At 44.4% G+C, this 72,089-nt stretch overlaps 5 non-coding genes across 5 annotated transcripts; 1 reads left to right on the forward strand and 4 right to left on the reverse strand.

The window, feature by feature from the left end:
• Nucleotides 1–9,896: 9,896 nt before the first annotated feature.
• trnah-gug (transfer RNA histidin (anticodon GUG)) lies at nt 9,897–9,968 on the reverse strand. The gene has a single exon. It is a non-coding gene; the product is annotated as a tRNA-His (tRNA).
• A 16,261-nt stretch (nt 9,969–26,229) lies between these two features.
• Nucleotides 26,230–26,301, reverse strand: trnah-gug (transfer RNA histidin (anticodon GUG)). Its single transcript has one exon. It is a non-coding gene; the product is annotated as a tRNA-His (tRNA).
• Nucleotides 26,302–37,099: 10,798 nt separating this feature from the next.
• Nucleotides 37,100–37,171, reverse strand: trnah-gug (transfer RNA histidin (anticodon GUG)). The gene has a single exon. It is a non-coding gene; the product is annotated as a tRNA-His (tRNA).
• A 30,307-nt stretch (nt 37,172–67,478) lies between these two features.
• trnat-agu (transfer RNA threonine (anticodon AGU)) lies at nt 67,479–67,552 on the forward strand. Its single transcript has one exon. It is a non-coding gene; the product is annotated as a tRNA-Thr (tRNA).
• A 670-nt stretch (nt 67,553–68,222) lies between these two features.
• On the reverse strand, nt 68,223–68,304 carry trnal-aag (transfer RNA leucine (anticodon AAG)). Its single transcript has one exon. It is a non-coding gene; the product is annotated as a tRNA-Leu (tRNA).
• Nucleotides 68,305–72,089: the final 3,785 nt, after the last annotated feature.

Genomic DNA, 72,089 nt, shown 5'->3' on the forward strand with positions numbered 1-72,089 from the left:
GGCTTGTACTCGTTGGAATTTAGAAGATTGAGGGGGGATCTGATTGAAACGTATAAGATCCTAAAGGGATTGGACAGGCTAGATGCGGGAAGATTGTTCCCGATGTTGGGGAGGTCCAGAACGAGGGGTCACAGTTTGAGGATAGAGGGGAAGCCTTTTAGGACCGAGATTAGGAAAAACTTCTTCACACAGAGAGTGGTGAATCTGTGGAATTCTCTGCCACAGTAAACTGTTGAGGCCAGTTCATTGGCTATGTTTAAGAGGGAGTTAGATATGGCCCTTGTGGCTACAGGGGTCAGGGAGTATGGAGGGAAGGCTGGGTTCTGAGTTGGATGATCAGCCATGATCATAATAAATGGCGGTGCAGGCTCGAAGGGCCGAATGGCCTACTCCTGCACCTATTTTCTATGTTTCTATGTTTCTAAAGTGGTCACAATCTCTTCAGCTATTTTTTTCAGAACCCCGGGGTATAGTCCATGCCACCCAGGTTACTTATCTAGCTTCAGAATTTTCAGCTTCACAATACCTTCGCCTTTGTCACAGCAACGAAACTCACTTCTGCCCCCTGACACTGTCGCATTTCTGGCATGTTGGTGCTGTTTTCCACAGTCAACACCAGCGCAAAATACTTACTAAGTTTCCTGCCATTTCTATATCCCCCATTACTACCTCTCAAGCGTCATTTTTCAGCGCTCTGATATCCATTCTCGTCTTTCTTTTGCACTTCATGTATCAGGAAATAATGTATCACCTTTTATGTTATTGGATAGCATACATTCCTATTTCATCTTTTCTCTCTTTATGACCTTTTTAGTTATCATCTTGCTCATGTGCCCTCCCAATCAACATTGACTAACTCCACTGTACATTGTGATATTGATATATTTCATTTTAGTTTCTTCTTCTTAAAATTCAGGGTGAATTCTATTATACTATGATTACTGGCTCCTTAAGGGTCACTTTGCCATTACGTCCCTAATCAAATCTGTCCGTTACATGACACCTAATTCAGAATTGCTGATCCGCTAGTGGACTGGAATTCACTCGCAAATGTTGTGTCGAAGGCAAGGCAGTGGATGCTGTCTACACTGACCTTAGCAAGGCATATGACAATACCCCGCACGGGGTATTGGTAAAGAAGGGTTAGTCGTTTGACATTCAAGATGAGGCAGTAAACTGGATTAGATATTGGCGTTGTGTGAGAAGCCAGAGAACGGTGGTAGTAGGTCACCTCTCTGACTGGAGACCTGTAACTGGTGGTTAGCAGGTATTGGTGCTAGGAACGTTGTTGCTGATGATCATCTGTATCACCTATCTCGATGATAATGTGGTTAACTGGATCAGCAAATTAGCAGATGACACCAAGATTGGAGATGTAGTGTACAGTGAGGAAGGTTATCATGGCTTGCAGAGGAATCTGCATAATCTGGCAGAAGGAATTTGTGGTAGAAATGGTTAAAACTAGCACACTAGTGTCTGATAGAATACTTGACCGTTGTGGAACAGCTGGGCTGAAGACTACTGATGCGTGTCGAGAATAACCTTGGATGATAAGCACAGTACAGGGAACTCCAATAGATACTAAGCCCCTGAAACCAGGAGGGAGAAAGTGCCTGGGGGGATATTATGTGCCCTAATAACAGGGAACAAAGAGGACTGTTAGACTCGTGTTAAGAGATAATTGACGTGTCTTTTAAACGATTGATCATGTACTAACCGTGGGATACCAAATAAAGCTATGTGACGTTGTTTGTCTTGCTGTATAAATATGAGCTTTGTACAACCTAAAAGCAGAGTTCCGCTTGCGGTGGAGACTGCTGCAGATTCTCCATGACACCATGTCAATAAACTCTTAAAACGAAACTCGAAGTCACTTTGGTGTGCTTAGTTAGTATTTTCACGATAGAATTTAATGTAGACAAGTGGAGGTGTTGCACTTCGATAGGACCATCAAGAGTAGGTCTTACACAGTGAACGGCAGAGCACTTGGAGTGTGGTAGAACAAAGAGATTTGGGAATACAGGTCCATAATTCGTTGAGAGTGGCGTCACAGGTAGATAGGGTCTTAAAGAAAGCTTTTGGCAGATTGGCCTTCATAAATCAATGTATCGAGTACAGGAGATAGGATGTAATGTTGAAGTTTATAAGATGTTGGTGAGGACTCATTTGGAGCATTGTGTATAGTTTCGGTCAGCTACCTTCAGGAAAGAGGTAAATAAGATTGCAAAATTTCAAGGATTTTGCCGAGACTGGAGGACCTGAGTTCAAAGGAAAGATTGAATATGTTAGGACTTTATTCCCTAGAACTGAGAAGAATGAGAAAAGATTTGACAGAGGGTTACACAATTATTAGGGGTATGGATAGGGTAAACGAAAGCATGGATTTGCCACTGAGGTTGAGTAGAGTTACATCCAAAGATCATGGGTTAAGTGTGAAAGGTGAAAGGTTTAAGCGGAACGTGAACGAAAACTTCGTCACTTAGAGGGAAGTAAGATTCTGGAATGAGCTGCCTACACAAGTGGTGCATGTGAACTCGATTTCAACGTTTCGACGTAGTTTGGATAGATGCATGAATATGGGGTTCTGGAGTGCTATGGTCCCTGTGCAGGTCCATGGCATCATGCAGTTTAAATGGTTCGGCACGGACTAGAAGAGCCGAAGGGCCTCATTCTGTGCTGTAGTTCTCTATGTCCCTATGACTCCATAATAACTTCAGTACTACAATCACCACCCTTTTCGATTTTGTCCCCTGTTACAGTTTATCCTATCCTCCTCGCTGCAGTTTTGTCCTTCTACACAGCCTCACTCCACGGTGCATTAAGTTGTTTACCAACTGCACCATCCTTTGCCCTATCACTCCGGTTCTCGTCCCTCTGCTGAATCTCAATAGCTCTAGCAAACCTGTTTACAGGGCTATTGGTTCCCTTCGGGATCAGGTGTAACCCGTCCTTTTCGTACAATTATACCTTCCCCAGAAGACTTCCCAATGTTCAAGAAATCTGAAACCCTGTCCCCTCACCAAATCTTCAGCCACGTATTCATCTGCCAGTCTATTCTGTTCTTATTCTCACTGGCCTGTGGCATCAAAATTCCTACCCTGGAGTTCCGAACTCTCTATGTTTTCCCTTCAGGACACCCTGCCTTTTCGTACCTGTATCGTTGCTCTGTAAGTGACATCTGGTTGTTTACCCTCCTCCTTTGGAATGCTGTGAATCTGATCAGAGATATTTCTGACCCTGGCCCTTTGGAGCCTATATTCCATCCGGGTGTCTCTTTCAGGTCCACAGAATCTGTTGTCGGTGCGTTAATTACGAAACCTTTTATCAGTACTACACACCTCTTCTTCTCCTTCCCTTCTGAGCCACGGAGATCGATTCAGTGCCAGAGATCAGGTCGCTACGACTTCCGCCTGGTAGATCATCCATTCACCACCCCAACCTCACATTATCCAAAGCTGAAAATACCTATTATTGTGGGGAACGACCACAGGAATACTATGCACAGGCTGCCTATTACCTTTCTTTCTGCTGACAGTTACCCAGATACCTGCTCCTGAAACTTACTGACTACACTCAGATGAGACAAAGGTCATCCAGCTGCGGTTACAGTTCCTCAACACTGTCTCTCAGAACCTGCAGCTCGTTGCACTTAGCGCAGAAGCAGTTATCAGGGAGCTGGAGTTCTCCCAAATTCCCCACATATCGCACAAGGAGCATACAACTAACTCTGGGTCCATTCTTAGCATACCAGCTATGTACTAACAAAAGCGAAAAACTTGCTTGAAACTTACTTAAAACCTTCGCCCACCGAAATGTTCCGAAAGCAACTCGAGCTGTGTTTAAACTGCAAAAACGAACTCTCGCGATGTTTACAGCCGCTGCTGCAAACCAGAGGACACAACAATCCCTGATGGCCCTTTGGTATTACAATCTGGCTCCAATTTTATTTTCCAGAGGGGTTCATCAGCCTGAAGGATGGACGGAAACCACAACCTCCTGCTGCATCTTCGTCACGTCCTAAATTGTATTAACTTCTCATTTCTAGCCTCACTAGCACGTGATACGGGTATCAATCTCGAAACCACCACCCGAGAGGTTTTGTCCTTTTAGTCCGCATTAGCTCCCAGAACTCAGTTTGCAGACCTCGTCACCTTTACTAACCATCTCACTGGTACCGACGTGGACAACCACCTTTGGATGTTCACCTTCCAGCTGAAGAATGGAACAGTCTCGATGAAATTCTCCCTAACTAGGAAACTCGGCTCGAACCTTCAAACTGAGAATATCCTGTTCTCGTCTATCGAAACTTCTGTCGGTTCCCTGAACTAATAAATCCCACAGAGATCAATCTGCTCAAGTTTTCCTGATAGGTCATTCCACCAGCAACTCGTTGACTCTGTTGCGACATTTTATTTTTAATTAACTCCCAGCGGAATTTGTAAGAAATCCCAAATTCTGCCATCAGCGTGCAGAAAGCAGTTGCAGCCACGGAGCTCCGAGGGAAAACTGCTCATGGGATCTTCCTTGGTACGTTACACGTACTGGGGAAGATCTGCATCGTGACGCCTCCTATCGAATGGGAAAGCCACAAGACTTATTCTGGTCAAACTGAAAAATGCTGTTGCGTCGTATGAAATCCATGCGGTCCAATTGTTTCTGAACCGTTTTTAGGAACTGGTGCTGCAGCTGGATGAGAACTGTGGGAGTAGTTTTGTCTCTTCCTCCGTGATGTTACGTAACCGGCAACAATAAATATTAATCGAGACTGGTTTTATAAAAACAACCAAACATTTATTAAACACGGATAAACGATAAGAAAAAAAAACAAAGGAAAACTTTAACCGGAGGTTAAGCTTATACGCAGCCGTTCATCAACTCCACACGACTCTGGTTCTTAAAGCGTTAAATGCGAAAACAGTTCTTAAAGCGATACAGTCAGATATAGTTCTTAAAGCGATAACTTCGGAAGTCCAACAGTTATACACATTCAATCGGGAGAGACTTCTCTGGAGAAGGATTCTTCACCGACGCACCTTTACTGCTGGTTCTGTCCACAGGATTCCCGATGCCGAAATTAAACAGTTTAAATCGACTGACCTTAATTTCGTTTCAGAGAGAGAGCCTTTTTGCATGAACTCATCGCGCTATTGCAAGAGTTATCTCAATGCAGGTTCTCTCCCACGAAGACTCAATAAGGTCGATCCTTTATTAAACTGCCAACCGACTTCTCACGATCCTTCACTTCGATGAATTCTTCACTCTCCCTTCAAAACTGTGGGAATTGAGTAAATTGGGACTTCCAGGCACAAATTTCCAGTTCAAATACACTATCTTGTAAGAGGACGCACCTTCCGTCTTAAAAATGAAACTGCGTCGCAAAAACAAACACGCAACCGAACACCTTCCACCTGGAAATCTACAAACTCAAAAACCCAAAGACCCTTATATAGTCACAGGGCATATGTCATCACGTGACCTCACATCGGCGGGAAAATCACATCAGGTGACCTCCAAAAGACCATTACAGTATTCTCAGAAAAAAAAAACTGATCTCCTTGAGCATGTAACAGTGAAAGAATGAAAGGGAGAGCGCAAGTGAGTTTGTTGTTTATAAACTGCAATTTGCAATTTTCTCTTCAGCAATTTTATCTTCCTGCATTAACGAGCGTTACTGTCAGCTTTGTGGCACAATGGTCAGCGTGATAACCTTTTACTACTGAATGATCAAATAATAAGCAAGAAGGTTTTGGGTGTCGAATTCCACCAGAGACGCTAATTTCTCGGCATTCAGTGCAATAATAAATGCAGTCAGAAATGATCTTCGCAAATGCAAAAAAACACACGGAAAGCAATGATATTAAACAAATAAAAAATCAGTAATACATATCGAGAGCATGAGTTGAAGTGAGTCGTTAGGTTGTGGGAACATTTCAACGATGGGGCAAAATGAAGTTGAGTGAAGTTATTCCCTGTGGTACAAGAGTCTAATTGCAACACGACATGCAGATGCTTCCATTTGTCCACATCAATTGTCGTCCGCTTAATTCATCCGTAACGATGCGGAGGGGAAATTGTAGAAGATTATTCATAAAATGAAAGTAAATTATTAACAAAAGATAGCGATATGTAAACAAGATTGGTGGAATTTAGGAGTTGGACAGACAATCTGATCAGCCATGACGTAACTGAATGACTCAACAGGGCGGGTGCTGATATTCATAGATGAGTGCGATTCCTGTAGTTCAAGAAACAACTCTACGATTCATCTCGGAATTTGTCACTCAGAAACACAACGAAGTGCCGAGTTTAACTGATATCTCATCCCCGCATAAATCCTGATTGAAGATGATAATCTTCATTTCCTTTTAAATTAAAAACCCGGAGTCAGAATGCAACTAGAAAAAAGAGTGCTGGTGGAAGTTTCCGTTGCGGCGCAACTGCACGTCAGACAACAAGTTCATATCAATTGCGTCTGCTAATATCGGAGACTTGTGGTTCCATTTCAGAGCGGCTTTAAATATCCCAGAGGGAGCTAAGTACAAATATCCTACAAATGTTGCCAATGTGAGCGTTTTAATTTGCAATGTTACGCCGCGGAAGCTAAGATTACGTCATCTTAATGAAAACCTTGCTGTAGTCGTGCAAAGGTTGCTATACGTTACAGAATATATAGATTAGCGTGATTTTACTCTTCGCATCCTCAGGAAGTGTGATCAGTTAAGTCTCATGTCCCATGCACATACTGAGAACACTCGCGATAAATGGCGTCCTGGCACTCACACATGGAAAGCCATTGTCTGTTAACCAGCAGTGTGAAGAGGAAACTCTGTTCCACTCTTCTCTCCGGTCTGCTTTAATGAAATATGGAATGGGTTGGAAACTTAAAAATGCATCAAGCTTCAAACACTTATCTATAAGAATGTTTCATGACATAGGCTGATTGTATAACACCTTCAAGATCAATGCGGTCAACTAATCAACGCAATTGGATAATGACAAGAAAATATAGTAGTACAGCCGAGCGGTCTAAATCATTGGACTAATGCTCGAATCTCCAAGGAGGTGTTGGCTCGAATCTTACCAGTCTCATCGTGTGATAACGTATTCCTTCTTTTCTGCAGGGATTTTGGTTGTAATATTAAAATAAATTCCGAAGTGTTTTGCAGAATACAATGTGAGGGTCGCAAACGATTCAGTATTGGTTTCTGGGTCAATGATATCACTGTGGAGCTTCAGAGCTCCCAGCTTGAGCTGGGGATGCTGTGGATGCGTAGGGTTCGTGGCCTCTATACATCGAACATCGTGGGTGTAAAAGTATTTAAATCTAAATGTTGTTTTACTGCAAACTAGTCGGTATTCGCTTAGGAAAAACCTTTGAGATGCAGTGTCAAATCGTTATTCAGCACGTTGGTAACGCAGGTCACGACCGCCTTTTGCAAACCAAAGTCACCATAAAGCAACAGTACACTGCAAAAACGCTATAAAAATAGAGAATAGACAACAGACAATAGACAAGGACAATAGACAATAGGAGCAGGAGTAGGCCATTCGGCCCTTCGAGCCAACACCACATTCACTGTGATCATGGCTGATCATCCACTGTCAGTATCCAGTTCCTGCCTTATCGCCATAACCTTTGATTCAACTATCTTTAAGAGCTCCATCCATCTCTTTTTTGAAAGCATCCAGAGACTTGGCTTCCACAGCTTTCTGGGGCAGAGCATTCCATATATCCACCACTCTCTGGGTGGAAAGGTTTTTCCTCAACTCCGTTCTAAATGGCCTACCCCGAATTCTGAAACTGTGGCCTTTGGTTCTGGACTCACCCATCAGCGGCAACATGCTTCCTGCCTGCAGCGTGTCTAATCCTTTAATAATCGTATATGTTTCAATAATATCCACTCTCAGCCTTCTAAATTCCAGAGTATACAAGCCCAGTCGCTCCAGTCTTTCGGCATATGACAGTCCCGCCATCCCGGGAATTAAAAAATTGTAAACAATCTAGTCAGAAATGTCATGTATTTGAACCGTAGTCATGTTTCTTGCCCCGCAGACACCACTCCACTTGCAACGATTTGGATGTCATTTTTATATCTATTGTATTATTGTTCCATTCCCTTTTTGGAGGTTGTTTTCTGTGATTTGCAATTTACAGTTTATTTGACGGTGCTTCTGAAACGAGCTCTCATCACATGGCAGTTCGCCCTACACAATAAATGGCTCCGCTGGGAGGTGAACCCAGGAACTCTTGTTTACTAGACAGGAGCTTTGACCAGTGAAGCCACGGAGCCCTCGCAGTATCTAGAAACTGGAGTGGAGAGTTAATGTCATAGCTTGCAATGACGTATCTTCATTTGCTAGAGAGAGAAATGCTTCCGAGTCAGACTGTATAGATAAAACGAAGTAGACCGAATTTAGGGACGTGTCTCTATATTTTCTGTATGCATGATATAGGCTTCTTCACTCAGTACAGTTCATTCGCTTTCAGGGCATTGCTCCAACTCCGCCGTGGAAGACCTACAGGCCCTGAAGCATTTTAAGAAGTGCGGATGTGCTCATCACTCTAGACTGGGGTAAAATGTAGTTAGCTCCTTGGTCATCTGTTAACCTATTAGCTCAAAGACGTTTTGATCAGCGCGGTAAGTGGTTTTCATTAATGATATGGTCTTCGAGACTCTTTAATCTAAATAGAAAAGAGAACAAGATCGGTAGCTTGAAAATGAATCCCAACTTTGCAGCTGAGCAGGTCCATTCAATAGTTCGATTTGAATGCAGTTAAGCCTTAGAGGACATAGACGCATTGACATAAGCTTTCGTTAGATTAAGTAGATTCAAAGAGCTTTGAAAATAAAACACATTGGTTCTGGGAACAGTTCAGTGATCAGCCGAGTGAAGTTGAGTGACGTTATCGCCTATGGTTCAAGATCCGGATGGTTGGGGTTATAACTATTTCTGAAACTGGTGATGTGGGTCCTGAGCCTCATATACACTCTTTCTGATTATCCATTCAGAGACATTGGTGTTTGCATACTGGGCTGTGATGTAAAAAATTAGCACAGTCTCCACCACACACGTGCAGCAGTTTGTCAAACATTTAGAGGCTCTTCTAAACTCTTCGCAAACCTCTAATAGAGGTTATGCTATGCATTTGTCGTGCTGACACAAACGGTCTGGGCTCAGCACAAACCACTGAAATGATAATACAAGTAATTTAACTTTGGTGACCCTCTCCAGCTCCAATTTCTCGATGTGCACCGGCTTATGAACCTCTAGTTTCCTCTTCTTGAAGTCAGTAGTCTTCTCCTTGGTCGTGCTGACATTAGGTGATAGGTTGGTGTGGCGTCACTCAGCCAGATTTTCAAATTTCCTCCTTTCTACTGATTCATTACCACCTTTGCTTTGGCGAACAGCAGTGGTGTTGTCAACGAAATTAAATCTAGCTGGTTTTGGACAACGGCAGCTAGCCTCAGAGAGAGAAAGAGTGAGACTAGTGAATAAATAGAAAAATATTATCTTATTACCTTTACTCCAAGCTGCTATTACAAATGCACATCATTTTATTTTTCCTCCCGGATATCACAGACACTGTGGCCGCGGGGAATGGCAGTGCCTGGACCAGAGAGTGGAGATCCTGCGCTTTTCCTCAGTCAATGCGGCTTTCTGTCTCTTGTATTCCTTGGCCCCGAGGTCGATCAGAGCTCGTTTAAGTTCCGAGTTTGCTGATCAATCGAGAAAGTTAATCTCCAAATGTATTAGTGAGAGTGGTAGTGTATCCAAGGGAAAACTACTGGTGACACAGGAGAAAAAATTTCCTGGGAGTAGTGACAGATGGAAATTCAGCAAAAGAAAAACATTTAATTTGCAGGTGAGGCAAGTTAAATGTGTGATCACCGGTGTGCCGTGACTCGGATTCGAACCGAGGTTACTGCGGCCACAACGCAGAGTACTAACCACTATACGATCACGGCTACACACTTCAGCTGTGTGATTTCTGCTGTGAAACCCTCTGGCACCGTTGTGACTCAGTCAATGACTGTCAGTGCCTGGCGGCGTTTCTGCAGAGTCGTATGCATAAAGTACTGGAAATACCCAACAGACCAGCCGCTACTGTGACAGGAGAAACAGTGTCTACACTTCATGTACATGATCCGCACGCAGAGCTTAAGAAGTGTGAAAAGAAGTGTGTGAAGATGACCGAGATGTTTTTGATAGGGGGAAAAAAACGGAGTGGCCATGGGAAAATAAAACAAGCATCTGAACGAATTCAGTAGGACGGTGCAGCCAATGGAAAGGACGAGTTTTTTTTTCTGTATCAAGTCTGTGACCATGAAAATCGTCTGTCAACAAAATGGTTAATGAATCATTGGGAGTAGTTAATGGGGAAGAACTGGGGCTAAAGAACGGAGGCAAGAGAATGTTGGATGTGTGTTGTACAAAAGCTGATACCAAATAAGTGTAACCGTAACAAGTGAATGCTGCAACTTTGGATTCGCTTGAGCAAACGTACCCAAGCTCGGTAGCTCCTACGAGACTCACTTTATTGTTTATACAGAGAAGAAAATAGAGAGATGTTAGAAATGCTTTATATTGTACACTACCTACACCACTAATAGGTAGGGCGAACTTAAGCAAACCCTAGTAGTCTACACCGCTGAGTATACTTAGTAACGTCTGCGTGGTCCCTGAAGCAAGCGATCGACCGTGCACTGGCTAGGATGGAGGTCTTCGACTCCAGTTCAGATGCTCGGCCCGAAGGTAGGACCCAGGCGAGTGGTCTGCGCAAGAAAGCACTTTCCCACCTTTATAGTTCTATCGCCACCTCCCAGCCCAGCTGGAAGGGGAAAAGCATCCAATCCGACACTTACACGATCCCAATGTCACAGTGGTAGCGGACCCAAATGCAAGACACAGACACTGAAGTACAAAGAACAGGACTTGGCTAGAGTAGGGAAGTGACAAGATACAGACAAGGAGCAGGGACAAGAACGCAGATTTGGGCTTGGATCCCGAGCCAGAGACTGGACAAGTACCCAGAACCTGGGTCTTGCTTCGGGTTCGGGCCCCAGAACCAGGCATGGACATGACATGACTACAGGACTGGAGTCTGTGGTCTTGAGGCTTGAGGCTTGGAGAAAGACTTGGGGTCTTGAGGCTTGAGGCTTGGAGACAGGCTTGGGGTCTTGAGGGTTGAGGCTTGGAGACAGGCTTGGGGTCTTGAGGCTTGGAATGCGGAGGCTGGAGCTCGGAGACAGACTGGGAACTGTACATTAACATGGAGCCGGGACGTATACTTCGAAAAGCCGGGACTTATCTTCAACACGACACCTACATGAGGCAGTACAGTACATAGACATAAAGCCGGGACTTAGAAAAGCCGGGACTCAACTTCATTTCCACACTAAGGTGGGTCAGAACAATCCATCGGGTAACGCCAGAACGGCAGGAGTTACCCCACGGAGGCAAAGAAAAAGACGAGACAAGACAGGTCCCCCGCAGGACAACGGCAGAGCGGCCTGACTTACCCCACGGAGGTGAGGACAAGACAGGACAGATCCCCCTCAGAGCAACAGCAGAACGGTCTGACTTACCCTATGGAGGCAAGGACAAAACAAGGCAGATCCCCCCGCAGGGCAACGGTAGAACGGTCTGAGTTAACCCACGGAGGCCAGGACAAGACAGATCCCCCTGCAGGGCAACAGCAGAACGGCCTGACTTACACCACAGAAGCAAGGACAAGACAAGACAGATCCCCCTGAGGCAACGGCAGAACGGCCTGTCTTATCCCACGAAGGCGAGGACAAGAAGAGACAAACACCGAAGAACGACAGACAGTTCCATCTCTGCATTGGCGATTGAACCCGACAGTGATGCAGGCGAGGTATCAAGGCAGAGAGTCAGGCGAGGTATCCACGCAGTGAGTCAGGCGAGGTATCCAGGCAGAGAGTCAGGAGAGGGGGGAGAAGACAGGGAGGGGAACAAGACAGTCCAGCAGCGAATTTCTGGTTTGCAGAGGTATTTATATCTCAGCCCAAAAACGAGAATCATGTGCCCACAACAGAAACTGGAGAAAACCAGAGCCTGGAATTAGGAACTAAGGACCGGACTGTGAACCGGAATACAGACTTCACTGACCGGACCATGACACCCAACGTGGTCCAACTCCAAGTCTGGTCATGTAATAAACCAACCTACATCCTTCACACCTGCCCATACCATAACTGGGTGGCCTTCAACAGTCAGCTCTGCCTCCCCAGGGAAAATGCATGCTATTTTGCTTACAATCAGACAATGTGAACAACATTTTTAGAGACAAGGTAATTGATTGCATTTACGTAAATCAGTATTTTTAGCTTGCTTTCATGTATTATCATCCGGTATACCAGGGGCATGCATTGTTCTCCCCTTATTTAGTATCAAGGGTCAATCTGGCCAACAACGTAAATTCCTACTTGATAACCATTTCTTTAGCGTGTGTATGTGCATACCCACTCAATCTACCCATAAACTACACACTTACCTATGCAATGTGCTGAATATAATCAAGGTGAAATGTTCCTGTTGCAGTGGAAGGCAATGCCCACTGGGGCATAATGAGGATCTAATTAGGAAACAGGTGGAATCCCATGGCTCGTATGGAGAGCTGGGATCAAGGAAAAGCCTGACGATTTGAACAATCGCTCCTGAGCGTAAACAAGTCGTTAATACATAAGTTTGGCAGGCAATGTAACTAACACTCCTAGGAGGTTCTATTCATAAGTTAAACGGGAAAAGATTATCAGTGAAATAATATTTCCCATTAAAGACTAACGTTGACCTTAAATATGAATCCATAGAAGAAAAACGAGGATTCACTGATTAGTTTCGTCTGTGCTCAATTGTAAGAAAGTCACCGAAAAGAAAAAGAATCAAGGAAGTAGTGATGTGGTAGAGTGAGGGGTGATGTCAAGAAGTGTATAAATTAAAAAGGGACACAGGCAGTAGGAAGGTTGGTAGTGTTGTAGATAGTGTAGAGAATTCTCAAAGATTGCAGAGAGACATTGATAGGATGCAGAAGTGGGCTGAGAAGTGACAGATGGAGTTCAACTCGGAGAAGTGTGAGGTGGTACACTTTGGAAGGGCAAACTCCAAGGCAGAGTACAAAGAAAATGGCAGGATACTTGGTAGTGTGGAGGAGCAGAGGGATCTGGGGGTACACGTCCACAGATCCCTGAACGTTGCCTCACAGGTGGATAGGGTAGCTAAGAAAGCTTATGGGGTGTAAGCTTTCGTAAGTCGAACGATAGAGTTTAACAGTCGCGATGTACTGATGCAGCTCTATAAAACTCCAGTTAGGCCGCACTTGGAGTGCGGTGTTCAGTTCTGGTCGCCTCACTATAGGAAGGATGTGGTAGCATTGGAAAGGGTACAGAGGAGATTTACCAGGATGCTGCCAGGTTTAGAGAGTATGTATAATGATTAGAGATTAAGGGAGCTAGGGCTTTACTCTTTGGGAAGATGGGGGATAAGAGGAGACATGATAGAGGTGTACAAGATAATAAGAGGAATAGATAGAGTGGACAGCCAGCGCCTCTTCCCCAGTGCTCCACTGCTCAATACAAGAGGACATGGCTTTAAGGTAAGGGGTGAGAAGTGCAAGGGGGATATTAGAGGAAGGTTTTTTACTCCGAGAGTGGTTGGTGCGTGGAATGCACTGCCTGAGTCAGTGGTAGAGGCAGATACACTGGTGAAGTTTAAGAGACTACTAGACAGGTATATGGAGGAATTTGAGTTGGGGCCTTATATGGGAGGCAGGGTTTGAGGATCGGCACAACATTGTGGGCCGAAGAACCTGTACTGTGCTGTGCTATTCTATGTTCTATGTTCTATGTTCTATCCAGAGAAAGCTAAATGGACTGCTCTCTTCTAACGCTAGGACTAAAAGGTGGATAAGTACGTGAGGGTCAAATTTTAAACACAGGGTTGTAAAGCTGTGGATCAATTTCTAAAGGCAGTGGCTGAGGCAGGTACATTATTTAAATCGAAGTTGCATTGAACATGTGAGGTGAATGGTGGAGTGTTTAGGAGAGCGGTCTGTGGCGTAAAGTGTTAACATATTTATTAATCGTTAATTGTCCCGTTCGAAGAATGGAGAAGAGGTTTTGTGATTCTTCTTTTGTTTGACTTTGTTCTTTGCAAATATGTAAAGTACTGTCAAGGTGAAATTAACAGTTTATTTAAAGTCTTGCTGTTACTTGCAAAGGTTTTGAAGGAACAAAAGTACAAGCATGGGTGTTTGGTTGCCTTTTCTGTTTTTGCTTCCGTAAGGGCTTCTCTGTAATGTTAACTGCTGAGGTAATGGTTTCTCTGTAGCAGCAATATTTGGGTTATAAGTGGAGATATCGGGTGGATATCTAACGGGAGAAATGTTATTCTTTCTTGTGTGTCTGGAAGCTGTCGGTTTCGCAGGCTTTTGTCAGAAGGCGCGAGGGGAATGAAGATAGGAGACGCAACTTGAGGGAGTCGGTGGGCCGCCCGACCGGGTGGACTCCAGGTAGGAGTCCAGGGCTCGGCGACGTCCGAAAGAGATCGAATGGTCGAAGGAAGCTCTTGCTGAGTGAGCTCCAACGATTTGTGCACCGACTGTTTAATAAGATCGGCGCTTTTTTCCTTTATACTTTGTTTCCCAAGTAAACACACAGTCAAAGTAAGAGTTATAAATCTTAATCGTTCAACCGCATATTGTGTAGTGTTCATTAAAGGTTCAAAGATTCAAAGATTCAAAAAACCTTATTGTCATTCTAACCGTACATCAGCTCTGCAGGGCAGAATGAGACAGCGTTTCTCAGGAGCAGTGTAATCAGAACATAACAAACGCAACACTAAATAATAAACATAACAATAAATAGTAAAAGACAACAGCCACATGTTAGTTAAAATCAAGTTATAAGTGTCCAGTGCAGGCTAAAAGGGTCCAAAGCAGAGTCAGGTAGAGCAGCTATTTAGCAGTCTGACTGCCTGTGGGAGGAAGCTGTTTAGTAGCCTTGTGGTTTTAGTTTTGATGCTCCTGTGACGTTTGCCTGATGGCAGAAGAACAAACAGTTCATGGAGAGGGTGTGAGGGGTCTTTAATGATGTACCGTGTCTTCTGGAGGCATCCACTCTGAAAGAGGTCTTGGACAGAAGGTAGGGAGACCCCAATAACCTTCTTTGCTCCCCTAACCACCCTCTGCAAGGCTGTTTTGTCGACAGCACTGCAGCTGGAGTACCAGGTTGTGATGCAAAAGGTCAGCACACTCTCAACCACGCCTCTGTAGAATGTAGTTAAGATGTTAGTGGGGAGTGATGCTTGTTTAAGCTTCCTCAGAAAGTGCAATCTCTGCTGGGCCCGTTTCACAATCCCAGTGGTGTTCCTGGACCAGGTGAGATTGTCCTAGATCTGCACCCCAAGGAACTTGATGTTTTCCACTTTCTCCACTGTGGAGCCGCTGATGCTGAGGGGTGTGTGCTTAGGCTGAGACCGTCTGAAATCGACCATCATCTCCTAGGTTTTGGTGACATTAAGCATCAAGTTGTTATCCCTCCACCAGCTCTCTAGGTGTTTGCCCTCCTCCCTGTACATTGTTTCATCATATTTGCTGATGAGCCCCACCATTGTGGTATCATCTGCAAATCTAATGATCAGGTTCTCCTTGAATCTGGCTGCACAGTCTTGTGTTAGGAGTGTAAACAGCAATGGGCCTAGCACACAGCCTTGTGGGGCCCCAGTGCTCAGTGTGATGGAGTCAGGGATGTTCCTGCCAAAACTGACTGACTGTGGTCTCTCTGGCAAGAAATCCAGAGTCCAGCGTCACGTGGCAGTGCTAAGGCCAAGCAGCGACAATTTCTCCACTAGTCTCGACGGGATGGTGGTATTGAACGCTGAACTGAAATCAGTGATTATTTCTAGGAACTAATTTGAAACAGGGGACACATCGCGCAGCATCCACCCAAACGAGATTTATCAAGTTCGGCCGAGAAGGGGGTTTATCACCCCTAGATTAAACTGCTAGACGAAGCGAGCGTTACACTTCTTTATCTATTTTCAATTAAATCGGATTAACACGTGGAATCCGTGTTAACGTGGTGAAACTCTGATCCTCTTTGTTCCGGATATGAGATGTCTACATTTCCGAGAGAAATCGGAATTTGAGGAAAATGCATATTGGTGGATATATTTTAGAAGACCGGAAGATTTGGGAAGCAATCTTAAAAGTTGCTGTTTTTGCTAACAAGATTGATCTATGTCTAAATACCCAAAGTTTAACCTGGGGAGAGTCCGTGTGTGTTTTCCTGCATTGCAGAATGGCAACGTGGTGGATGCTGACGGCAACAGTGATGAACCGCAACTATGGTGGGTAGTCCTATAACACGTTCCTGGAGATGGCGATTGAGTTCGCATATAGGACCAACGTGTCATATTATCGGATTTGTATTGGTACTCCGAACCACGCGCAAAATTGATACAATTAATACCGGATCCTTACAATGACGATATTCGGGGGCACTTATCCAGCTTCTTGAATTTTGGCATTCTGTTGTGAGGGAAGCCTGAAGGGAGTACTCTGATAGTATGGTATAAAAAACTTCAGCATCAGTGACATCCCCCACATTCCTCTCACTCTACTCCCCACCCCACGTTGGAGGAGGTGTTTACGAGCTAGCATTTCCCCAGTTACGATATGTTTTACCCAAAGTTCTCGAATCTGAAAGTGATTCCCCAGCGCACAGGGAAGGGACGGGATTGTCAATGTAGGTGGCATGATAATCACACGTCCGTTCATTCGGAGGAACTAGCAACTTTGCGCAGAAGCGATATCCTGGGAATTCTATGTATACGCTGAATGGCGCCATGAATGTGGCACTCTCTGGACACTGAATTACACTGACTTTATATGCGAATTCCCATGGCTGCAGAGTCCGGGGTACGCAAAGCCGAAAATACACTACCTCCGTGCCCTGGATGAGCATGTTGTTCGGCGGAGTATGAGGGCTATCACAGAGTCAGAAAGGATTTGGATGACAGCCATGCTGTCTTGTGAACTGATAAGTATGACCTTTCTGATGGAAGCGCTGGCTAACGAGAAGCCCAAAAATCTCATATACACTAAGAATGTGCTAACCCGAGGATCGAGCTAATTGATAGTTATTCGAATTGTAACCTTGCAATATCGGTGGTCCTTAGATTACCTGCTTCCATAGAAAGGTCTCAGTTGTGCTGTTACCTGCATTCCTGACTAATCGGGAAGTATCACTCACCTGTCCGATCAATTCCGACAGTCAGTAGATAAGACAAAGTAGGTGGAAGCCGGTGCCGTTACTATTACACTCCGGAGGGAAACTGATAGCTCTTTGACCGCTAAGTGGTTCAAAGAGCAACCGGACTCGTTTTAAGGATGTGATCTACAAAGTACAACAGAAGATAGAAAATATATGACAAAAGGGCAAAATTACAGTAGTCATGGGGACTTTAACATGCAGGTAGATTAGGAAAATCTGGTAGACCCAGGAACTAAAAGAATCTAGAATGCCTACGAGATGGTTTTTTCGAGCTGCTCCTGGTTGATATCGCTAGGGTATCAACTATTCTTGTTTGGGTGTTGTGCAATGAAGCAGAACTGGTTAGAGACCTTAAGTTGAAAGAACCCTTAGAGGAAAGTGATCATTATTTAATCGAGTTCAGCCTGAAATTTGGGAAGGGGAAACAAACGTCAGATGTAACAGTATTATAGAGGAGTGAGGGAAATTACAGAGGCTGAAAGACAATAGAAAGGAAGGGAACACTGGCAGAAATGACGGCAGAGCAGTAATGGCTGGAATTTCAGGGAAGCATCTCAAAACACACTGGATACACAAAGTCCAAAGTGGAAGAAGTATTCTAAATGAAAGATGACACAACCGTAGCTACCGAAAGAAGTCAAAGTCAAAGAGAGGGCATATAAAAGAGGGAAAGTAGTGGTAAGTTATTAGATGGGGAAGCTTTTAAAAACCTAGAGTGGAAACATAGAAACATAGAAAATAGGTGCAGGACTAGGCCATTCGGCCTTTCGAGCCTGCACCGCCATTCAGTATGATCATGGCTGATCATCCAACTCAGAACCCTGTACCAGCCTTCCCTCCATACCCCCCGATTCCTTTAGCCACAAGGGCCATATCTAACTCCCTCTTAAATAGAGCCAATGAACTGGCCTTAACTGTTTCCTGTGGCAGAGAATTCCACAGGTTCACCACTCTCTGTGTGAAGAAGTTTTTCCTAATCTCGGTCCTAAAAGGCTTCCCCTTTATCCTCAAACTGTGACCCCTCGTTCTGGATTTCCCAATATCGGGAACAATCTTCCTGCATCTAGCCTGTCCAATCCCTTTAGGATTTTATACGTTTCAATAAGATCCCCCCCTCAATCTTCTAAATTCCAACGATTATGAGCCTTGTCGATCCATTCTTTCATCACATGAAAATCCTGCCATCCCAGGAATCAATCTGGTAAACCTTCTTTGTACTCCCTCTAAGGTAACTTAAACAGTCATGAATAAGGTAAAGATGGAATATGAAAGTATGCGAGCCAATAATATTGAACAGGATACCAGAAGTTTTTTTTTTTCAGAAACATAAAGTGTAATAGAGAGGCAAAAGCAGAAAGAAAGCTAGAGTGCCTAGGACATTTTTTTTTTGAAGCAGCTCATGGTTGATGTCGCTAGGGTATCAACAATTCTTGTTTGGGTGTTGTGCAATGAAGCAGAACTGGTTAGAGACCTTAAGATAAAAGAACCCTTAGAGGAAAGTGATCGTTATTTGATCGAGTTCAGCCTAAAAGTTGGGAAGGAGAAACAAAAGTGAGATGTAACAGTATTATAGTGGAGTGAGGGAAATTACAGAGGCATGACAGAGAATTGATTGGAAGAGAACACTGGCAGGGATGACGGCAGAGCAGTAATGGCTGGAATTTCAGGGAAGCATCTGAAAAGACACTGGATATGCGCAGCCCAAAGAAGAAGAAGTATTCTAAATGAAATTTGACACAACCATAGCTAACGAGAGAAGTCAAAGTCAAAGAGAGGGCATATAAAAGAGGAAAAAGAAGTAGGAAGGTATAAGATTGGGTAGCTTTTAAAATCCAAGAGTAGGCAACTTAAAAAGTCATTAATAAGGGAAAGATGGCGTATGAAAGTATGCGAGCCAATAATATTGAACAGGATACCAAAAGTTTCTTCAGAAGCATAGAGTGTAATAGAGAGGCAGAAGCAGAAATGGTGCTGGAAAGGTAGTAATGGGGAACAACGACATGGTGAACGAATTTCACAAGTATTTTCCGTCAGTCTTCACTGTGGGTGACGTTGGCAGTATTGTGGGCGCTCCAAGTGTCAGGATTCATGAAGTTCTGGGGAACTAAAATGTTTGAAGGTAGATAAGCCAACTGGACCAGATGGTGTATTCAGCAGAGTTGTAAAAGAGGTAACAGACGAGATCGCAGAAGCATTAATGACGATCTTTTAAATAATCATCAGATTCTGGAATGGTTCCAGAAGTCTAGGAAATTGCAAATATTATTTGCTCTTCAAAGAGAGAAAGAGGCAGAAGAAAGGAATCTTTTGGCCAGTTAGTCTGACCTCAATGGTTGGAAAGATGTTGGAGTCGATTATTAAAGATGAGGTCACAGAGTACTGTAGTTGGAGGCGGAGGCAGTTGATTAAATAAAAGGCCGCAATCAGCATGGTTTCTACAAAGGAAAATGTTGTCTGATAAATCCGTTGGAATTCTTTGAAGAAACAACAAGCAGGACAGACAAAGGAGATTCGATTAATGTGTATTCGGATTTTCAGAAAGTATTTGACAGGGTGCCAAACATGAGGCTGCTTAAAAAGCTACGAGTGCATGTCATTAAAGGAATGATTCTAGCATGCATAAAGCAGTGGCGTATTTACAAGAGGCAAAGAGTGGGAATAAAGGGAGCCTTATCTGGTTGGCTGCTAATGACGAGTGATGTTCCGCAGGGTCTCATTTGGGACAAAATCTTTTTACATTATATGTCAATGATCCAGATAATGGAATTGACTGCTTTGTTGCAACGTTTGCAGACGATATCAAGGTAGATGGAGGGTCAGGTAATTTTGACGAATTAGAGAGGCTACAGAAGACTTGAACAGATTAATAGAATGTGCAATGAAATGGCAAATGTATCCAGTGCCATGAAATGTATAGTCATGCACTGTGGTAGAAGAAAAGAATGGGCTGATGAGTTTTTAAATGGAGAGAAAATACAAAAAAAAAACTGAGGCACAAAGGCAAATTTGATGCTTGCATTAATTTCAAGAGGATTACAATTTTTAAACAAGAATGTAATTTTGAGACTTTATAAAGCACTGGTGAGGCCTAACGGAGCACTGTGGGCTCTGGGCCCCTCATCTGAGAAAGGACGTGTTGCAACTGGAGAGATTTCAAAGGGGTTTTTCGGAAATGATTCCAGAATTGAATGGCTTGTCATCTGAAACGAGTTTGATGCCTGTATTCATTGGAATTCAGATAAATGAGGGGAGACCTCATTGAAACCTATCGAATGATGAAAGGTCTTGATAACGTGGATGTTTCCTTTGGTGGGAGAGGCTAGTAGCAGAGGACACAGCCTCAGAATAGAGATGTGTCCTTTTATAATGGAGATAAGGTAGATTTTTTTTGGCGGAGAGTTGTGAACCTGTGGAATTATTTGCCAGAAGCAGCCGTGGAAGACAAGTCTTTATGTATATTTAAGGCAGAGGTTGATAGATTCTTAATTGGTCTGAACATAAAGTTATACAGGGAGAAAGCGGGATATTAGGGGTGAGAGGAAGCTTGGATCAGCCATGCCGGATAGACTCGACAAACCATATGTCCTAATTTTGCACCTATACCTTATGGTCTTATGTTATGCTGTTTCATGATGTTCTCACAGAAATTAAGGCTGTTCCCACTGGTGAATACTGAAGTGCAGTATACTTTACAGACCTCACTACATCATTCGGCACCAGACATATATATCCACCTCTATCCTTGATCAGCTGTGCCCTCAAACTAATCATCCCGCTGGTGTTCACAGGCGTGCGGAACGTCTTTGGGGTTTCCCAAATCCTACTGAGCAACACGTTTTCAAGTCCTTGAACGTTCTTGATTTCACTCTTCAGCTCCTTACTCTCTACCTGATACTCTTAAAAACCTCTCTGATCCTTGCTTCCTAAACTCTAAATAAGCTCTTTTCTTTTGCGTAACTGGATGTTTCGCGCCTCTTACCACCATGATTCCTTCACCCTACCGATTTTCCGCGCCTCGCTGAGGCAAATCATGCATTAACCCATGCAAATGCTCCCGAAGTAAACTCTACATTTGATGCAAAGAGAGAAGGAAGCGAACCAAATTGCAGGACACAGGCACGGAGATAGATTGAGGATACTTACGCGGATGTGAAAGTTGAACAGCAAACAGGAAGGATCTTGTCACGGAGCCTTGACGCAGAGAGACGGATATTCATAGGTAAATCTTTAAACGGGAGCAAAACTTAGAACACACGCTGGTAAGCGGCCGGGAAACGTTAATTATCACACAGGCAAAAGCAACGATCTAGCGACTAGTGGTTGTAACGCTGGAGTTCTTATGCTGCCGGTCTTGATAGAGACCAGGTGTGTCATCATCAGAGAAAATTAGAAGCAAATGGGAAATTAACGGCACAAACAAAGGAAATTCGGAGAAAGATAGGGAATTAACGATCGGGAACGTGACAACCATTTCCATTATACATTTCCCTGTGGACATCGATTCCCAGTTTATGCTACTGAGTTTATAAAAACCTAGAGTGGAAACATAGAAACATAGAAAATAGGTGTAGGACTAGGCCATTCGGCCTTTCGAGCCTGCACCGCCATTCAGTATGATCATGGCTGATCATCCAACTCAGAACCCTGTACCAGCCTTCCCTCCATACCCCCCGATTCCTTTAGCCACAAGGGCCATATCTAACTCCCTCTTAAATAGAGCCAATGAACTGGCCTTAACTGTTTCCTGTGGCAGAGAATTCCACAGGTTCACCACTCTCTGTGTGAAGAAGTTTTTCCTAATCTCGGTCCTAAAAGGCTTCCCCTTTATCCTCAAACTGTGACCCCTCGTTCTGGACTTCCCCAACATCGGGAACAATCTTCCTGCATCTAGCCTGTCCAATCCCTTTAGGATTTTATACGTTTCAATAAGATCCCCCCCCCCCGCCCTCAATCTTCTAAATTCCAACGATTATGAGCCTAGTCGATCCATTCTTTCATCACATGAAAATCCTGCCATCCCAGGAATCAATCTGGTAAACCTTCTTTGTACTCCCTCTAAAGCAACTTAAACAGTCATGAATAAGGTAAAGATGGAATATGAAAGTATGCGAGCCAATAATATTGAACAGGATACCAGAAGTTTTTTTTTTTCAGAAACATAAAGTGTAATAGAGAGGCAAAAGCAGAAACGATGCAGGAAAGGTAGTAATGGGGAACAATGACATGGTGAACGAATTTCATAGGTATTTTCCGCCAGTCTTCAGTGTGGGTGACGTTAGCAGTATTGTGGACGCTCCAAGTGTCTGGGTTCATGAAGTTCTGGGGAACTAAAAAGTTTGAAGGTAGATAAGGCAACTGGACCAGATGGTGTATTCAACAGAGTTGTGAACGAGGTGGCAGACGAGATCGCGGAGGCATTAGTGACGATCTTTTTAAAAAATCATCAGATTCTGGAATGGTTCCAGAAATCTAGAACATTACAAATATCATTTGCTCTTCAAAGAGGGAAAGAGGCAGAAGAAAGGAAACTATAGGCCAGTTAGTCTAACCTCAGTGGTTGGAAAGATGTTGGAGTCGATTATTAAAGATGAGGTCACAGAGTAATGTAGTTGGAGGCTGAGGCGGTTGATAAGATAGGCCGCAATCAGCATGGTTTCCGCAGAGGAAAATCTTGTCTGATAAATCTGTTGGAATTCTTTGAAGAGACAACAAGCAGGACAGACAAAGGAGATTCGATTAATGAGTATTTGGATTTTCAGAAGGTCTTTGACAGGGTGCCACACAAGAGGCTGCTTAAAAAAGCTACGAGTGCATGTCATTAAAGGAATGATTCTAGCATGCATAAAGCAGTGGTGTATTTACAAGAGGCTAAGAGTGGGAATAAAGGGAGCCTTATCTGATTGACTGCTGATGACTAGTGATGATCCGTGGGGTCTCATTTGGGACAAAATCTTTTTACGTTATATGTCAATGATCCAGATAATGGAATTGACTGCTTTGTTGCAAGTTTGCAGACGATATCAAGGTAGATGGAGGGTCAGGGAATTTTGACGAATTAGAGAGGCGACAGAAGACTTGGACAGATTAGCAGAATGCGCAATGAAATGGCAAATGGTATCCAGTGTCATGAAGTGTATAGTCATGCACTTTGGTAGAAGAAACAAAAGGGCTGTTTAGTTTTTAAATGGAGAGAAATACAAAAAAAAACTGAGGCGCAAAGGCAAATATGATGTCTGCATTAATTTCAAGAGGATTACAATGTGAAAAAAAGAATGTAATTTTGAGACTTTATAAAGCAATGGTGAGGCCTAACGGAGTACTATGGGCTCTGGGCCCCTCATCTGAGATAGGACGTGTTACAACGGGAGAGATTTCAAAGGAGGTTTGCGAAAATGATTCCAGAACTGAATGGCTTGCCATCTGAAACGAGTTTGATGCCTGTATTCAATGGAATTCAGATAAATGAGGGGAGACCTCATTGAAACCTATCGAATGATGAAAGGTCTTGATAACGTGGATGTTTCCTTTGGTGGGAGAGTCTAGTAGCAGAGGACACAGCCTCAGAATAGAGATGTGTCCTTTTATAATGCAGATAAGGTAGAATTTTTTTTTTGGCGGAGAGTGGTGAAACTGTGGAATTATTTGCCAGAAGCAGTTGTGGAAGACAAGTCTTAAATGTATATTTAAGGCAGATGTTGATATATTCTTAATTGGTCAGGGCATGAAGTTATACAGGGAGAAAGCGGGAGATTAGGGCTGAGAGGAAGCTTGGATCATCCATTCCGGGTAGACTCGACAAACCAAATGGCCTAATTCTGCACCTATACCTTATGGTCTTATGTTATGCTGTTTCATGAAGTTCTCACAGAAGTTAAGGCTGTTCCCACCGGTGAATACTAAAGTGCAGTAGACGTTACAGACCTCACTACATCATTCGGCACCAGACATCTATATCCACCTCTATCCTTCATCGGCTGTGCCCTCAATCTAATCATCCTGCTGGTGTTCACAGGCGTGCAGAACGTCGTTGGGGTTTCCTAAGTCCTACTCACCAAGACGGTTTCCAGTACTTGAGCGTTCCTGATTCCAGTCTTCAGCTCCTTACTCTCTCCCTGACTCTTAAAAAACCTCGCTGAACCTTGCTTCCTAAACTCTAAATAAGCTCTTTTCTTTTACGTAGCTGGATGTTTCACGTCTCTTGCAACCATGATTCCTTCATCCTACCGATTTTCCGTGCCTCACTGAGGAAAATCATGCATTAACCCATGCAAATACGCCCGAAGTAAACTCTACATTTGATGCAAAGAGGGAAGGAAGGGAACCAAATTGCAGGACGCAGGCACGGAGATAGATTTAGGATGCTTACGTGGATGTGAAAATTGAACAGCAAACAGGAGGGATCTTGACACGGAGCCTTGACACAGAGGGATGGAGATTCATAGGTAAATCTTCAAACGGGAGCAAAATGTAGAACACACGCTGGTAAGCGGCCGGGAAGCGTTGATTATCACACAGGCAAAAGCAACGATCTAGCGACTAGTGGTTGTAACGCTGGAGTTCTTATGCGGCCGGTCTTGTTAGAAAATAGGTGTGTCGTCATCAGAGAAAATTAGAAGCAAATGGGAAATTAACGGCACAATCAAAGGAAATTAGGAGAAAGATAGGGAATTAACGATCGGGAACGTGACAACCATTCCTATTTTACATTTCCCTGTGGATATCCATTCCCAGTTTTGCTACTGAGTTCATCCCTAATAGTAGTATTATTTCGCCCCACTAAATAAATGTTTACCGCACCATCTGGTGCCATCCCTGCCTTTGTCCACGGTAAAGATCAGCAATTTGCTGTCGTTGTGTTGGAATACTCACCAACCGAGAAATCTAACATGTGGCCAAGTTTATTCCTTAGTACAAGATCCAGCCTCTCCTCTCCTCTCGCGCTGTGTCAACATATTATGTCAGGAATCCTTCTGATACAACCTAATACATTCTACCCACCGGAACCTTTTGCAAAGAATGTCCGGATCAATACTAGGGAATACATTTACGACAAGAAGCATGTAATTTTGCAACTTTACGGGATCTGCCGCCCGATACGTTCCTCTGTGTCTCTATCGTTCTAAGATCGCCACAGATGTTTCTTATACTTTATTGCATTGAAATTGACACACTTCAACCCACCCCACTGACGACAATCAGACGATCCTGCGATTAGCGCTAATCGGGCGCTAGTTTCAATAACAACAGTAATCAGGAATCGCTGAGCCTATTAAAATAAACTTAACAATTTTCAGCAGAAAGCACCAGGAGACTACATTCCAAAGAGCGAGTCACTCAAGAAAAACACCTGTAACTCTAAACGACGACAACTGTCATTAAACAAGATTTGACCAACGCGGGTGTTCGAAAACCTGGGAGCCCAACGCTCGCCTGCCCTGGGGAGGAAGCAATAAGGACAATGCAAAAGCCGACTAATTCAATTAACATTTTTGCGTCAGTCTCCCTAATGCGAGACACCAACAGTTTATCAGTCATTTGTGAGTGTCGGGAAGAAGTGTGTCTAGTTGGCATTAGTAAGGGGGAAGAAGAGCAAAGTTTTTTTTTCCACAGTGGCTGCGGCGAATAACACCTCTGCTTCGACTGTGCCTGGCTCAGAGAGTGGAGTCCTTTCGCTGCTGTTGAGGCAATGCAGCTGTTACTATCTCTTGAATTCCGAGGTCTCAAGGGATCGATCTCTGCCCGTTCAAACTCTGACCTTGCTGATCTATCGAGAACGTGCAGTACCGATTGGTTCCAAGTTACAATGTGTCCAGGGGAAAGCTACTGTTGACAGAGGAGTTGGAACTTTCTCAGGCAAGCGCCGGATGGAAATTCCGCAAAAGAAAGGCGTTCACATTCCAGGTGCGGCTGAAATTTAGACGTAGAAACACCCATTTGCCGTGACTCGGATTCGAACCGAGGTTGCTGCGGCCACAACGCAGAGTACTAACCACTATACCATCACGGCCACACACATCAGCGGTGTGGAATCTGCTATCAAAACACTGATATTTGTGTGACTCAATCAATGGCTGTCACTGCCTTTGCGGCGTTTCCGCGGAGACACAAGCATGAAGTCCCGGAAATTATCAGCAGATCAGTCGCTGCTTCGACAGGAGGAAAATAGTCCACGTTTCGTGCAAGAAGCCCATTCGCGGAACTGAAAGGGTGACAAAGCTATTTTGTGTACCTGTAGTGAGATGTCTCTGACAGGGAAAAACCGGGATGGCCATGGCGAAAAACAAGAGCTGCTGGACGACCTCAGCGGGTCTGTGCGACAATGATTGGACGACGTTTACTGTGTCAGGTCTGTGCCCACTGGAATCGTTTGACCAACATAGAACATAGAACATAGAATAGTCCAGCACACTACAGGCCCTTCGGCTCACAATGTTGTGCCGACCCTTAAACCCTGCCTCCTATATAACATAGAAACATAGTAACATAGAAAATAGGTGCAGGAGTAGGCCATTCGGCCCTTCTAGCCTGCACCGCCATTTATTATGATCATGGCTGATCATCCAACTCAGAACCCCGCCCCAGCCTTCCCCCCATACCCGCTGATCCCCTTAGCCACAAGGGCCATATCTAACTCCCTCTTAATTATAGCCAGTGAACTGGCCTCAACTGTTTCCTGTGGCAGAGTATTCCACAGATTCACCACTCTCTGTGTGAAGAAGTTTTTCCTAATCTCAGTGCTAAAAGGCTTCCCCTTTATCCTCAAACTGTGATCCCTCGTTCTGGACTTCACCAACATCTGGAACAATCTTCCTGCATCTAGCCTGTCCAATCCCTTTAGGATTTTATACGTTTCAATCAGATCCCCCCTGAATCTTCTAAATTCCAACGAGTACAAGCCTAGTTCATCCAGTCTTTCTTCACATGAAAGTCCCGGTCGGCGGCCCACCGACTCCCTCAAGTTGCATCTCCTATCTTCATTCCCCTCGCGCCTTCTGACAAAAGCCTGCGAAACCGACAGCTTCCAGAAAGACAAGAAAGAATAACATTTCTCCCATTAGATATCCACCCGTTATCTCTACTTATAACCCAAATATTGCTGCTACAGAGAAACCATTACCTCAGCAGTTAACATTACAGAGAAGTTCTTACAGAACCAAAAACAGAAAAGGCAACCAAACACCCATGCTTGTACTTTTATTCCTTCGTAACCTTTGCAAGTACTTTACATATTTGCAAAGAACAAAGTCAAACAAAAGAAGCAGTCACAAAACCTCTTCATCCTTCGAACGGGACAATTAACGATTAATAGATATGTTAACACTTTACGCCACAGACCACTCTCCTAAACACTCCTCCATTCACCTCACATGTTCAATGCAACTTCGATTTAAATAATGTACCTGCCTCAGCCATTGCCTCTAGAAGTTGATCTACAGCTTTACAACCCTGTGTTTAAAATTTGACCCTCACGTACTTATCCACTTTTAGTCCGAGCGTTAGAAGAGTGCAGTCCATTTAGCTTTCTCTGGATAGAACATAGAACATAGAACATAGAATAGTACAGCACAGTACAGGTCCTTCGGCCCACAATGTTGTGCCGATCCTCAAACCCTGCCTCCCATATAAGGCCCCAACTCAAATTCCTCCATATACCTGTCTAGTATTCTCTTAAAGTTCACTAGTGTATCTGCCTCCACCACTGACTCAGGCAGTGCATTCCACGCACCAACCACTCTCGGAGTAAAAAACCTTCCTCTAATATCCCCATTGAACTTCCCACCCCTTACCTTAAAGCCATCTGCTCGTGTATTGAGCAATGGTGCCCTGGGGAAGAGGCGCTGGCTATCCACTCTATCTATTCCTCTTATTATCTTGTACACCTCTATCATGTCTCCTCTTATCCCCCATCTTCCCAAAGAGTAAAGCCCTAGCTCCCTTAATCTCTGATCATAATCCATACTCTCTAAACCATGCACCATCCTGGTAAATCTCCACTGTACACTTTCCAATGCTTCCACGTCCTTCCTGTGGTTAGGCGACCAGAATTGGACACAGTACCCCGTGTGGCCTAACCGGAGTTTTATAGAGCTGCATCATTACCTCGCGACTCTTAACTTCTATTCCTCGACTTATGAAAGCTAACAGCCCATAAGTTTTCTTAACTAACCTATCTACCTGTGAGGCAACTTTCAGGGATCTGTGGACATGTACCCCTAGATAACTCTGCTCCTCCACACTACCAAGTATCCTACCATTTACTTTGTACTCTGTCTTGGAGTTTGTCCTTCCAAAGTGTACCACCTCACACTTCTCCGGGTTGAACTCTATCTGCCACTTCTCAGCCCACTTCTTCAGTCTATCAATGTCTCCCTGCAATCTTCGACCATCCCTTACACTATCCACAACACCACCAACCTTTGTGTCGTCTGCAAACTTGCCAACCCACCCTTCTAGCTCCACATCCAGGTCGTTAATAAAAACCACGAAAAGTAGAGGTCCCAGAAACAATCCTTGTGGGTCACTATTAGTTAAAACCCTCCAATCCGAATGTACTCCCTCCATCACGACCCTCTGCCTTCTGCAGGCAGGCCAATTCTGAATCCACCTGGCCAAACTTCCCTGGATCCCGTGCCTTCTGACTTTCTGAATAAAACTACCATGTTGAACCTTGTCAAATCCCTTAGTAAAATAAACTGCACTGCCCTGATCTATATGCCTGGTCACCTCCGCAAAGAACTCTTTCAGGATTGTTAGACACGATCTGCCCTTCTCAAAGCCATGCTGACTGTCCCTGATCAGACTATGATTCTCTAAATGCTAATAGATCCTATCTCTAAGAATCTTTTCCAACAGCTTTCCCACCACAGACATAAAGCTTTGGTTTGTAATCAACGTCTGAATAGTGAATGAAAAAATGGGGGCACTTAGTGTGGAAGAACAGTGACTAAATTACTAAGGCAAAAGAACATTTCAGGTGCTGAATACAAGACAGACTGGGCAAGTGAAACGTAGGCTCCAACGTTCCTGTTACAGTGAAAGGCAATGATCACAGGGATGTGAAAACACGGCTGGCGAGGGTAATGAGGCTCTAGTTAGGAATCAGGGAATGAATATTTATCATCAAAGACTAAATCTGGTTGTCTATATTTGGAGACGAGGGAGGTGGGCGAGATGTTCAAGGATTAGTTTTCTTCTGTGTTCACCTTGAAGAAGGTCACGGAATCAATGGAATTCAAGGGAGACAGTGGTGATGTTTTCGACTGAGGGGTGAAGACATAGAGATATATAATACAATGAGGAGAATAGGCAGTGGGAACAATATTTCATCCAGCATTGGGAAATCGAAAACTTGAGGACACTTTTCAACGCAGGAACTGAAAGTTCAGTAAGAGAGTGAGGGGTAAATTTTACACCGCGTATGGTAAAGCGATGGCACAGCTTTCCGAGGAAGTGTCTGAAGCAGTGCATTATATATAGTGCAGGGTGTAGTGAGACTGTTGGCAAATAGAGGCTGAAGGCAGCAATATTGCACTCAACTGAATGAGTTGCAATGCAATGTGGGGGGGGGGTAAAATCGAAAGCGGTGATTAATACACGTGTTATATTTCAATGCATGCGCTATACGAATAAGGTTAATGAACTTGTAGCACAGTTACACACCGGCATACATGACGTTTTGGGCATCACTAAACTGCGGCTGAAAGAAGATGATAGCGGGGAGCTTGCACTCCAAGGATACACATTGTATCGGAAGGACAGGCAGGGGCAGCGGGGTGGTTCTTTTGAAAAAAAAAATGAATCAAATTTTTTGTAAGAGGTAACATTAGACGGTAAGTTGTGGAATCATTGTGGGTAGAGCTAAGAACTACAAGGGTAAAAAATACCTTGATCAGGGTTATATGCAGAACAGTGAACAGTAGCAAAGACGTGGTCTACAAATTGCAATGTTACGATAGTCATGCGGTATTTCAATATGCGGGTGAACTGGGAAAATCGGTTACATGTTGGATCCCAAGTGGAGGAATTTGTAGAATGCCTTCGGCATGGCTTTTACAGTAGCTCGTAGTTGAGCCCACTATATGATCAGCTATTCTGGATTGGGAGTTGTGGAATAAACCGGAATTGATTCGAGAGCTTAAGGGTAAGGGGTCTCTGAGGGAACAGCAATCGTAACATGATAAAATTCACGCTGCAGTTTGAGAAGGAGAAGCTAAAGTCAGGGTGTATCAGTATTGCTTTGTAGTAAAGGGAATTACAGGGACATGATTGAGAAGCTAGCCAAAATTTATTGGAACGGAAATTTAGCACTATTGAGGTCAGAGCAGAAATGGCTGTAATTTCTGAGACCAATTCAAAAGGCGCAGGATAGATATATTCCGAAGAATTAGAAGTAATCTACAGACAGGATGATGCCACCGTAACTAACAAGAGAAGAAGATGATGGGGTGGGGGTGTTCCTGTAGTGACTACTTCAGGCCTGTGCAGGGCATCAGAGCATTGGGCTCTGAGGTTTTTAGAGCATCTGAATTGCTTAATTTTTACTTAACAACAGTTATTGATCGTTTAGAGTTCCTTGTGTTTTTGTCGAGCGATTCGCTGTTTGTAATTCGGTTTCCTGGTGCTTTCTGTTTAAGTTTAAGTTTATTTTGATAGGCTCAGGAATTCTGTATTAGCCTTATTGTTGAACGCAGATGCCCGATTAGCTCCAATCGGAGAGGCCTTACTTTGAGCATGAACAGTCTCACGGTGTCACTTGATAAAGTTACCTCTGTAAAACCTCTTGTCTTTTTTCTAAGTGGAAGTCTTTGGCTCCGATATTGGCAGTACACACCATGGCGCCTATCTACCAGCATCACTGAGGGTCATCTGGAACTTCCAGTGGACACGGGTCTATGGCGCCTCAGAGGCTGTGCGGTGAGACGGGGGCCCTGTCAAGTAGCGCAGCAGATTCGGCAATTGCACTCGCGATTATGCACGTGTCAGCTAATTATTAATTCATTCTGATAATATTTAACTCCATTCGTTCCGTCGAAGTGTTTGTCGAGACTTGAACCCAGGTCACGGCAAAACTTCACTGCTTGCATTCCGCCTTGCCAGAGAAATTGGATTGTTGAGTCAACTGAATCTGAAGACGAGCGGTATTCGTTTTATTCTCATTTGTTCTTTTCAGCCGCAGTGTAGGCTTCGTTTTCCATTTGAGAGTTTTAGTTCACAGCCATGTTTGGCCGAGCGTTTATTGTTTTCCTTCCATTTAACACTGTTGGCATTAAAGTCTGTGATAGATAGAAACATAGAAAACCTATAGCGCAATAATGCTGTGCCGGACATGTTCTTACCTTAGAACAACCCAGGCTTAACCTTAGCCCTCTATTTTACGAAGTTCCATGTATCTGTCCAGGAGTCTCTTAAAAGACCCTATGATCTCCGCCTCCACAACCGCCGCCGGCAGCCCATTCCACGCACTCACCACTCTCTGCGTAAAAAAAAACTTACCCCTGACATCTCATCTGTACCTACTTCCAAGCACCTTAAAACAATGCCCTCTCGTGCTAGCTAATTCAGCCCTGGGAAAATGCCCGTGACTATCCACACGATCAATGCCTCTCATTATCTTGTACATTTCTCATTCTCCATCGCTCCAAAGAGAAGAGGCCGAGTTCACTCAACCGATTCCCATATGGTATGCTCTCCAATCCAGGCAACATCCTTGTAAATCTCCTCTGCACCCTTTCTATGGTTTCCACGTACTTACTATAGTGAGGCGTCCAGAATTGAGTACAGTACTCCAACTGGGGTCTGATCAGGGTCCTATATAGCTGCAGCATTACCTCTTGGCTCTTAAACATAATCCCACGATTTATGAAGGCCAATGCACTGTATGCCTTCATAACCACGGAGACAACCTGCGTAGCAGCTTTGAGTGTCTCCAGGACACTCAAAAAGACCCTATGATTTCCGCCTCCACAAAGGATTGAGATTGATTGAAAATTGGATGGCTGACAGAAAACAAAGCGTAGCGATTAACGGGTCCCTTTCGGAATGGCAGGCGGTGACCAGTGGGGTATCGCAGGGTTCAGTGCTGGGACCGCAGCTGTTTACAATACATATTAATGAGTTAGATGAGAGAATTAAAAGTAACATTAGCAAATTTTCCAATGACACAAAACGGGGTGGCAGTGTGAAATGTGAGGAGGTTGTTATGAGAATGCAAAGTGACTTGGACAGGCTGGGTGAGTGGGCAGATACATGGTAGATGCAGTTTATTGTGGATAAATGTGAAGTTACCCACTTTGGTGGAAAGAACAGCAATTTTATCTTTCTGCACTAACGAGCGTTACTGTCAGCTCTGTGACAAAATGGACAGCGTGATGGCCTTTTACAGCTGAATGATCAAATAGTAAGTAAGGAGGTTTCCGGTGTGGAATTCCTGCAGAGAGGCTAATTTCTCGGCATTCAGTGCAGTAATAAATGCAGTTAGAATTGATCTTCGCAAATGCAAAAAAAAACACAGAAAGAAATAATATTAAAGAAATATAAAATCAATAATACATATCGAGAGCATGAGTTGAAGTGAGTCGTTAGGTTCTGGGGACATTTCAACGATGGGGCAAAATGAAGTTGAGTGAAGTTATTCCCTGTGGTACAAGCGTCTAATAGCAACACGACATGCAGATGCTTCCATTTGTCCACATCAATTGTCGTCCTCTTAATTTATCCGCGACGATGCGCAGGGGAAATTGTAGAAGATTATTCATAAAATGAAAATAAATTATTAACAAAAGATAGCGATATGTAAACAAGATTGGTGGAATTTAGGAGTTGGACAGACAATCTGATCAGCCATGACGTAACTGAATGACTCAACAGGGCGGATGCTGATATTCATAGATGAGTGCGATTCCTGTAGTTCAAGAAACAACTCTACGATTCATACGGAATTTGTCACTCAGAAACACAACGAAGTGCCGAGTTTAACTGATATCTCATCCCCGCATAAATCCTGATTGAAGATGATAATCTTCATTTTCTTTTAAATTAAAAACCCGGAGTCAGAATGCAACTAGAAAAAAGAGTGCTGGTGGAAGTTTCCGTTGCGGCGCGACTGCACGTCAGACAACAGGTTCATAGCAATTGCGTCTGCTAATATCGGAGACTTGTGGTTCCATTTCAGAGCGGCTTTAAATATCCCAGAGGGAGCTAGGTACAGATATCCTACAAACTTTGCCAACGTGAGCGTTTTAATTTGCAATGTTACGCCGCGGAGGCTGAGATTACGTCATCTTAATGAAAACCTTAGGCACCTTGCTGAAGTCGTGCAAAGGTTGCTATACGTTACAGCATATATAGATTAGCGTGATTTTACTCTTCGCATCCTCAGGAAGTGTGATCAGTTAAGTCTCATGTCCCATGCACATACTGAGAACACTCGCGATAAATGGCGTCCTGGCACTCACACATGGAAAGCCATTGTCTGCTAACCAGCAGTGTGAAGAGGAAACTCTGTTCCACTCTTCTCTCCGGTCTGCTTTAATGAAAGATGGAATGGGTTGGAAACTTGAAAATGTATCAAGCTTCAAGCACTTATCCATAAGAATGTTTCATGGCATAGGCTGATTGTGTAACACCTTCAAGATCAATGCGGTCAACGAATCAACGTCATTGGATAATGACAAGAAAATATAGTAGTACAGCCGAGCGGTCTAAATCGTTGGATTAATGCTCGAATCTCCAAGAAGGTGTAGGTTCGAATCTCACCAATGTCATCGTGTGATAACGTATTCCTTCTTTTCTGCAGGGATTTTGGTTGTAATATTAAAATAAATTCCGAAATGTTTTGCAGAATAAAATGTGAGGGTCGCAAACGATCCAGCATTGGTTTCTGGGTCAACGATATCACTGTGGAGCTTCAGAGCTCCCAGATTGATCTGGGGATGCTGTGGATGCGTAGGGTTCGTGGCATCTATACATCGAACATCGTGGCTGTAAAAGCATTTAAATCTAAATGTTGTTTTACTGCAAACTAGTCGGTATTCGCTTAGAAAGACCTTTGAGATACAGTATGAAATCGTTATTCAGTAGCACCAATGCAGGTTGATAACGCAGGTCACGACCGCCTTTTTTAAACGATGTTGTTGTTGTTGGTCGTCCATCGTTGGCGTCGATGAGGACCTCGACACCTGATGGTGTCGAGACTAGCGCGTGCTTTGGATTTAAGTGAGGGAGAGTTGCGCAAACGATAGTCACCATAAAGCAACAGTACATGCAAAAACGCTATACAAATAGAAAATAGACAACAGACAATAGACGATAGACAATAGACAACAGACAATAGACACAAAATAGGCAATAGATAATAGGCAATAGACAATAGGAAATAGACAATAGACAATAGGCAATAGACAATAGACAATATACAACAGACAATAGAAAATAGACAATAGACAATAGAAGCAGGAGTAGGCCATTCGGCCCTTCGACCATTCACTGTGATCATGGCTGATCATCCACAATCAGTATCCAGTTCCTGCCTTATCCCAAGAACCTTTCATTCCACTATCTTTAAGAGCTCTATCCATCTCTTTTTTGAAAGCATCCAGATACTTGACTTCCACAGCCTTCTGGGGCAGAGCATTGCATATATCCACCACTCTCTGGGTGAAAAGGTATTTCCTCAACTCCGTTCTAAATGGCCCACCCCTAATTCTTAAAACGTGGCCTATGGTTCTGGAATCACCCATCAACGGGAACATGCTTCCTGCCTGCAGCGTGTCCAATCCCTTAATAATCGTATATGTTTCAATAATATCCCCTCTCAGCCTTCTAAATTCCAGATTATACAAGCCCAGTCGCCCCAGTCTTTCGACATATGACAGTCCCGCTATCCCGGGAATTTAAAAAAATGTAAAGAATCTAATCAGAAGTGTCATGTATTTGAGCCGTAGTCCTGTTTCTTGCCCCGCAGACACCACTCCACTTGCAACGATTTGTATGTCATTTTTATATCTATTGTATTATTGCTCCATTTCCTTTTTGGAAGTTGCTCTCTGTGATTTGCAATTTACAGTTTATTTGACGGTGCTTCTGAAACGAGCTCTCATCACATGGCAGCTCGCCCTACACAATAATTGGCTCCGCTGGGAGGTGAACCCGGGAACTCCTGTTTACTAGACAGGAGCTTTGACCAGTGAAGCCACGGAGCCCTCGCAGTATCTAGAAACTGGAGTGGAGAGTTAATATCATACCTTGCAATGACGTATCTTCATCTGCTAGAGAGAGAAATGCTTCCGAGTCAGACTGTATAGATAAAACGAAGTAGACCGAATTTAGGGATGTGTCTCTATATTTTCTGCATGCATGATATAGGTTTCTTCACTTAGTACAGTTCATTCGCTTTCAGGGCATTGCTCCAACTCCGCCGTGGAAGGACTACAGGCCCTGAAGCATCATAAGAAGTGCGGATGTGCTCTTCACTCTAGACTGGGGTAAAATGTAGTTAGCTACTTGGTCATCTGTTAATCTATCAGCTCAAAGACGTTTTGATCAACGCGGTAAGTGGTTTTCATTAATGATATGGTCTTCGAGACTCTTTAATCCAAATAGAAAAGAGAACAAGATCGGTAGCTTGAAAATGAATCCCAACTTTGCAGCTGAGCAGGTCCATTCAATAGTTCGATTTGAATGCAGTTAAGCCTTAGAGGACATAGACGCATTGACGTAAGCTTTCGTTAGATTAAGTAGATTCAAAGAGCTTTGAAAATAAAACACATTGGTTCTGGGAACAGTTCAGTGATCAGCCGAGTGAAGCTGAGTGACGTTATCGCCTATGGTTCAAAATCGTGATGTTTCGGGTTATAACTATTTCTGAAACTGGTGATGTGGGTCCTGAGCCTCATATACACTGTTTCTGATTATCTATTCAGAGACATTGGTGTTTGCATACCGGGCTGTGATGTTACAAATTAGCACAGTCTCCACCACACACGTGCAGCAGTTTGTCAAACATTTAGAGGCTCTTCTAAACTCTTCGCAAACCTCTAATAGAGGTTATGCTATGCATTTGTCGTACTGACACAAACGGGCTGGGTCCAGGACAAATCCACTGAAATGATAATACAAGTAATTTAACTTTGGTGACTCTCTCCAGCTCCAATTTCTCGATGTGCACTGGCTTATGGATCTTTAGTTTCCTCTTCTTGAAGTCAGTATTCTTCTCCTTGGTCGTGCTGACATTAGGTGAGAGGTTGGTGTGGCGTCAGTCAGCCAGATTTTCAATCTCCCTCCTTTCTACTGATTCATTACCACCTTTGCTTGGCGAGCAACAGTGGTGTCGTCAACGAAATTAAATCTAGCTGGTTTTGGACAACGGCACCTAGCCTCAGAGAGAGAAAGAGTGAGACTAGTGAATAAATAGACAAATATTATTTTATTACCTTTACTCCAAGCTGTTATTACGAATGCGTATCACTTTATTTTTCCTTTCGTATATCACAGACACTGTGGCCTCGGGGAATGGCAGTGCCTGGACCAGAGAGTGGAGATCCTCTCCTTTTCCTGAGTCAATGCGGCTTTCTGTCTCTTGTATTCCTCGGCCCAGAGGTCGATCATATGTCGCATAAGTTCCGAGCTTGCTGATCTATGGAGATAGTTAATCTCCAAATGTATTGGTGACAGTGGTAGTGTATCCGAGGGAAAACTGCCGGTGACACAGGAGACAAAATTTCCTGGGAGTAGTGACAGATGGAAATTCAGCAAAAGAAAAACATTTAATTTGCAGGTGCAGCAAGTTAAATGTGTGATCACCGGTGTGCCGTGACTCGGATTCGAACCGAGGTTGCTGCGGCCACAACGCAGAGTACTAACCACTATACGATCACGGCTACACACTTCAGCTGTGTGGTTTCTGTTGTCAAAACCTCTGGCAACGTTGTGACTCAGATAATGGCTGTCACTGCCTGGAGGCGCTTCTGCAGAGACGTATGAATAAAATACTGGATATACCCAACAGTCCAGCCGCTACTGTGACAGGAGAAACAGTGCTTACACTTCATGTACATGATCCGCACGCAGCGCTGAGAAAAGTGAGAAAGGAAGTGTGTGAAGATGAGCGAGATGTCTTCGATAGGGGGAAAAAAACGGAGTGGCCATGGGAAAATAAAACAAGCATCTGGACGAATTCAGTAGGGCGGTGCAGCCAATGGAAATGACAAGTTTTTTTTTTCTGTATGAAGTCTGTGACCATGACAATCGTCTGTCAACAAAATGGTTAATAAATCGTTGGGAGATGTTAGTGGGGAAGAATGGGGGCTAAAGAACGGAGGCAAGAGAATGTTGGATGTGTGTTGTACAAAAGCTGATGCCAAATAAGTATAACCGTAACAAGTAGATGCTGCAACTTTGGTTTCGCTTGAGCAAAGGGACCCAAGCTCGGTAGCTCCTACGAGACTCACTTTATTGTTTATACAGAGAAGAAAATAGAGGGTTGCGAGAAATGCTTTATATTGTACACTACCTACACCACTAATAGGTAGGGCGAACTTAAGCAAAGCCTAGTAGTCTTCACCGCTGAGTATACTTAGTAACGTCTGCGTGGTCCCTGAAGCAGGCGATCGACCGTGGACTGGCTAGGGTGGAGGTCCTTGACGCCAGTTCAGATGCTTGGCCCGAAGGTAGGACCCAGCCGAGTGGTCTGCGTAAGAAAGCACTTTCTCACCTTTATAGTTCTAGATAAGATACAGACAAGGAGCAGGGACAAGAACGCAGACTTGGGCTTGGACCCCGAGCCACAGACTGGACAAGGACCCAGAACCTGTGTCTTGTCTCGGGGTCCGGCCCCAGAACCAGGCATGGCCACGACATGACTGCAGGACTGGAGTCTGGGGTCTTGAGGCTTGAGGCTTGGAGACAGGCTTGGGAACTTAAGGCTTGAGGCTTGGAGACCAGCTTGGAGTCTTGAGACTTGAGGCTTGGAGACAGGCTTGGGGCTTGAGGCTTGAGGCTTGGAATGCGGAGGCTGAATCTCGGAGACAGACGGGGAACTGTACATTAACATGGAGCCGGGACGTATCCTTCGAAAACCCGTGACTTATCTTCAACACGACACCTACATGAGGCAGTACAGTACATAGACATAGAGCCGGGACTCATCTTCATCTCCACACTAAGGTGGTTCCGGGCAATCCATCGGTTAACGGCAGAACGGCCGGACTTACCCAACGGAGACAAAGAAAAAGGCAAGACAAGTCAGGTCCCCCCGCAGGGCAACAGCAGAACAGCCTGACTTACCCCACGGAGGCAAGGGCAAAACAAGGCAGATTCCCACGCAGGGCAACGGCAGAACGGCCTGTCTTATCCCACGAAGGCGAGGACAAGAAGAGACAGCACCGAAGAATGACAGACAGTTCCAGCTCTGCATTGGTGATTGATCGCAACAGTGGGGCAGGCGAGGTATCCAGGCAGAGAGTCAGGCGAGGTATCCAGGCAGAGAGGTGGGCGAGGTATCCAGGCAGAGAGTCAGGCGGGAGGGGAAAAGACAGGGAGGGGAACAGGACAGTCCAGCAGCGAATCTCTGGTTTGCAGAGGTATTTATGTCTCAGCCCTAAAACGAGAATCATGTGCCCACAACAGAAACTGGGGAAAACCAGACCCTGGAATAAGGAACTGTGGACCGGACCGTGAACCGGAATACGGACTTCACGGACCGGACCATGACACTCAACGTGGTCCGATTCCAAGTCCTGGTCATGTATTAAGACAAAATACATCCTTCACCCCTGCCCGTACCACAATTGTGTGGCTTTCAACAGTCAGTTCTGCCTCTCCAGGGCCAATCCATCCTATTAAGCTTACAATCAAACAATGTGAAAAACATTTTTAGAGACAAGGTAATTGATTGCTTTTACGCAAATCAGCATTTTTAGCTTGCTTTCATGTATTGTCATACGGTATACCAGGGGCATACATTGTTCTCCCCTTATTTAGTATCAAGGGTCAATCTGGCCAACAACGTAAATTCCTACTTGTTAACCATTTCTTTACCGTGTCCATGTGCATACCCACTCAATCTACCCATAAACTACACACTTACCTATACAATGTGCTGAATATAATCAAGGTGAAATGTTCCTGTTGCAATGGAAGGCAATGCCCACAGGGGCTGGTAAGCATAATGAGGATCTAATTAGGAAACAGGTGGAATCCCATGGCTCGCATGGAGAGCAGGGATCAAGGAAAAGCCTGACGATTTGAACAATTGCTCCTGAGCGTAAACAAGTAGTTAATACATAACTTTGGCAGGCAATGTAACTAACACTCCTAGGAGGTTCCATTCATAAGTTAAACGGGAAAAGATTATCAGTGAAATAATATTTCCCATTAAAGACTAATGTTGACCTTTATATATGGATCCATAGAAGATAAACGATGATTCACTGATTAGTATAAATCAAAAAGGGACACAGGCAGTAGGAAGATTGGTGGTGTTGTAGATAGTGTAGAGGATTGTCAAAGATTGCAGAAAGACATTGATAGGATGCTGAAGTGGTCTGAGATGTGACAGATGGAGTTCAACCCGGAGAAGTGTGAGGTGGTACACTTTGGAAGGACAAACTCCAAGGCAGAGTACAAAGGAAATTGCAGGATACTTGGCAGTGTGGAGGAGCAGAGGGATCAGGGGGTACACGTCCACAGTTCCCTGAAAGTTGCCTCACAGGTGGATAGGGTAGTTAAGAAAGCTTATGGGGTGTAAGCTTTCATAAGTCGAAGGATAGAGTTTAAAAGTCGCGATGTACTGTTGCAGCTTTGTAAAACTCTAGTTCGGCCATACTTGGAATACTGTGTCCAGTTCTGGTCGCCTCACTATAGGGAGGATGTGGAAGCATTGGAAAGGGTACAGAGGAGATTTACCAGGATGCTGCCTGGTTCAGAGAATATGCAATATGATCTGAGATTAAGGGAGCTAGGGCTTTACTCTTTGGAAAGAAGGAGGATGAGAGGAGACATGATAGAGATGTACAAGTTAATGAGAAGAATAGATAGAGTGGATAGCCTGCGCCTCTTCCCCAGGGCACCAATGCTCAGTACAAGAGGACATGGCTTTAAGGTAAGGAGTGGGAGGCTCAAGGGGGATATTAGAGGAGGGTTTTTTTGCTCAGAGAGTGGTTGGTGCGTGGAATGCACTGCCTGAGTCAGTGGTGGAGGCAGATACACTAGTGAAGTTTAAGAGAATACTAGACAGGTATATGGAAAAATTTAATTTGGGGGCTTATATGGGAGGCAGGGTTTGAGGGTCGGCACAACATTGTGGGCCGAAGGGCCTTACTCTACTGTTCTATTCTATGTTTTATGTTCTATCCAAGATCGTAAATCGAAAGCTAAATGGACTGCACTCTTCTAACGCTGGGACTAAAAACTGGAAAAGTACCTGAGGGTCAAATTTTAAATACAGGGTTGTAAAGCTGTGGATCAACTTCTGGAGGTAGTGGCTGAGGCAGGTACATTATTTACACCGAAGTAGGATTGAACATGTGAGGTGAATGGAGGCGTGTTTAGGGGAGAGGTCTGTGGCGTAAAGTGTTAACATATTTATTGATCGTTAATTGTCCCATTCGAAGGATGGAGAAGAGGTTTTGTGGCTGCTTCCGGGAGCTCACGCCCAGCAGTCTTTTGTTTGACTTCGTTCTTTGCAAATATTTTACAGTATTATCAAGGGGAAATTAACCGTTTATTTAAAGTCTTGCTGTTACTTGCACAGATTCTGAAGGAACAAAAGTACAAGCATGGGTGTTTGGTTGCCTTCTCTGTTTTTGCTTCAGTAAGGGCTTCTCTGTAAGGTTAACTGCTGAGATAATGGTTTATCTGTAGCAGCAATATTTGGGTTATAAGTAGAAATAATGGGTGGATATCTAATGGGAGAAATGTTATTCTTTCTTGTGTGTTTGAAAGCTGTCGGTTTCGGGGGCTTTTATCAGAAGTCGCGAGGGGAATGAAGAGAGGAGACGCAACTTGACGGAGTCGGTGCGACTCCCGACCGGGTGGACTCCAGGCGGGAGTCCTGGGCTCGGTGACGCTGGAAAGAGATCGAATGGTCGAAGGAAGCTCTTGCTGAGTGAGCTCCAACGATTTGTGCACCGACTGTTTAATAAGATTGGCGCCATTTTCCTTTATATTTTGTTTCTCAAGTAACCACACATTCAAAGTAAGAGTTATAAATCTTAATCGTTTAACCGCATATTGTGTACTGTTCATTAAAGATTCAAAGATTCAAGGATTCAAAGATTCAAAAAACTTTATTGCCATTCTAACCGTACATCAGCTCTGCAGGGCAGAATGGGACAGCGTTTCTCAGGAGCAGTGCAATCAGAACATAACAAACGCAACCCCAAGTAATAAACATAACAATAAATAGTAAAACACAACAGCCACATGTCAGTTAAAATCAAGTTATAAGTGTCCAGTGCAAGTTAAAAGTGTCCAAAGCAGAGTCAGGTAGAGCAGCTATTTAGCAGTCTGACTGCCTGTGGGAGGAAGCTGTTTAATAGCCTTGTGGTTTTAGTTTTGATGCTCCTGTGACGTTTGCCTGATGGCAGAAGAACAAACAGTTCATGGAGACGGTGTGAGGGGTCTTTAATGATGTACTGTGTCTTCTGGAGGCATCGACTCTGAAAGAGGTCCTGGACAGAAGGTAGGAAGACCCCAATAACCTTCTTTGCTCCTCTAACCACCCTCTCCAAGGCTTTTTTTGTCGACAGCACTGCAGCTGGAGTACCAGGTTGTGATACAAAAGGTCAGCACACTCTCAACCACGCCTCTGTAGAATGTAGTTAAGTTGTTAGTGGGGAGTGATGCTTGTTTAAGCTTCCTCAGGAAGTGCAATCTCTGCTGGGCCCGTCTCACAATCCCAGTGGTGTTCCTGGACCAGGTCCGAGATCTGCACCCCAAGGAACTTGATGTTTTCCACTTTCTCCACTGTGGAGCCGCTGATGCTGAGGGGTGTGTGCTCAGGCTGAGACCGTCTGAAATCGACCATCATCTCCTTGGTTTTGGTGACATTAAGCATCAAGTTGTTATCCCTCCACCAGCTCTCTGGGTGTTTGACCTCCTCCCTGTACATTGCTTCATCATTTTTGCTGATGAGCCCCACCACTGTGGTATCATCTGCAAATTTAATGATCAGATTCTCCTTGAATCTGGCTGCACAGTCATGTGTAAACAGCAATGGGCTAGGCACACAGCCTTGTGGGGATCCAGTGCTCAGTGTGGTGGAGTCAGAGATATTCCTGTCAACACGGACTGACTGTGGTCTCTCTGTCAAGAAATCCAGAATCCAGCGACACATGGCAGTGCTAAAGTCAAACGGCGACAGTTTCTCCGCTAATCTCTGCGAGATGATGGTATTGAACGCTGAACTGAAATCAGTGATTATTTCTAGGTACTGATTTGAAACAGGGGACATCGCGCAGCATCCACCCAAACGAGATTTATCAAATTCGGCCGGGAAGGGGGTTTATCACCCCTAGATTAAGCTGCTAGCCGAAGCGAGGGTTACACTTCTTTATCTGCTTTCAGTTAAATCGGATTAACACGTGTAATCCGTGTTAACGTGGTGAAAATCTGTTCCTATTTGTTCCGGGTATGAGATGTCTACATTTCCGAGGGAAATAGGAATTTGAGGAAATTGCATATTGGCGGATATATTTTTTTGAAGACCGGAAGATTTGGGAAGCAATCTTAAAGGTTGCTGTTTTTGCTAACAAGATTGATCTATGTCTAAATACCCAAAGTTTAACCTGGAGAGAGTCCGTGTGTGTCTTCCTACATTGCAGAATGGCAATGTGGTGGATGCTGACGGCAACAGTGATGAACCGGAACTATGGTGGGTAGTCCTATAACACGTTCCTGGAGATGGCGATTGAGTTCGCATATAGGACCAACGTGTCATATTATCGGATTTCTATGGGTGCTCCTAACCACGTGCAAAATTGATACAATTAATACCGGATCCTTACAATGACGATATTCGGGGGCACTTATCCAGCTTCTTGAATTTTGGTATTTTGTTATGAGGGAAGCCGGAAGGGAGTACTCTAATAGTACGGTATAAAAACCTCAGCATCCTCCTCCAACCTCTCACTCCACTCCCCACGCCACGTTGGAGTAGGTGTTTAGAGCTAGCATTTCCCCACTTAGCATAAGTTTTACCCAAAGTTCTGGAATCTGAAAGTGATTCCCCAGCGCACAGGGAAGGGGCGGGATTGTCAGTGTAGGTGGCATGATAATCACACGTCCGTTCATTCGGAGGAACTAGCAACTTTGCGCAGAAGCGATATCCTGGGAATTCTATGTATACGCTGAATGGCGCCATGAATGTGGCACTCTCTGGACACTGAATTACACTGACTTGGTACGCGAATTCCCATGGCTGCTGAGTCCGGGGTACGCAAAGCCGAAAATACACTACCTCCGTGCCCGGGATGAGCACCATATTCATGTTGTTCGGCGGAGTATGAGGGCTATCACAGGGTCAGAAAGGATTTGGATGACAGCCATGCTGTCTTGTGAACTGATAAGTATGACTTCTCTGATGGCAGCGCTGGCTAACGAGAAGCCCATAAATCTCATATACATTAAGAATGTGCTAACCCGAGTATCGAGCTAATTGATAGCTATTCGAATTGTAACCTTGCAATATTCGTGGACCGTAGATTACCTGCTTCCATAGAAAGGTGTCAGTTGTGCTGTTACCTGCATTCCTGACTAATCGGGAAATAACACTCACCTGTCCGATCAATTCCGACAGTCAGTAGATAAGACAAAGTAGGTTGAAGCCGATTCCGTTACTATTACACTTCGGAGGGAAACTGGTAGCTCTTTGACCGCTAAGTGGTTCAAAGAGCAACCGGACTCGTTTTAAGGATGTGATCTACAAAGTACAACGGAAGACAGAAAATATATGACAAAGGGCAAAGATACAGTAGTCATGGGGACTTCAATATGCAGGTAGATTAGGAAAATCTGGTAGACCCAGGAGCTGAAAGCATCTAGAGTGCCTACGAGATCGTTTTTTCGAGCTGCTCATGGTTGATATCGCTGGGGTATGAACTATTCTTGTTTGGGTGTTGTGCAATGAAGCAGAACTGGTTAGAGACCTTAAGATAAAAGAACCCTTAGAGGAAAGTGATCATTATTCTATCGAGTTTAGCCTGAAATTTGGGAAGGAGAAACAAACGTCATATTATAGTGGAGTGAGGGAAAGTACAGAAGCATGAGAGAGAATGGATTGGAAAGGACAATTGGCAGAAATGACGGCAGAGCAGTAATGGCTGGAATTTCAGTGAAGCATCTCAAAAGACACTGGATATACACAGCCCAAAGAGGAAGAAGTATTCTAAATGAAAGATGACACAACCGTAGCTAACGAGAGAAGTCAAAGTCAAAGAGAGGGCATATAAAAGAGGGAAAAGTAGTGGGAAGTTATAAGATGGGGAAGTTTTGAAAAACCAAGAGTAGGCAACTTAAAAAAAGTCATTAATAATGTAAAGATGGCATATGACAGTATGCGAGCTAATAGTATTGAACAGGATACCAGAAGTTTTTTTTTCTGAAACATGAAGTTTAATAGAGAGGCAAAAGCAGAAACGATGCAGGAACGGTGGTAATGGGGAACAATGACATGGTGAACGAATTTCAGAAGTATTTTCCGTCGGTCTTCACTGTGGGTGACGTTAGCAGTATTGTGGATGCTAAAGTGTCAGGGTTCATGAAGTACTGGGGAACTAAAAGGTTTGAAGGTAGATAAGCCAACTGGAAGTTTCAGTGTCTCTCAGTCCGTACCTGGGCCATGTCCGCACTGTTATCACATTCTGGAATGTTTCCTGCGGACTGGAAAATTGCAAATGTAATTTCATTCTTTAGGGAGGGAGGGAATCAAAAGACAGGCAAATACTGGCCAGTTAGCCTGAATTCAGTGGTTGGTAAGTTACTGGAGTGCGTTACTGAGTATAAGGTTTCAGGTTACTTGCAGGACGTGATAAAATCGACTGAAGTCAGCATAGCGGAAATCATATCTGAAAAACGTGTTAGGATTCTATCAGGACTGCACAGGCAGGCACCTCTCACTCTACCCATCATAGAAGAATCATCTGCCACTCGTTTCCATCTCATCACCTGCATTCATCACTGAGATCCTTCGAAACATGTTATTCAGGTATATGTTCGCCCGCCTCGACGACATCCTCGACGTCACCAGGAAACATTAACGACACTTCTGTTAACGTCGGTTCAGTTCTTCAGCGTCTCTGGATAACTGATGTTACGTACCCCGTAACTGGGTTGCCAAACCAGCAGAAATGGATCACTCAGTTGGAGTCTGGAGTACTAGAACTAAGAAAGTTTTATTAAAGAAACAAGCAACACAGTAATCGAAAGGATAATAAATGCAACAATTCAACAATGATAACCACACATGTGCACAGAATTAAGATAACAGCATCAATCAAGCTCTATCGTTGTCTAGGGGTAAATGACCAATTTCAAAATTACTCAAAGTTCAGTCCAGTTAGTAGTTCAGTTCGCAGTAATCATTGCCATGGCGGTGGACAACGTGGGGGAAGAGAGAGATAGAATAGGAACAACTGATCATTCAGAACGGCTTCACTCACAGACCAGCGGGATGGCTCACAAACAGCATTTGGGCGGGTCCTTGGTGATGTCACCTGAGGTCACCGATTGTGACCCCTCCTCCAGATGCGGCCGATCCTCTGCAGTGAACCCGGCGCCCAGGCAAGGGCGGACACACACCGGGTTCCCGCTGATCGTACCTTTCCACCCTGGTCGTTGTCTGGTACTTCTCACCCACTCGTGAGAAGCGTACCGCTTCCAGGGTCTCGTTACCTCGGGTGGCGTGTGTGTCTGTCTTAGCGAACCTGTCCCTTTTTATCCCCCTGCTGGGGTATCGCCTGTCCATCACTTCAAACAGTTCAGGGTTCAAAGGGGGGAGCCGCTCCAGACAGCTCTCTCTCCCACATCCCTTCATTACACATCTCCAGACGCTGCTCCATTGTTTCTTATCTCTCCTTCCCCTGAGGGCAGGTGGCAGACCAACTGCTGATGCCACTGATGCTAGCCCAGGCCAGCAAACATCTTAATTTTATGTGTATTCTCGTAACACTTCCCCCCTTTAAGGATTTTTACCGGGAGGTAAAAATTACAAACATGACTACATTATCTGACACATACACAATATACATCTTTAACAGTTATTTAGCTAATACAGAGAATTTGAAGCTGTCACACCTTGACAGACAGTCATCACATTTTCTGTTCCTTTTACACGTGTTATTAATAATCCCTTAGACCAGGCTCCAACTCAGCAAACTTCATAGTGGCCAAAAACACTGATGAATTGCGACCAATGTAACCTCTCATCTGGTTTTTGTCCCGGACCACAACAACAAGGGTCGTCCCATTCCGACTCAATTTTCTCTCGCAAGGGCTTAGTAGGAGGGGGACGGGTATTGACCGCAGAGTTATTGCAAAACTTCCTGCAGTACCCCACCATCTCCAAAAGCCTTCTGAGGGCCCTCTTGTCTGTCGGGGTTGGGAGGTCAGCGATAGCCTGCACTGTAGCTTGCATCACTGCCAGCTGCCCCTGTGTCACCACAATTCCCAGGTAAGTGACCTTCGTGTGGCCGAATTCATTTTTTTCAAGGTTCACTATCAAGCTGGCTTCAGACAGCCGTATTAAATTGCCAATACACACCTCTGTGTTCATCAGCCCTTTAGTCACTGAATTACTCAAAAAATATGGGTGTTGTTTACTTGGCTGCCCTATTGTAACCACAATCACCCAACGTCCCAGTTCTTTGCATTTCCTCGGGACAATCAAACACATGGGTGCGAGTCGTTTAATTACTCCTTCGGGGATTAAGGGAGAGACCTTATCAGTAGACCTGGCCAAAACAATAGCCTTCTCCCATCTGACCGATCCCATCCTAATCTTTTCAAAATGTTTTTTTCCTCTTAGCAGGGGGCCCCTAGCTTCACTGATTTCCACGCTAACACCGACTAGGTTTGTTAGCATATCAAAAGCCGGTGACCGTCTCAGTTCGCGTCGGTCATGATCAATAACATTCTTCCCCCTGGGCAGCCGGTAAATCTCTTTCGTGATTCCACCAACTGTTTCCTCCAGCACCGCAAAATGTCCACCGGGGGGTACCTCGTGGGCCATGTTAAAAACCTCATCCCCATAACTCTTTTGCACCACCCCCCATTCCTCATCTGCGGGTACTGTACTTGATTTCCCTTTCTTCCTTAGCACTTCCTCATGCGCACAATAGCCTACTAGTTCCCTTGTCAAGGCTGTGTCAGAGAGAGCTGTCTCGGCAAAAACCATCAGCCCCTCGTCTCGCTCCTGCGTCTGCACAACTTCTTTCCTGGCTACTGCTACGTCCGTCCCAGCTCCCTCACTACCTCTTATCTCACTACACCCTGTCTCATACAAGGTTGGCAGAAACGTTTCAGCCAAATTCACCATCGCGGGCGGGGCCTCCATGCTGGCAGGCTGACCCGTCAATCTCACGACTGGGAACACGATTCCTCCGGCGATGTCATTACCGAGCAAGACTTCCACGTCTTTCATCGGTAATTCGGACCTCACCCCGATCGTGACTAGTCCAGAGACCAGGTTGCTCTGTAAATGTATCTGGTGCAAAGGGACTGACTCTGTCCCTTCCCCAACACCTTTGACCTCTACCTCTCCAGTCTGGGTCTCTGAGCTAAACTCTAATACACTCATCAGTATTAGTGACTGACACGCTCCCGTGTCTCTCCAGATCCGCACTGGAACTGGTTTTAACCTCTTTTTCACTGACACCAGTCCGGCCGAGATAAACCTCTCGCGCCCTTCCTGGACTTTTTCAGACCTGTCCTTCCCTAGCGGTTCGCTTAACAGCTCAATACAGCCATTCAAAATTTCCGCTTTTCCTTTCCCCGTCTCCTTCCTTGGGGCAAAGCACCTGGACGCAAAGTGTCCGACTTTCCCACAATTATAACAGACGACCCCAGGAGACTTCCTACCAGACTGCTCCCGGTCTACCTTATGCTTTTCACTAGTCCCCGGCTTACTTTCTGACTTTTCCGGCGGACTCTCCCCTCCGTCCTGACTACCCTTCTGGTAGCCTTTACTCGGGGCAAACTTCATTTTATGCGTCAACGCATACTCATCCGCTAACTTAGCAGTTGCGGCTAACGTGGCTGCCTCTTTCTCATCGAGGTAGGGTCTCATACCCTCAGGGACACAACCTTTAAACTGCTCAATCAGAATCAGCTGCAGCAGTCTGTCATAATCCCCCTCTACCCCCTTCGAGGCGCACCAACGCTCACAATATGTTTGCATCTCACGAGCAAACTCCAAATACGTGCGGTCCCACCGCTTCCTCGCATTCCGGAACCTCTGCCGGTATGCCTCCGGGACCAACTCATAAATCCTGAGGATGGCCTCCTTCACCACCTCATACTTCTGGGCATCTTCCGCGGATAAAGCGGAGTAAGCTTGTTGGGCTTTCCCTTTCAGTACACTCTGAAGTAAAACAACCCATTTATCCCTCGGCCAGTCCTGACTTATAGCTACTTTTTCGAAGTGGAGAAAGTACCGATCCACATCGGTATCGTCAAATGGGGGAACCAGCCTAACCTCCTGGGTCGTCCGGAACCCTCCACCTTGGTTCGGCACGAGCCCCTGCTCGGCCCTTATCTTTAACTTCTCCAGCTCAAATTCCCTTTCCCTCTGTTTCTCCTCTCTCTCCAACTGTCTGTCCCTCTCTCTCTCTTCTCTCTCCAACTGTCTTTCTCTCTCTTGCCTTTCTACCTCTTTCTCTCTCTCGCCTTTCTAACTCTTTCTCTCTCTCCCGCCTTTCTAACTCTCTCTCTTTCTCCCGCCTTTCTAACTCTCTCTCTTTCTCCTGCCTTTCTAACTCTCTCTCTTTCTCCTGCCTTTCTAACTGCTTCTCTTCGTGTTCTAACTGCCGTACCCGGAACTCGTGCTCGAGTCTCAGTTTTTCAAGCTTTACCTGTACCGCGTCTCCAGCAGGTTTTTCAATAGACACCACCCCCAGCTCACCTTGGGGAAACACACCTTTAGATACATAGTGCTCTACAATAGCTCTGTGTATCTCCTCTCTCCTCATTGTCGACTTCACCTTAGCAAGATTCACCCGTTTGGCCACAGCTATCAATTCCGTTTTCCTGGCATCCTCTAATGCCTCCAAGGTCGGCGCCTTTATAAATTCCTCAACCTCCATTTCTGCTGTTTGTCTTTTCTTTCTTTCGGGAATTTTAACCCAATCAATTTACTCCGTCCCAAATTTAGCGTTCAAAATCCCGGACGAGCCCCCATTTATGTTACGTACCCCGTAACTGGGTTGCCAAACCAGCAGAAATGGATCACTCAGTTGGAGTCTGGAGTACTAGAACTAAGAAAGTTTTATTAAAGAAACAAGCAACACAGTAATCGAAAGGATAATAAATGCAACAATTCAACAATGATAACCACACATGTGCACAGAATTAAGATAACAGCATCAATCAAGCTCTATCGTTGTCTAGGGGTAAATGACCAATTTCAAAATTACTCAAAGTTCAGTCCAGTTAGTAGTTCAGTTCGCAGTAATCATTGCCATGGCGGTGGACAACGTGGGGGAAGAGAGAGATAGAATAGGAACAACTGATCATTCAGAACGGCTTCACTCACAGACCAGCGGGATGGCTCACAAACAGCATTTGGGCGGGTCCTTGGTGATGTCACCTGAGGTCACCGATTGTGACCCCTCCTCCAGATGCGGTCGATCCTCTGCAGTGAACCCGGCGCCCAGGCAAGGGCGGACACACACCGGGTTCCCGCTGATCGTACCTTTCCACCCTGGTCGTTGTCTGGTACTTCTCACCCACTCGTGAGAAGCGTACCGCTTCCAGGGTCTCGTTACCTCGGGTGGCGTGTGTGTCTGTCTTAGCGAACCTGTCCCTTTTTATCCCCCTGCTGGGGTATCGCCTGTCCATCACTTCAAACAGTTCAGGGTTCAAAGGGGGGAGCCGCTCCAGACAGCTCTCTCTCCCACATCCCTTCATTACACATCTCCAGACGCTGCTCCATTGTTTCTTATCTCTCCTTCCCCTGAGGGCAGGTGGCAGACCAACTGCTGATGCCACTGATGCTAGCCCAGGCCAGCAAACATCTTAATTTTATGTGTATTCTCGTAACACTGATTATACTGAAGGTTAGAACAATTTCAGTTGCATGCCTCAGTCATTTTATTCCTGTGTTAAGCCCTTTCACACCATTGCATAACCATGGACACAGAGATAGTATCCGCCGTCGTGTAATGTCTCCGACCGTGCGCCCCCAGTCATCTACAACCGGCCTCGAACTTCTCCAACTTTCATCTCTGTTCTATCAGGAACTGAAGCGAAATCGATGCTCCTCTCGTTTCCCTCACTAAGATCCCTATCTCGCAGACACCCTGTTGTGCTGCTCTGGAACATTCTATCGAAGATCGCAAGAGTCTTCATCACCATTCCCTTTTACCGCCATCAGAGCCCTCCAGATATTAAATCGGCCTGAGAGGAATGGAGACACTGGCTGAAGGGAAACACCAAGCCCTTCCTGATATGGTCTGACCACCAGAACCTCATATTCATTTACCAGACTTCATTTACCCTTCCTTTCTCTCCCACCCCCCCCCCACCCCCAGTTGCACAATCAACGTCAGGGGGTTCGTGAAAAGAGCTGCATATCAATCAGGAGTGCAATCAACTTTTAAAAGACAGAACTTCGCGGCAGTTTCTCTGAGTTGGGCAACGACCAATCAACGAGAGGGATTCATTAGAAATTGTCAATAAATAACAAAAGTTTTAAGCGTGCATATGTTTGGAGTAGTTTTGGCTCATCAGGCTAGGTGAGAGAAAATATCTGGTTAGTTTCTCCCTTCCTGTTTTTACTTGCTCAGGCATAATTGTTCAGTGGGAATGACTCTAGGGGCAGTGATTGGTACTGCATGTGGGATGTGGGAAGTCTGGGAGAACTCCATTATCCCGGATAAACACATCGGCATCAGGTGCACCGAGCTGTAGTTCCTGAGAGAATGTACTAAGAAAATAAGGCTGCAGCTCCTCCCTCGACTCAGACGGGAAAATGAGCATGTGGTAGAAAGGAGCTACAGGGAGGGAGTCACCGTTAAGTTGCAGGACACAGATAACTGCGACTGTCATGAGAAAATTCACAGTCAATGCAGAGTACACCTGCGGCTGTTCCCCTCAGTGATAAGTATACAACGTGATAGCCACTGGGACCGGTTCTCAGGCATTGTTTGGTGCTGTGACTCAGAAGGTAAGAGAGGTGAACAACACTTGTAGTGTTTATTAGGAAATTGAACTGTCAAAGGAACAGAGACGACATTTTGTGAGAGCGGTAGAGACACCTGGATGGTATGTTACCTCCCTGATGCCAGGATCAGGGATGTTTGATCAGGTCCATGGCATTCCCATGGGCGAAGGTGAACAGCCAGAGACCGCACCTTCTCCCCTGGTACAGGGCATCATGGACACAGGTAGACAAGGTGAAAATAGGTGGATCGCTGAAAAACGTAACCTCCAGGGTAGTAATCGCTGCTTACTGCCTGTGCTGCTTGCCAGTGAAGTTAAGAATAAGGTGAATGCGTATCTAAGGAACTAATACAGATGAGATTAGATGAGATTATAGGGACACTCAGTCCTCGTTTATTATCATTTGGAAAGGCATGCATTAAAAATGATACAACGTTCCTCCAGAATGATATCACAAGAAAACACAGGACAAACCAAGACTAAAACTGACAAAAACACGTAATTATAACATATAGTTACAACAGTGCAAAGCAATACCATAATTTGGTAACGAGCAGACCATGGGCACGGTAAAATAAAAAGTCCCGAAGTACCGATAGACTCAGCATCTCACGCAGGCGGTAGTAGCGAGGAACTCTTCCCACCATGAACCTCCATGCGCCGCCAACTTGCCGATGCAGCCGACAGCAGCGGACTCTGAGTCCGTCCGAAAACTTCGAGGCTCTAACCAGCCCCTCCGACACAGCTTCTCCGAGCACCATCCTCTGCCGAGCGCTTCGATCCCTCCCCGGCCGCCGAGCAACAAGCAAAGCCGAGGACAGGGGCCTTCTCCTCCGGAGATTCTGGACCGCACAGTAGAGGGAGCAGCGAAGCAGGCTTTTCAGAAGGTTCACCAGATGTTCCTTGGTACTCTCACGTCCGTCTCCATCAAATCAGGATTGTTCACGGTACCTTACTTGACACATAACAGACACCACCACCGGAGTGGCCCCTGCGAGCTGAGTGGCGCCACCATCTTATCTTCTACAGGCAGCAGTTGTTCAGATTTATGAATTATTGTGATCTCCTCCCAGGAAGGTAGAACCTGTACAAAATGGATGTGTAACGCCTGAACTCGAGGGAGTCCAGTATCCTTGCGATCAGGCTGGCTAGAGTTGTTCGGGAGGGTTTAAACTAATTTGACAGGGGATGGGAACCGGAGTGACAGTGGTAGAGTTGTTCGGGGCGGGGGGGGGGGTTAAACTAATTTGAAAGGGGAATGAGAACCGGAGTGATAGTGCTGAGGATGAGGTGAGGTTGGTGTACAAATAGAGGCAAAGTGCAGTAAGACCCCTAGCAAGGAGAGGCTGATGATGGCATTACATTGCAGTCAACGGGACGATTTGCAATGTAAATAGTGAACAAAATAGAAAAGGGTGAATACAAGAATAAAGTTGTTATATTTGAATGTACGCAGTGTACGGAATGAAGTATATCAACTTGTAATACAGTTACAGATTGGTACGTATGATGTTGTAGGCATCACTGAATCGCGGCTGAATGAAGATAACCGCTGGGAGATTAATGTCCAAGGATACACATTGTATCGAAAGGCCGGCAGGTAGGCAAAGGAGGTGGCATTGCACTGTTAACCATATAATCATATAACAATTACAGCACGGAAACAGGCCATCTCGGCCGTTCTAGTCCGGGCTGAACTCTTACTCTCACCTACTCGCACCGACTTGCACTCAGCCCATAACGCTCCATTCCTTTCATGCCCATATAGCTGTCCAGTGTACTGTTGGTGAAAGACTAAAATAAAATCAATAGAAAGAGATGACATAGGATCGGAAGGTATTGAATTATTGTGGACAGACTTAAGTCTTTCTTCAATATTCTTCGAACAATCCAGACACTGCACAATCAACTAAGTCTTTGCTTAGTTCTGATTCGCATCATGCACACCGGCCTCTTATTGACATCGCCTTCAATTATGAGAAATATCTTAGAATACTTAACATATTTTGAAATGTAATTCCAGTTATGTCTTTACTCGTAGACTCAAGTTAAATAAGTTATCATTGCATAACGTTGGATATCACGTCAGGCAAGTTTCCAAAAATATTTTAACAATTCTGGCTCTGCTTTCACTGGCAAGTAGATGCACGAATAGTCAAAACAACTACCACCGAGGAAAAAAAAAACAAGTTTTTGACACTATATGACTTGTTTATGCAATTGACGCTAGAGTAATATTAAGTCCAGACATTCTTATGAAACTATACGACGGCATTCTAAATAACTAAAAACTATGTGGTGCCTCAAATAGAAAGAATCGTGCGAATTAATAAAATGACTTTGGTTTAGAAATCTGTGGCTCTGCAGGGAAGGGTCAATGGTAAAGTCAGGCAGTACGGTAGCGATTGGGGACTCTGAAAAAGGGGGACAGACAGGAGATTCCATGGCCGCAAAAACGACACCAGAATGCTATCACGAGGAAATCTGCAGATGCTGGAATTTCAAGCAACACACATGAAAGTTGCTGGTGAACGCAGTAGGCCAGGCAGCATCTTTAGGAAGAGCTACGTGGACGGTTCGGGCTGAGACCCTTCGGTCTTCACTTAACTTACAGGATAGCAATAGATACGGTCCTTGCGGGAGAATTTAAAACTTGACTAGGACAAATTAAGAGGACAGTAAGCAGGAAGGAAGAAAACTTGATTAGAAACATGATTTTCTGGCAAGTCCATATCAGACATGTGAAGGACATTAAAGTTCAATTGCAGTAGGAAAAGTATATTTCTGGTAGAAAGAAAGATTAGGATAGAAAGAAGAGAGAACCTTAGATGTCCAGAGCGGGAAGAATTTAGTTAAGAACTAAAGCTTCGGAAGTTAGGATTCAATTGAGTATGTGAGGATTATAAAAAAGCCAGTAAGGAATTAAAGAAAGAAATTAAGAAAGTTAGGACGGGCCATGAAAATTCCTTGGCACGTAGGATTAAGGTGTATCCCAAGGCATTCTATACAAGAACAAGAGCAATAAGATAACTAAGGAGATGGAAGGACCACACAAGAATAAAGAGTGGAATATTTTCTCGGATACGGGGGATATGAGTGAGGTCCTTAATGAGTACTTTTCCTCAGTATTTACCAGAAAAAGAGGACATGGAGAGGCAGGAGATCAGTACTCAGTGTATAAATATGCGAGGGAGTTTCGGTGACAAAGAGGAGGAAGCATTCGGTCTCCTAATGAGTGTTATGGTGGATAAGCCCCAGGGTTTGATGGTATTTTACCCCAGGTTATCGAAGGAGGTAAGAGACGGGATTGCTGAGGACATGACAAGGCACATGCAAGGTCAAGGAGCTCTGCAGAGTGGCTACTGTTTAAGAAGGGAACAAGGGGAAATACTGTGAACTATTGTCTGGTGAGACTCGCATGCACTGCATAGAATTGTTGAATAAAATTCTGAGGGACAGGATGTAATATTTACCTGGAAACCCATGGCCTAAATCGGGACAGCGAAAATAGGTTTCTGCGAGGCAGGTTGTGTTTTACCAATCTGACTGAGTTTTTTAACAGAGTAAACAGAGGAATTGATGAATGTAGAGGAGTGAATGTTGACTACATGGAATTTAGTGTTTGACAAAGTCCCTCAAGGAAGACTAATCGCAAAGATTAGAATGCATGGGATCCACAGTGAATCGGCTGTTTGGATTCAGAAGTGGCTTGCACATAGATGGCAGAGGGTAGAAGCTGAATGATGTTATTAGAGCTGGAGGTCTGTAATTATCGGGGATCAGCAGAACCTGTGCTGCCTCTGATATTAATAAATGACCCGGGTGAAAATGTAGATATGTGGATTAGTAAGTTTGTGCATGATACCAAGACTTGAGAACTGTGGTTTGTGAAGAAGATCGGCAACGAATATACTGATTAGCTGCAGATATGGGCAACGAAATAGCAGATGGACTTTAATCAAGGTAACTGTGAGGTGTTGCAACTTGGTAGGACAAATACAAAGAGACAGTATACTGTTAATGGCAATGCCCTTAATAGTGTTGCTGAGCAGATAGAGATCTTGGGATCGGAGTTCATCGTACCATGAAGATGGACACATAGGTTGATAGGACGGTTAAGAAGGCTAAAGGAGAAATGCTTACTTTTATTTATCGAGGCATTGAATTCAAAAGTTAAGAGGTTATGTTGCAACTTTAAAATTTATGTTTAAGTCACATCTGGAGTATTGTATGCAATTCTGGTCACCTCACTGTAGGAAGGATGTTGAGGTTTTGGAGGTTTATCAAGGTGGTGCCTCGATTAGAACGACTGCGCTATCATGAGAAGTTGGACAAACTTAGACTGTTCCTTTGGAGCTGCTGAGGCCGAGGGGAGGTCTGATAGAGGTTTATGAGATTATGAGAAACATTGATAGATTAGACAGGGAGTATTATTTTCATCCGGTAGAAATGTCTAATTCAAGAGGGCATACATTGTGGGTGTGATAGGGTAGATTCAAAGGAGATGTGAAGGTTTGGTTTATTGCCGGTGTAGTGGTATGTGGTAGAGGCAAATACATCAGAGGATTTTCGGAGACATTTAGTTAGGCACATGTATATGAGGAACATGGAGGGATATGGACATTGAGCAGGCAGGAGGGGTTTTTTTTGACTTCTTTTATTTCCTTTTCAGCTGGTTCGGCACAACATCATGGCCTGTTGCTGTGCTACTCCGTTCTGTTTCTATTTTTCTATATAACGTCCATTAAGAAGACAGTCTTCAAATTGTAACGTTCTTCAAAAAGAACAGAGGTCATTCTGTTAAATAAAGCAATTGCCATCACTGACGGCAGCCCAGAAGGGCATATTTTTGACCAGTTTCTGGGATATCTCACGGGAAGTACAATCGAACGTTCTTTTCATAGATCAGACTGCAGGTTGCTGACAAACCTATCACCGCAGTTTCCACCGTGCAATTCTTTGTACTCAGCACTGCTCCCTCTTAGCTGCGCGAGTGCGTGGCCGCGCAGTAACTGCAACGCTCCCGCGCTCTTAACCTTTGTAGCTGGCTCCGGAAATAAAGACAAACAGGAAAAAAAGGTAAGGAAATGTGACAGATTTTGTTTGTTGAAATATATTTCATTATTCCCACTTATTAGTTTATTTTTCAGCATTCATTCTAAATATCCATAATATGCATAATACAAAAACGCAAGATATTAAAGTGCCACACAGTTTTCAGGCTGTGTAAAAAGTTCTTCCTCAGAGAAAAAGTTGATTCGCGCAGCTATACATAAAGTACAGGTGATGTTGGTAAGCGGCCTCTGGCAAAAAAATTGCAACAAAGTGGTCAAAGGTGAATATGACGGTGAGCCAGATCGAGCAGTCGGTAGCTGCACGAACCAGGACAAAGGTTGTGCTGCCCACAGGGGTGATACTGAGAACGCTGCATGGAACGCAATAGAATGCATTTACTGCTGTACAACCTCCAACATGATGTTCAACAGCTCCGCCACTGTCTTGACTAGCTAACTGCGAGTGGTGCGGGTGGAGAAGCCACACCTTCTTCGCGAAAATTTCCCCGAATATCAGAATGTACAGTCATTAAATAGTAGCATTTATTCTATTGATTCTTTTGAGAGAAGCCCACAGGGGACCTCCAAAAATGGTAGAATTCGTCGTTACAATTTTCTAATGATCTATCCTGGAGAACCCTCAGCACCGCCAATTGCAAAGATTAAAGGGAAGTGCGAGAAAATCCTCCTGTTTCCATTAGTTCTAAATTTCATTTATATTTACTGAAATTTGATGATTGAAATTTAATTTTATTCAGTAAGTTCCGGCGATTGAAACAAACCGGAAGCTTCTAACCTGTAATGTCCAACTGGATTGCACATATTTTGATAAATTTACTTCTTATTCGGCTAAAATCCCACTCCCCCCAAAAATCGACTAATTTCATGACTTGTTAGTGTTACGTACCCCGTAACTGGGTTGCCAAACCAGCGGTTGGATCACTCAGTTGGAGCCTGGATTACTAGAACTTAGGAAGTTTTATTAAAGAAACAAGCAACACAGTAATCGAAAGGTTAATAAATGCAACAGTTCCGCAATGATAAACACACATGTGCACAGAATTAAGATAACAGCATCAGTCAAGCTCTATCGTTGTCTAGGGATAAATGACCAATTTCAAAGTGACACAAAGTTCAGTCCAATTTAATAGTTCAGTTCGCAGTAATCGTTGCCATGGCGATGGACAACGTGGGGGGAAAGAGAGAGAGAACGGGAACGACTGATCATTCAGACACGGCTTCCACTCACAGACCGGCGATATGGCTCACAAGCAGCTTTTGGGCAGGTCATTGGTGATGTCACCTGAGGTCACCGACTGTGACCCCTCCTCCAGATGCGGTCGATCCTCTGCAGTGAACCCGGCACCCAAGCAAGGGCGGACACACACCCGGTTCCCGCTGATCGTACCTTTCCACCCTGTGCGTTGTCCGGTACTTCCCACCGACTCATGAGAGGCGCACCGCTTCCAGGGTCTCGTTACCTCGGGTGTCGTGTGTCCTGCCTTAGCGAACCTGTCCCTTTTTATCCCCCTGCTGGGGTATCGCCTGTCCATCACTTCAAACAGTTCAGGGTTCAAAGGGGGAGCCGCTCCAGACAGCTCTCTCTCCCCCGTCCCTTCATTACACATCTCCAGACGCTGCTCCATTGTTCCTTATCTCTCCTTCCCCTGAGGACAGGTGGCAGACCACTTGCTGATGTCACTGATGCTAACCCAGGCCAGCAAACATCTTAATTTTATGTGTATTCTCGTCACATTAGCGATATGGGAACGTTGTCATATCAGGAAATAGCTACTGAATTTCTGGTGAGCTGTCTTTACTGCCTGTAACGATTCTACTAGTGAGAGTACCAGCACTGTGAACGGTAAAATATATGCCGAACAAACAACATGAAGTTTGCCTTTATTACCTCTTGCTGCTTTTTCCTTCGAACAGTTTCGTTTCAGACAAACCTCATATCCTTATGTAATTCAAAGAAGTGATATCTGTCAACATTTGTGTAAAACTCTGTCTTCTGCGTTCTTTTCCCGTTGTGTATGACGTCATCAGGTTATTGATTAAACTCACTTTGCGAAGTTTCAGTTCATTCATCCAAACACCTCTTAGAGCCGTGTAATATCGGTTTTGAACTTCAAACTAGTTTTCTGTATTCTGCAAAATCCAGGGAGATTTCACTCTGCTCTGCCTCCAGATTATTATTACAGATAGATAAATATTATATGGTATATATGTGAAAAAAATAATACATTAAAATTGCCAATTGTGTGTTCTTCATGCTTAATAGAGATTCATTTATTTCAATTCCATTCTAGCACATTTCCCATGTACAATCGATTAGATTTGGTCAAAGGCAGTGTCCATATGGTAACAGTGGGAGACAGGTTTGCAATTCCGGACCGGCACCGACATCGTTCAAGTATATTTGTATTAAGTTTAGAAAGGATGAAGCGGAACTATTCAATTCCATAAATCCACACTGACTACGGTATAAAATAATCTTTGTACTCTGTTTCTATAATCACACGCACTCGAAAATTATAATGCTTCATAATGGCTGTTGGTGCTATTTCTGCAGTTGGATTAACATCCAAATTCAATGAAATGCCATCGCAACAGACGCTCGCAGTGATATATGATAACTATGGTGAAGTCTTCCATGCCAATAGATATGGAATGCGGCAAGGGATGAGAAAACGCTGCAAACAGAGACGTTGAATGAGAGAGATGAGGAAAAACTGATCAACAGATGAATAAAACAAGGGTAATGCTGGAATAAGGATACGTGAGTAACAGGCGGGGAAGAAATACAGAAAGAGAAATGGGGAGGCAGTGAGATCACCGGCGCCATCTGTCCCACGTTGGCAGCGCCGAATATAGAGTTGTTTTTTTTTCTGTTTTGTAGCACACGGGAGCAGTACCCTACACACGAAGCAATTCACAGTGGCCAGTTTACCTTCCCTGCGTATTTCGGGTATGGCAGGCAGCTGCAGTAGCAGGAGGATAGGCATTCGGTACACAATAATACATAATCACAAATTCATCACCTGTAGCCAAAATTGAACCCGTAAGGCAACACCATTACCAGCTGCATCACTTTCAAAGCCTTCATCTTAAACCATGTATCGAAACGGCGAACAAAAAAATGAGTCGCAGTGCGAAAACCCCTGATTAAGTCAGGGACCTTTAGAACTTCAGTCTAACGCCAGTCCAACTGACCCCTGACAGTTGCTATTGCAAAAATCTTCGCTGTGGTTACCTCCGAACCTATTGTGCGGCTAGTACATTGTCACAGACGGTCTAATAATGCGAGAACCGTCGATTAAGTTCTCATGAGCCAGAAAGTTCCGACGTCTCTCCTTCCAAATATGCATGCAGCACACAGTAGCACAAAACCACAAATGCATCACCTGGAGCAAATATTCAACCCGCAAGGGAACACCATTACCAGCAGTATCACTTTCAAAGCCTTCATCTTAAACCATGTATCGAAACGGCGAACAAAAAAATGAGTCGCAGTGCGAAAACCCCTGATTAAGTCAGGGACCTTTAGAACTTCAGTCTAACGCCAGTCCAACTGACCCCTGACAGTTGCTATTGCAAAAATCTTCGCTGTGGTTACCTCCGAACCTATTGTGCGGCTAGTACATTGTCACAGACGGTCTAATAATGCGAGAACCGTCGATTAAGTTCTCATGAGCCAGAAAGTTCCGACGTCTCTCCTTCCAAATATGCATGCAGCACACAGTAGCACAAAACCACAAATGCATCACCTGGAGCAAATATTCAACCCGCAAGGGAACACCATTACCAGCAGTATCACTTTCAAAGCCTTCATCTTAAACCATGTATCGAAACGGCGAACAAAAAAATGAGTCGCAGTGCGAAAACCCCTGATTAAGTCAGGGACCTTTAGAACTTCAGTCTAACGCCAGTCCAACTGACCCCTGACAGTTGCTATTGCAAAAATCTTCGCTGTGGTTACCTCCGAACCTATTGTGCGGCTAGTACATTGTCACAGACGGTCTAATAATGCGAGAACCGTCGATTAAGTTCTCATGAGCCAGAAAGTTCCGACGTCTCTCCTTCCAAATATGCATGCAGCACACAGTAGCACAAAACCACAAATGCATCACCTGGAGCAAATATTCAACCCGCAAGGGAACACCATTACCAGCAGTATCACTTTCAAAGCCTTCATCTTAAACCATGTATCGCAACGGCGAACAAAAAAATGAGTCGCAGTGCGAAAACCCCTGATTAAGTCAGGGACCTTTAGAACTTCAGTCTAACGCCAGTCCAACTGACCCCTGACAGTTGCTATTGCAAAAATCTTCGCTGTGGTTACCTCCGAACCTATTGTGCGGCTAGTACATTGTCACAGACGGTCTAATAATGCGAGAACCGTCGATTAAGTTCTCATGAGCCAGAAAGTTCCGACGTCTCTCCTTCCAAATATGCATGCAGCACACAGTAGCACAAAACCACAAATGCATCACCTGGAGCAAATATTCAACCCGCAAGGGAACACCATTACCAGCAGTATCACTTTCAAAGCCTTCATCTTAAACCATGTATCGCAACGGCGAACAAAAAAATGAGTCGCAGTGCGAAAACCCCTGATTAAGTCAGGGACCTTTAGAACTTCAGTCTAACGCCAGTCCAACTGACCCCTGACAGTTGCTATTGCAAAAATCTTCGCTGTGGTTACCTCCGAACCTATTGTGCGGCTAGTACATTGTCACAGACGGTCTAATAATGCGAGAACCGTCGATTAAGTTCTCATGAGCCAGAAAGTTCCGACGTCTCTCCTTCCAAATATGCATGCAGCACACAGTAGCACAAAACCACAAATGCATCACCTGGAGCAAATATTCAACCCGCAAGGGAACACCATTACCAGCAGTATCACTTTCAAAGCCTTCATCTTAAACCATGTATCGCAACGGCGAACAAAAAAATGAGTCGCAGTGCGAAAACCCCTGATTAAGTCAGGGACCTTTAGAACTTCAGTCTAACGCCAGTCCAACTGACCCCTGACAGTTGCTATTGCAAAAATCTTCGCTGTGGTTACCTCCGAACCTATTGTGCGGCTAGTACATTGTCACAGACGGTCTAATAATGCGAGAACCGTCGATTAAGTTCTCATGAGCCAGAAAGTTCCGACGTCTCTCCTTCCAAATATGCATGCAGCACACAGTAGCACAAAACCACAAATGCATCACCTGGAGCAAATATTCAACCCGCAAGGGAACACCATTACCAGCAGTATCACTTTCAAAGCCTTCATCTTAAACCATGTATCGCAACGGCGAACAAAAAAATGAGTCGCAGTGCGAAAACCCCTGATTAAGTCAGGGACCTTTAGAACTTCAGTCTAACGCCAGTCCAACTGACCCCTGACAGTTGCTATTGCAAAAATCTTCGCTGTGGTTACCTCCGAACCTATTGTGCGGCTAGTACATTGTCACAGACGGTCTAATAATGCGAGAACCGTCGATTAAGTTCTCATGAGCCAGAAAGTTCCGACGTCTCTCCTTCCAAATATGCATGCAGCACACAGTAGCACAAAACCACAAATGCATCACCTGGAGCAAATATTCAACCCGCAAGGGAACACCATTACCAGCAGTATCACTTTCAAAGCCTTCATCTTAAAACATGTATCGAAACGGCGAACAATAAAGGAATGAGCCGGATTGAGCCGGGAAACTTTTAGATCTTCAGTGTTACACCAGTCCAACTGACCATTGCTAAAATATTTGCGGTAGTTACCCCCGACCCTCGTTTGTGCCAGCATATTGTCACAGACAGTCTGATAATGCGAGAACCGTCGATCGAGTTTTTATGAGCCTGAAATTTCCCACGCCTCTCCTTCCAAATAGTGCGCAGATTTATTTATGCTGTAATGAACTTTTACTTTATATTTTGTAAGTTTCAATTCCCCTCCTTATTTTGACGTTGTAGCATGAGTAAAGGGAGCTGAATAAAGTGTTACAGCCCTAAGTACTGTGCAGTGATAAGAGTTTCCGAAACACACATTCTGCAGAGCGCGATGACCTGACGTCCGAAATGAAGATAAACGCTTACTAACTTAGGAGCAGATCTGTTGGAACGAACATGAATTCGAAGTTCATATTCATCAACGTTACCATTTCTTCAATTCTTAGAAGAGAAGTGCTGAACTGAAAACCGCAACTTTATCCGCATTACTTGGAAAAGTTCGCAGATGGCAACACCGTAGAGGGACGGATCTCAGAAAGCGATAAGGCGAAAGGTTTGATGTGCCCAGTTGCCTGGGGCGGACAATGAACTTCTCATTAATGCTATCAAACCCTAAGACCTGGGTTCAGGAAACGACATGAAACAAGTACCCCTGCATCTACCAATGGTTCTGAGGTGGACATGATTGAGAGCTGTAACTGTTTAGGTGTAAATAACATCGATAATTCATCCTCGTAAAGCAGGTCAACGCTATATTCTTTAAGGCACACTACTGCTCCCACGTCCTCAACAAAGATAATTCGGCATGTCACGTTGACACATACCAATTTTCAAATGCACAAGGCAGAAAGTAGGCTATTGGGAGAAAGTACAGCTTGGTATGTAATCTGCACTGATCAAGACCGAAAGGCATTGTAGAGAGATGTGGAGGGATCTCAGTTCATCACGGATATCAGCTTCTTCTCCATGGATACTGTCGAAACTCCCCACTCCTTCCGTAAAGCAGCCAGCATAATCAAAGTCCCTTCCCTCTTTGACCCTATTTGTTCTCCCGTGCTTCGAGCAGAAGGTAGAAGAGTTTGAAACGCGAAGCACGAGGCTCAGTAGCAGCTCTTGCCCCGTTGAACGACCTCCTGAACTTTCAGGTTGAATTCTTGTCCTCAAGGCCTACCTCGTCATGGCCGTTGCACGTTGTTGTCTACCTGCGCTGTAATTTCTCTGAAATTGTAACCGTTCCACTATATACCGTATAGGGCTTTTGTTTCCCTTGTACTATTTGAAAATAATCGACATGAATGGTTTACAAAACTGAGGTTTTAGTTTCATCTTCCAATGTCTGATAGTGTAATTCAATACCAAGCAGTAATATTGCCCTTGTGGGCGAAACTAATAGAATGAATACTCAGGAAATGTTTTAACATTCATCCCTGGGCAGCTGAATCAACCGGACTGGATAATATATTTGTCTACAACTGACAACCCAATAAAACGAGAAATAGATAGAAAGATTATTGATCCTAATGGAAATTACGGTGTCGGCAGCATTAGAAGTACACAGATATAGCTATCAGAAGAGATGCAGAAAGAATTAAAAATATATTAGCACAACATCCCCTGGTGTTTTTATGAATGACCTGCATTTGGAAGTGGAGGAATGGGTTAGTAAATTTGTTGATGACACTAAGACTGGAAGTGTTGTGGATAGTGTGAGGTGGTTCATTTTGGTAGGTCAAGTATGATGACAGAATATGGTATTAATGGTAAGACTCTTGCCAGTGTGGAGGATCAGAGGGATCTTGGGGTCCGAGTCCATAGGACACTCACAGCTGCTGCGCAGGTTGACTCTGTGGTTAAGAAGGCATACGGGTATTGGTCTTCATCAACCGTGGGATTGAGTTTAGGAGTCGAGGGGTAATGTTGCAGCTATATAGGACCCTGGCCAGACCCAGCTTGGAATATTGTGCATCGTTCTGGTCACCTCACTGCAGGAACGATGTGAAAACTTTAGAAAGAGTGCAGAGTAGATTTACAAGGACGTTGCCTGGATTGGGGAGCATGCCTTACTAAAATAGGTTGAGTGAACTTGGCCTTTACTCCTTGGAGCGACAGAGGATGAGAAGTGACGTGATAGAGGTGTATAAGATGATGAGCGGCATTGATCATGTGGATAGTCTCGGGCTTTCCACAGGGATGAATTGGGTAACACGAGAGGACACGGTTTCAAGGCGCTCGGAAGTATGTACAAAGGGGAGTCAGGGGTAATTTTTTAACGCTGAGTGTGGTGAGTGCGTGGAATGGACTTCCGGCGCCACAGTCACACATAATCCAAACAGAAATTGTCGTGGTTTCTTGTTTCGTACAAACGACAAGGAGACATAGAAAATCCTTTAAGACGTTTTAAACTTTAATTTGCAAATCAAAGCTGAGACAATCAGAAAGCTTGTCGCTGACTGTCTTAATTAGTTTTGCATCGCCATACTGCCACATATTTCATCATCTTACCCGCCACCGTTGTCTTTCAACTTTTTCATTCTAGTTCTCTTCATGAATTAATAGTGAATAGGTCAAAAGTCATGGCTACATAGTGAATACCTTCGAATGAGCTAACAGTGGTTACATAGTAAATATTGTAGAAAATACAAAAATGTGTGCATTTGAGTAAACACTGTTGAGTAAATACTGTAATACATTTGAGTAAATACTGTAATACTATAGAAAAGATGTGTGCATTTGCATTTTCCAATAAAATCACCCTACACAGGAATGACAGGGGGACTTCGTAAACTTATTAGAACTTCACAGTTATATAGAAGGAACACAGAATTATAGACGGTAATAGATGGAGAGATTGCACCACTCTAGAACTAATTAACATTAATCAGGAGGTCCTAACGGATACAATGTGGATGGATTCCGGAATCAGATTCATCAGACGTTCTAAGACATTGTACAGTTATCAGTACATAACTCTGTTTTTACCATGCATGTTCACAAATACAGATATTATTTTTTCTCCGACACTCACTAATATCAACGGAAAACGTAATCGTACATCTCTGAGACTAGATGTCGAGCCTTTTAATCTCTGGTCTTTGAATAACGCTATGCGTTTCCCAACATGGTGCGAGTTACAACCCATCTGCCGGGCAACGCATTTCACTTAACCTGCCTATTTGCTCCTAAGATATCCAAGCGCCATCTTCCCTGCACACATTTTCCTGTAGCCGAGCGTCATGCACAGATTTAGACATTTTTATCCATTCATTCTGTTGAATGAACTGCAAAGCAATTCTGAGAGTAGCTGACAATGTCCAACCTTCCCAAACCGTCAGCATGTACTTATCTCGAATCTCTCTGTATAAGGAAAGCTAACGCAATAATTCCGATTCATTGAACCACCTTAAAAACATATTTCCTGGCACATTATCTGGGGTGTTAATGAACCACAAAATTCTTTATCCAGAGTTTCGCAATTTGAGCCTTGAATTCAAGGCTGTAATGAGACATGGCTGTGTGATGTTGGTGATATTTCTTAAGCTGACGATTGACTGGCTGAATAGGTAAACAACGAACGTTAAGCAGCGAGGCATTATGTGGACTCATTTTTTTTTATTTTAGAAGACATTGACTTTGCGGATGATCTGGCATTGATAATACATGCACAGCAGCAGATGCAAGTGAAGACAGCGCACGTGTGCCTTTGGAGGGCAAGCTGGCTCAGAGTAAGTCACAGAAAGACTGAGGCCAACACCCTCAATTCGAGGCATAAGGCAGCGACTTACTCAGCACCGGCAGATTGACCTAACTCAGCAGAATCATTTGGCAGGATTGTGGGACCAAGGAAGGCATCCAGTGCACACTCAGCAAGGTTAGACACGTCTTCCGATTAATGAGCAACATATGGAGATCAACTAAGTACAGTGTCCACACCAAGGTCAAGTTGTACCGGAGCTGTGTTCTGATTACGTTCTTGTAAGGGTCAGAATGCGGGCGCAAGACAGAGAGCCGCCTTGCCAAGCTGTTGTCATTCCACATCACGAGACTCGGGAGTTCTTTCGTATCTTCTGGTTAGGAAAGATCTGCAACCACGCCCGGCTCTTTCAGTGTCAGCAAAAGCGGATGACCACAATCATCATGAGGAAACCTTGCAGACGGATTGAGCACCTGATGAGAACAGAGGTCAACTCCATCATCATGACAGCAATTCGTTGGATCCCTGAATGGCGAGGAGACATGGGAGATCAAAGACAACTTGGCGCCATACAGCAGAGGCAGAATATGGTCTCTGAACCACATCTGGGGCACAATGGAGGAGACGGTCAAGGACAGACAGAGATGAGGTACCTTTATTTCTATCCTAAATGCCAGAGGCTTAATGTCCGGTAAGAAATAGATGTTCCAGAAGAAGTTCTTCTACCCAATCATTCCGCTTTTTCTCTTCTGTTGAAAAATACCGAACAGATAGATATGGCAGAAATAGTTGGGTTTTTTTTCTATGACTTTCCATTCTGTTTAGCTGGACTATTTCTTATGTCTCTGCCGTCTAATGTTTAGGTGCCTTCAAGACTGAATCTTGAATGGACCTTCTCCAGCTTCAGCTTTGGGATTCATTTTTAAACGAAAGGTATTGGTTTTATCTTTCTAGCTTAGAGAGCCACGACGACCACAGCAATGCATGAAAAAAACACCTAAAACGTTGATCAAAATGTGTTTAATCTGAAAAGGTAACACTTGCATATTTACTTCAGAAAAAAGCCAGGGAAATCCAGCGTCATGGAGCATTCATGATGGGAAACACAACATTGAGAGTCCGTTCACACTTCCACACTTCTTATGAGGAATCACGGCTCGTGGAACCTCCACTAACTTCCGGCTGAGTGTCGGGCTTGTAGCAATTTCTTGAAAACGAGTGTGGTGTGGAGAGAGTAGGAGCTTATGTTATGCATGCAAACTATATCGTTGTTAGTCTCAAAATACGGTCTAACTTGTTTTATCTCATCCTCGCAGTCTCCTTATGACAGATACTGGCCACAGCAAGGGCTCCGTGGCTTAACTGGTCAAAGCGTCTGTCTAGTAAACAGGAGATCCTGGGTTCAACTCCCAGCGGAGCGTTTACTTTATGAGGCGATTTGAGATGTTTCGGAATAAACTGCACTTTACAAATTACACTGCTCCTGTAATCACAAAGAGCAAAGTCAAAATGGAATGGAGCAAAAATACCGTGTGCATTGTTCTCGAAAACTTTGCAGGTCTGATGGTCTTTGCAGGTTTTTGCAGGTCCCAGGCAAGATACAGGACGCGGGATCAAATAGGGCACAATTCTGAGAAACTTGTTTAACTTCTTATAACATTTTCGGAGTGTCGTGTTGGTTTATGGTGATATTCGTTTGCAAACCGTGGCCGTGACCAACTTTATGAATTTGCCCTGGTCTTAATGAGAAACTATTTCAAATCACGTTTCAAATGTATTTCCAATGGAATTCCCTCCTCTTCGCTACATATTTCAAGAAACCGGAGAGACCTTGCTACAGAAAGGAGAGAGATTACGTACAGCTGTTAAATACTCTTACACCTGTAACATTCGATTAAAAGGGGTGACGAACCCCACATGTCCATTGCATCTCCCGCTCAATTTGGAGTTTTCTGCTGCTCTGCAGTGTGATCAATGACCAAGGCAGCAATACTGGATCGTCGCCATGATGACTTATGGTTCTTACATTTTATACGGCAAAACATTTCGGAATTCACATTTATACTGCAACCAAAATAAGTATATACATGATGGCAGTGGTGGGATTCGAACCCACGCCTCCTTGGAGACTGGAGCCTTAATCCAGCGCCTTAGACCGCTCGGCCACACTACCACATATTCATGTTCATTACGTGGACTGGTTTACTATGTTAATCGTGAAGGAGATGGTCAGAAGGTATGCTTTGAACAATCCCCCACATACTTGCTTGATACTTGAAGCATTTTCCATTTTCCAACTCTTCCAATATTTCGTTAGAACAGACCGGAGAGAAGAGTGGGAGAGTGTTGCCTTTTTAAACTGCCGGGTGATAAACCACAATATTCCAGATGTCAGTGCAGGGACGCTAATTATCAAGAATATTGTCAGCATGTACAACATGTGTGCATTCGGCTTTAATGTTCACTGGATGCGAAGAGTAACATCACGGTTATCTACCTATGTTGTCATTTTCAGTCACCTTTGCAGCCCTACAGCACATGTACAGGCTGTTAATTCAGATGGAGCAGCGTCCGCAGTCGAACACTGCAAATTAGAACGCTCACGTTGGCAATGGTCTTAGAATAACTACACTTAACCCTCTCTGAGAAATTTAAAGGCGTTCCGAAATACAATCGGAAACAACTGTTGCTAGCTGATACAGATTTTATGAAACACACACAAAAAATGCTGATGAACGTAGCAGGCCAGGCAGACACCATAGGAAGAGGTACAGTCGGCGTTTCGGGCGAGACCCTTCGTCAGGAATAACTGAAAGAAGAGATAGTAACTGACGAGTACGCTGAAGAAATAGTAACTGAAGAGCACGCTGACCCCATTCGTATTTTGTCCGGTCAATTCTGCGCACGACGGCGCATGACGATCCATAGTTATTCAAGGCTTGAAGGAGACGATGGACCTCGTTTGGCCTTTCTTGGGTACTGGAATCACACATGATGTTTTTCAAGCAATATTTTGGAACGATTCTCACATAGATTCTGTCTAAAATACCAGCTGTTCTCTGTGGCGTCTATTTTTACTTGTGCCATATTCAAACATAATCCAAACAGAAATCACCCTGCACAGGAGTGAGAGGAGGAATTCGTGAACTTACTCGAGCTTCTCAGTAATATAAAAGTACGACAACATTATAGGTGGTAATTGATAGAGAGATTCTACAATTCTAGAACTAATTATCATTAATCAGGACGTCCCAACCGATACAATGTCTATGGATTCCGGAATCTAATTCGTCATACGTTTCAAGTCACTGTACTGTTACCAGACGTTACTCGGCTTTTGCCATGCATGTACGCACCATTCATAAATTCTGATTTTTTTTTCTCCGACGCTCACTAATATCACCGGAAAAAGTAATCGTATACCTCTGACCCTCGATGTCGTGCCGTTCAATCTCTGGCCTCTTGAATAACGCTACACGTTTCCCAACATGGTGCGAGTTACAACCAGCTGCCGGGCAGCGCATTTCACTTAAGTTAATTTTACTATTTGCTCCTGAAGTGACCAAGCCCCATCTTCCATCCACACTTTAACATGTAGCAGACCGACATCAGCAAATGTAGACACTTTTATCCCTTCATTCTGTTGAACGAACTTCAAAACAATGTTTATAGTGGCTGACACTGTCCAGCCATCCCAAACCGTCAGCATGTATTTGTCTCGATTCTGTCTGTGCAAAGAAAGGGAACGAAATAATTCCGATTTAATGGATCCCTGAAGCGCGGAGGAGATATGGAAGACCAAAGACGATTTGGCGCCTTTGAGCAGAGGCAGAATACGGTCCCTGAACCTCACCTGGGACACAATAGAGGAGACGGAGAAGGACAGACAGAGATGAAGTAATTTGATTGGTGTTCTAAACGCCAGCGGTTTAATGAACGGTAAGAAGTAAGTTTTCCAAAAGAAGTTCTATTACCCAGTCATTTGGATTTATCTCTTCTGTTGAAAAATACCGAACAGATAGATATGGCAGAGATGGTTGGCTTTTTTCCCAAGTCTGTCCATTCTGGTTAGCTGGACTATCTCCTATGTCTATGCCGTCTGATATTTAGCTGCATTCAAGTCTGATTCTTGAATGGAACTTCCATAGCTTCAACTTCGGAAACCATTTTTACACCAAGGATACTGATTTTACCTATCCAGTTAGAGTGTCACGACGACCACAGAATTGCATGGAATCAATCTAACATGTTGATCAAAACGTGTTTAATCTGAAAAGGTAACATTTGCGTCTTATTTCAAAAAATGAGAAGAAAATCCAGCGTCATGGAGCATGCATGTTGGGACACACAACACTGAGTGTCCCTGAACACTTCCACACTTCTTATGAGGAATCACGGCTCGTGGATCCTCCACTAACTTTCAGCCGAGTGGCGGACTTGGAGCAATGTCTTGAAAACGAGTGAGCTGTGGAGAGATTAGGAGACTATATTATGCATGCAAATTATATCGGGTTAAGTCTCTAAATGCGGTCTAATTTGTTTTATCTCAACCTCGCAGTCACATTATGACAGATACTGGCCAGCGCAAGGGCTCCGCGGCTTAACCAGTCAAAGCGTCTGTCTAGTAAACAGGAGATCCTGGCTTCAACTCCCAGCGGAGCCTTTAGATTGTGAGGCGAATTCCCAGGTTTCAGAATAAACTGCAAATTACAAGTTACACTGCTGCTGTAATAACAAAAAACATCGTCACAAAAAGGAATGAAAGAATAATAGTGTACATATTGAACATAGTTCTCGAAAACATTGGAGGCTTGATGTTAACTGCCAGGCAAGAAACAGGGCGACCGATCAAACAGGGGACATTTCTGAAGAGTTTGTTTAGCTTTTTATAGTATTTTTGCAGTCTAATGGTTTATTTTGACAACTGTTTGCAAAATGCGACCCTGACCTATTTTATGACGTTGCCCTGGTCTTAATGAGAAACGAGCAACACACATCAAAGTTGCTGGTAAACGCAGCAGGCCAAGCAGCATCTGTAGGAAGAGGTACAGTTGACGTTTCAGGCCGAGACCCTTCGTCAGGACTAACTGAAGGAAGAGTGAGTAAGGGATTTGAAAGCTGGAGGGGCAGGGGGAGATGCAAAATGATAGGAGAAGACAGGAGGGGGAGGGATAGAGCCGAGAGCTGGACAGGTGATAGGCGAAAGGAGATACGAGAGGATCATGGGACAGGAGGTCCGGAAAGAAAGACGGGGGGGGGGGTGACCCAGAGGATGGGCAAGAGATATATTCAGAGGGACAGAGGGAGAAAAAGGAGAGTGAGAGAAAGAATGTGTGCATAAAAATGAGTAACAGATGGGGTACGAGGGGGAAGTGGGGCCTAGCGGAAGTTAGAGAAGTCAATGTTCATGCCATCAGGTTGGAGGCTACCCAGACGGAATATAAGGTGTTGTTCCTCCAACCTGAGTGTGGCTTCATCTTTACAGTAGAGGAGGCCGTGGATAGACATGTCAGAATGGGAATGGGATGTGGAATTAAAATGTGTGGCCACTGGGAGATCCTGCTTTCTCTGGCGGACAGAGCGTAGTTGTTCAGCAAAGCGGTCTCCCAGTCTGCGTCGGGTCTCACCAATATATAAAAGGCCACTAGGAATAGGGTTCCCCTGGTCCTCACCTACCACCCCACCAGCCTCCGGGTCCAACATATTATTCTCCGTAACTTCCGCCACCTCCAACGGTATCCCACCACTAAGCACATCTTTCCCTCCCCCCCCCCCCGCATTCCGCAGGGATCGCTCCCTACGCAACTCCCTTGTCCATTCGTCCCCCCCATCCCTCCCCACTGATCTCCCTCCTGGCACTTATCCGTGTAAGCGGAACAAGTGCTACACATGCCCTTACACTTCCTCCCTTACCACCATTCAGGGCCCCAAACAGTCCTTCCAGGTGAGGCATCACTT

Source organism: Mobula hypostoma, chromosome 3, assembly GCF_963921235.1.
Source record: "Mobula hypostoma chromosome 3, sMobHyp1.1, whole genome shotgun sequence".
In the NCBI taxonomy this organism is placed as follows: domain Eukaryota; kingdom Metazoa; phylum Chordata; class Chondrichthyes; order Myliobatiformes; family Myliobatidae; genus Mobula; species Mobula hypostoma.